Source organism: Sarcophilus harrisii, chromosome 4, assembly GCF_902635505.1.
Source record: "Sarcophilus harrisii chromosome 4, mSarHar1.11, whole genome shotgun sequence".
NCBI lineage: Eukaryota > Metazoa > Chordata > Mammalia > Dasyuromorphia > Dasyuridae > Sarcophilus > Sarcophilus harrisii.
Genome location: NC_045429.1, coordinates 456,858,367 through 456,921,918, shown reverse-complemented (window position 1 = coordinate 456,921,918; position 63,552 = coordinate 456,858,367). Strand labels below are relative to the sequence as shown.

The window sequence follows — 63,552 nt, the reverse complement described above, 5'->3', positions numbered from 1 at the left end:
CGTGGCTACAAATAGTCTCAAGGGAAACTGCTGCTGGTCTCCCAGAGGCCATGGAAGAGGCCCAGGGTGGGTGTGAGTCAGCTGAGGCGCCCTTCACTCCCAGGAAGTCACCGTGAAAGGCCCTGGGCTCCGGTAGCGTATCTGTCAGCCAGAGGAAGGTCCTTCCCTGGCCCAGCGGGTCCCTCAGGAGGCTTTGTGGTCCTGTTAGGACAGGAGCGCCACTGGGTGGGAGATCTGGCTGAGTCAGGAGGGAGGACCCATGGCCCCAAGGTCACAGACCCAACTGATTGTCAAAGTAAACAGGATGGGGATTTGGAGGCAAAGAATGCCAGAGAATGGGAGCCACTGAGCACTCGGGCCAACCCCTTTATGGCGCAAAAGTGCCTGGGACGTGTGGGTAAATATTTCACAATCAACTTCCCCCTGACCATGCCGGGTGTACTTTTACATCTGATCTTCATCTTTAGCGTTTGCTCATCACTTCCGAAGTCTGGACAGTCGGCCGAATAATGATCCACGTTCTGGTTTGGGGGGACCTCCTCACTTCCAAAGTGCTCGTGCTTGCTCTGGAAATTTAACAATTTAAAGGGAGAGGGAGGCTCCAGAGTTACTATGAGCTGACTCCAGGACACTACAGCTCATTGGTTTTACAGTGGAGGAGGCCATTGACTCCACACGCCTGGAAAGGCCAGGATCCCTGGGAACCGGGGTCTAGCCGCCAGCCCCTGCTGCCGCCTTCCCTCCTCCCGATGGGATACAGCCCCTGGGGGAGGTAGTCCCGAGGCCCAGCCTTGGCAGTGCCCGGAGAGTGCTGCTGCCAGGGCCGCTCTTGGGTTTCTGAGACAGATGCTGAGCCGCCTGCCACAGCCCTCCTCCCTTCTTGTCATCAAATTAGCAGATCAGTGGCGTGAAGATCCAGATCTCGCATCTTTTCCCATAAATCTCTTCTTGCTTCCGGTTCTTTGCCAAATCCTTTTGGAACTTAGCCCACTTTAATTGGCGTCACAATTACAAGAAACTTTGTCCCTTGATTTGGAGATGGGCTCAAGCCTGCGGGTGCTTTTGAGACGCCTCGGTGACCCCAACCTTTTGGGGTCTCCTTCTGAGACATTTCCACTGTGCCCTTAGCAGCTGTTGCCAAATCCTTGCCCTCCTGGGGCCCAGGTTAACCAAGCCGGGAATGATTCTTCCCCACCGAGAAGCCGGCTCCATTCCTCAGAAGGGGTCTGGGCAGCATGAGAACCCCCTCATTTCTCCACTGGGGCCCAGCCCCGCACGTCCCCAAGGCTGAAGCCCAGCCCCATGCGGCAACCTCTTCACCTCTTCTATCTGTAGAGTGCGGTAAGCAGCCCCTACCTTCCAAGGGCGTTGCCAGGTCCTTATCTGTTCTTTGTCCACAACTTATCTTATGTCCTCACCTTGGCTTACCTTGCTGAGCCTAGGGGCTGGAATGTTCTCCTTCCTGTCAGGAGACAGAGTCTCTAACTTCCTCCCTTCAAAGCTCAGTTCCGACCTTGCCTCCTCCCGGAAGCCTTTCTTGACCACATTCTTTCCCTGACCTCTTGGGAGTACCCATATTTCTCTGTTGTTCTATTTTGTGGGACTCTTGGTGACCTTATTGGAGATTTTCTTGGCAAATTACTGGAGCAGTTGGCCATTTCCTTCTCCAGTTCATTTTACAGAGGAGAAAACGGAGGCAGACAGGGTGAAGTCACTTGTCCAGTTAGTACATGTCTGAGACTAGATTTGAACTTGAGATTTCCTGACTTTAGGCCTCAGAACTCCATCCACTGTGCCATTTTTCTTCCTTCCTCCCTCCCTCCCTTCCTTTTTCTTCCTTCCTCCCTTACTTCCTTCCTTTTTCTTTCTTTTTCTTTCTCTCTCTGTCTCTCTCCCCTCCTCCTCCTCCCTCCCTCCCTTCTTTCTTTTTTTTTTTCTACCTCCCTCCTCCCTTTATTAGCTTTCTTTTGTGCTTTGTCTTCCTTTTGAATTGAAATCTCCTTGAGATCAGGGATGTTCCTTTAGTAGACTCTTAATAGACTGGAAGCGCTTCCAGTTCTTCCAAGTGGAACTGTCCAGCAGCATCCTGAAGCCAAGAAGTCAGTCAATACACAGTGGTGATGTGCTGAGCTCAGAAGCGGGAGAAGGGCTGGCTATACACATCTGGGAATCATCTGCATAGAAATGATTGCTTGAAAGTCTCCCCCAAAGTGTCATTGCCATCCTCATGCCCGGCGTTCTCCTGGTTCTACTCCTCTCCACAACAGTTCACACAAGGATTCCCGTGGTTTTCTGAATTTTTCATTCATTATTTTAGTACTTACATAAGTCATAATTTGGTTGAAAATCTCCCTGCTATGATTTGTTTTCCATTATGATAATTAGGGCTACAAATTATTTTAAAAACTTTCAGCCTTTGAACTTCATCAGACTTTGATGAAGAGGAGAGACAAACTGAGTATTTGTGGAAGAAGATGTTGGGGATGTACAAAGACTGGAGGAAGGGCTGTATGAGGACTGGGAGAAGGAACAGGAAGTGAATTGGGAATGGGGGCCTAATGGCTGTTTTCTTAAACACTCGAAGGAGCTCCTATGGAAAAGGAATTAGTCTTGTCTTTTTAGCCCCTGGAAGGCCAAATGACTGGTGCGTAAGTCAGGTGTAAGAGACGCTTTCAGAGGGAGGAACTTGCCCAGTGGAGTTCTTCCAAGAGGACCGGGTCGCTAACCTTCAGGGCTTCTGGGAGGACGGTGAATCTCGGTGAATCGGATGGGACCGAGGTTGCTGCTGTTGTTCATGGGGATTGTTTTCTCCCCCTGGCGAGCCTCCAGACTCCACGTGTTCAGCTCATTTCCCCTCTGTGGGAGTTCCCCGGGCTGACACAAAACCCCTGCCTTGGCAATAAGCAAAGACCAGTGGGAATCCTCGTTGGGGGTGATCTGTGGCTGAGCCAACCCCGTTTTCTCTCGCAGTCATGTCTACCCAGCTGTTCCAAGGGCAAGAGCATGCAACCATTTATCAGAAACACAGGTTCCCTCCCTCCCAGGAGCTCCTTGACATCATTTTCTCCTATTTAGAAGAAAAGGTAAGAAGCTTGAGGGCTTTGTTCTGACCAGCCACAGAATAGGCGAAGTGCTTTGGGGGGCAGGGGCAAAGCGAGGGGGAAGAGAGCTCGAAGAGGAAGGAACCTTCACTCCTTCCCCAGGAGGGAGTCATGGCTGAAGGTGCCTCCACCTCTCCTGGCCCTCGATTTTCACACGTGATAACGACAGACGGAACAATTCTCAGAACGACCTTGGAAAGGAGATGTCCCGTAGATCATAATCTGCGTTTGGGGGATGGGAACCAGGATTCCAACTCGGCTGTCCCCTGGGTTAGCTGGGTAGCACAGTGGGCAGATACACTACTGAATATGGGACTGGGAAGATCCGCAAATTCTGCCTCAGATTCCTGGGCTGGGAACATCCCTATTTCCCTGGAAAGTCATTTAACTTCTGCTTGCCTCAGTTTCTTTAACTGTAAAAATGGGATAAAACCGTCATCTCACAAGGTTGTTGCACAACTTTGCACAGTGCCTGGCATGTGGTAACTTCTTCTCCCCGGTTCCTCCGATTCCCGGTCAGGCTGTTTCCAGCATGGCCAGGCTGACCGTCCTTGTTTCTCCCATCTGGCCCTTCGGAGGGGCCGGCGCTTAGGCCGTAATTCCTCACTGCGGTCTCAGAGCACCAAGGCAACGGGCGGCCGTTCGCTGTGGCCAAGCGCTGTGCTGACGTTGGGGACCTTGGGGACCTTCCTTCTGCCAGGCGGCCACGGGGTCGGGTCCGCACCCACAAGATGGCACAGGGGATGCCCGTGGGAAGGCGCTTTCTCCCTCTCTGGGCCTCCTCTCTCAGCCAGGATGCCCTGTGGCCCCCTCAGTGGCCCCTGTAAGCGGGAGGCTGAGGCTGGACTAACGCCCTCTCTCTCCTTAGAAAGGCAAACCCTATGACTTGGTCGTGGACGTTGGCTGCGGCTCGGGCCAGAGCACCCAGGTCCTGGTCCCCCACTTTGCCAGGGTCCTGGGGACAGACATCAGTGAGGCTCAGGTGCAGCAGGCCAGGCAAGCGCACAGCTCCTCCAAGGTGTCTTTCTGGTAAGTTTGCCTGAAATGGCCCACTGAGCCCCAGGGACCCGGCAGGGCCCAGTCTGGTCTCTTCAGTTCATAGATAGAAGCCTGGAGCACCCGCGCCTCTGCGGCCTTTGCCCCAGACCGTTTCTTTTCAGGGAAAGCTTTCTGCCCCTGGGGGTGGGGGCCAGGCGCACCTCAGTGGGACGGTTTCCCAGGGCTCCGAGGGGCAGCTGGAGCCCACGGCCAGGAAGGTGACTTCCTTACCGGGGGCCACAGGCGGGTGTAAAGCCCGAGGGGACTTGAGCCGACCCAGACCGCCTCAGGTGGTTTCCTGTCTCCAGTTCTGGACATTTAGAATCCTCCAGTCTTCCTCGACAGGCTCGGCCCGTCTGGGGCTTGGCCATGTTTCCTATAAGCTCCCTAACTCCCATCCTCCCCACTTGGCCCCCTCTTCCCCCAAATGCTTCTCTTCCAGTTTTCCTGGAGTAACTGGTCCGGAGCTGGTCCTGGCTCCCATCATGCCCTAAGGATTCTCCCACCAGCCCCCTGTGCCTCTCACTCCCCATCAGGGCGGCAGCTTCCACATCACTGGAGCATGTGCACTCCCAGTTCTGGGATGAGACCTGTATACAGCCAAGTGCTCCATTAATGGCTGGGAGAGGGGGAGCATTTAATCCGCCTCCCTCACTGTATGGAGGACCCGTGGCTGCCCAGAGAGGCCGGTCCCAGCCCGGGAGCACAAAGCCGGCCTCGGCGGAGGGACTGCAAAGGCCCGGGAGGCTCCACGGCCTCCACCTCCCCCTTGTTCAGTTTAGTGCTGCAGCTGCAGCTCCCTCCTAAGCCCCAAGCCTGCCCAGAGGCTCATCACCCGCTGCTCCGCCCTCTGCCCTTCCCCAGCTACTGTTCCCCATGGGCAGCGAGGGAGGCTCAGGCCCACAGGCTGCTGGAGGAGGCCACAAACCCCTTCTGTGACACCAGCGGTGGGCCAGCCTCCAGGCTCCTGGTGAACCCATTAGGCAGAGGGGTGTGTTCTGGGATAGAAAAGGAAAGGCAGGTCAGGCCGAGCCACGGGTTTGGGGGCTCGAAGGGGAGCCTTCCCTGGGCCTGGGAGAAAAGGGGATGGGGGGGGGGTCTGTGACAAGTCCGGAATGATTTGGGGCCTCCGGGTATTGGGAACAGAACAAGAGGAGGAAGGGAACAAGATGAAGCACAAGGGAGAGAGAGACAAAGGAAGAAGAAAGGAAGACAAAAAGAAGAAGACAGAAAAAAAAAAGAGAGAAGAAACCCAAGAAAAAAAGAGAGAGAAAAGAAAAAAAGAAAAGAGGGAAAGACAGAGATGATAGGAACCCATGAAAGACATCAACATAGAAACAAAAACAAGGGAGAATAAAACCCACATGACCAAAAAAGGAAAGAAGACCCCAAAAAGGAGAGACCAAAAGGAGACCAAACAGGAAAAACCAAAGCCACAGATAAAACAAACAACCAAAAACGAAACAACAACAAAACCCCCAAACGAGAGCCCACCCAGGGGTGGCCTCTCTCCCCCCCTCCCCGGGGGGGCGCCAACCAAAGCCTCTAATAACGCCCGCCGGAAGAAACGAAAGCGGGAAGCGGGACTGGGACTTAACTAACAAGAACCTTCGAGGCGTGAAAAACCCCACAAAGACAGCCAGGGAAACAGGACAGACATAGCCACCAAGCAAGACCGATAAAATCGGCGAACGCACGGGAGACCCACCCCGGACCGGGGCCCCAGGCCGGCGGCGGGCGGGCCCCCCCGCACTTCCCAACGGAGGCCCCCCCGGGCGAGGTCCACCGCTCACCTTCCCCCCCTTTTCCCCCCCTTAAGGGCTCGCCTCCGAAGCCGGGGCCCACCCCCCAACCCCCCGGGTCCCCCGCCCTTCCCGCCCCGATCTTTCCGGAGCGGTTTCCCACGGCCCCGGGTCTTTCCCCGGCGGGGGCCCCCCCGTACCCCCACCCCCCCCACCCCGCCCTTCCCACGAGCGCAGCCCACCCCCAGGATGGCGACCGGGCCCAGGTTTCCCCCCCCCTCCCCCTCCCCCCCTCCCCCAGCCCCCCCGGGGTCCCGAACCTTCCCCCAAAGGGAGGGGATCCGCCCCTTCCGGAAACCCGGCGGGCCCCCACCCGGGCTTTTAAAGCACACAAAATCCTGACCCCCAGAGGGGGAAAGACCCCACTGGCCCGGAAACCCAGGGGCCCCAACCCCCTACCCTTACTCCTCCCACTGGGAAGGGCCACTTTCCCCAAGTCCACCGTCCTGCCAGCCCCATGGCCACAGGGCAGGCGCCCCCCTCCCCCACCAAACCCACCCCCTCAGAAGGACAGCCCTTTCCCCTTCCTTAAAACCCAATCAACACATTTTCAATTTCCCCCGCCAAATTTCCACCCGGCCAACCAAACCCTTAAATAACCCCCGAAAAATTTCCCCCCACAACGCTCCCACCCCCCCGGGCCCACAACCCAACCGCCGCCCATCCCACCGCCCCCCCCCCCCCAGACCCACCCCCCACATTCCCACCCCCGCATCCCCCCACGCCCCGCAATCCCACCCCCGTCCCACCGCCGCAGGAACCCCCGGATTAATCCCCCTCCACCCCCACCCCGCCGAGCCCCACCGCCAGGCCCCCCCCCAGGTTCCCCCACCGGGCCCAAACCCCACGGCCGCCGTTCCCACAACCCCGGGGCCCCCCTTTCCCCTGGCCCAAAACCTCCCCGGCCCTCCCGACTCCCCACACCTCCCCCAAACCCAGCCCCCTCCCGGGGAGGCCCCGGGGGACCCGGGGTAATTTCCACGACCCCCCACAACCCCTTCTCCCGGCCTGTATTCCCCCCCGAGCCGCAACCCAACCCCCATCCCACCAACACCTCCGGCACCTGGCCTCACCAACCAAAAATCCCCCCAAACAAGACCTGGACCTTCCCCTTTCGGGAAAAGGGGAACCTCCCTCCCGCTTTTCCAAGCGAGTAATTTGTAATTGTTTTACCCCGTTTGACGTTCCGTTTGACAAATTCCACCAACCCCCGTCTTTTCCAACCCAAAACCCCTACCACACTCCACACCCCTTTCCCCCCACCACACTGCCCACCTTCTGGGCCAACCATCCCGAACCCTTTCCAGAAACTCAAACTCCACTTTGGGCCACATTACAACTGTAAACCTTGGCTGATCCTTTTATACACCCAAGGGAAAAACCCGAAAACAGAAACCAATTAAATTACCCAAGAACATGACCTTCCTTTTCCCTTCTATTCTTAAAGAATTTACCAGGATTTGCATTATTTAACAAGGAAGCAACCACATCTAATTAAATTTTTCCATAACACTCCATTTAATGAAAAAAACTTATTTTTTCAACAATTTAAACATAAATTACACCACCACGTTTAATTTTCCCTTATTTTCCTTTAAATGCATTTTTTTAAAAAATTTGATATTTTTAAAAACAGCCCTAATAAACAAAATTTTTGGGGAAAAAAAAAAAATTTTATACCCCCTTTAACACTTTTAAAAAATATTTTCCCCACCGCCCCCAATTTCACCCCAAAATTTTCAAACCCATACGGGCCCACTTCTCCCACCACCCCCTGCCCACACTGGCCACTCCCCCCCATTCACCCCACACACACAGACACACACTCACAGACACACACACACACATCTTGTGGAACCAATGACATCATTCCTGATTCTCCTTTTCTGAGCCTCTCTGGGAAAACTTGAATCCAAATCCCATTTATGTTGAGTTGAGGCCTCTTTCCCCAGGAGCTCTCGTCCCCACCTTCCAACAGCGTTTCTCTGGGGCTGAGCCCTTCAAAGAGAATTCTAGGTTTGGAGAAGGTCTCTCCCAGACTCACGCTTCCCTTTTATGGATGAGCCCAGAGAGGGGATGTCACCCGAGCAGCTGATACTGGAGCATCTGGGGAAGAATCGGTTGTTTCTCTCCCCAGCAGGAGCCAGACGTCTGTGTCCTTCTCTCCCGTGTGCTGTGAGCAGCAGGTGCTGCCTTGGCACTGGGGAGAATGATTATTCCCCTGATTAACTTCTTATTTTAACCCCATGATAGGCCTCGAGTCACCATTCCTTTAGGGTTAAGCAGGTCTTTAGAGTCCACATAATGCAGCCCTTTCATTGGGCACAAGGAAAAAAGCTTATGCCGGGAGAGGGGGTCAAACAGGCAGCAAACAGCGGAGGTGAAATTTGAACTCGGGTCCTCTGACTCGAGGGCTCTTTTATGGCCCTTTTCTGGGCCTCAGTTTCCTCATCTGTAAAATGGGGCTAATTATAGCTCCAGGATGTACCTTGTGGGAGAGTTGTGAGGTCAGAGGGTAGGATGGAGGAGAAAGCGCGCTGAAGTCCTGAAGCCCTAGAAATGTTCCGATGGGAAGAGTTGGGCCCCGTCTTTAGTATTCCACAGAAAACAGAACTTCAGTCTCAGTGACTCCTTTCCTCCATCGCAGAATCATTCTCCAGGGAAGTGAGGTTCCCTTTACGGTGGCCGGCCTGATGGGATTTCTCCAGTCCTTTTCCATGTTCCAGACGTTTAAGAAGGCCCAACCAGAGGCGGCCGCGGCCCTCCTGCACCAGACCCAAGCCAGGTGAGAGCCGCCGGGCCCGGGCGCTTTCCCTGGACTCCGGGAGCAGACGCGCGGAGGTGCCGGCTTCAGCAAGGCCCCTGGCGGAGGAGGCCGGCCCCGTCCAGCCCTGGACCCTCAGGCTCCCTCTCCCCCAGAGCCGGGCCTCGTCTCACCCCTTCTCAGAATCGTATTTCTTCAGCAATCGAGGGAAATGTAAAATTTCAGAGATAAAAGAAATCCAAAATGTAATCCCCCCCCCCCCAACTCCGAGGATGCCTTGAAGTCTACCCACGGACCCGGTTACGAATCCCTGCTCTGGGGCTTCTAGCGTTGGCGGCTCCATCGCCGAGACGCTGCCTCCTGGGGAGCAGTTCCCAGATTCATCTGCGGGCCGGGCTGTAGCTTTGGGATTTTTACTCTCTATGGTTTATTTATCTGGGGGGGGGGGCTGTTACACGCCCAGGTTCGTGGGAAAAGCCCCCAGTTGCTTTCTCTCCATAAAAACGAGCTGGAAGGGCTCGGGTTCTTCCACACTGAAGATCTGCCTGAAACCCGCATTTCCTCGGCAGCTAAGCAGGGGCCGGGCCTTTCCTTTGTCCCTGAAGCTGCCAGGCCCAGGGTGGTCTCCCCCCCACCCCGAGTGTTTGTCTGACTGAGAGTAAGGAGCTCCCTTCATGCGTTCTCTCCACCTCGATCCCCAGTTTCAGAGTGAGCGCACGTTCGGCCGCCCTCCAGCCTCGGGAGCCCTCCCAGATCTAAAGGCGGGTTTTCCCCCTGTCCCCAAACTCCTTCCGCTCCCTACAGTTTGTGGGCTTCCCTGGGGCCCCCACTCCACTCTAACCAATCCCCACTTCTCCCTTTCCCTCCCACGTCACCCCCTGTCCATCACGGGGCCTTCCCCAAATCCAGGAAGATGGATCTGACTCAGAGAGAGTCTCTCTCTCCTCCTTCCCCTTCCAATCCCAAACTCTCCGACATTTTCCCATAAGCCCCCAGGGACTGGACACAGGGAGAAGCCCCCACTATGTCCCTCCCAGCCCCCGCCCGCCTCCCATCTTCTGCTGCCCCCCAGGCCTCCTGTGGCCAAGCCACCTGCCGCTGTTTCCCTGAGGGCCCCATGGGCAGAATGGGGCAGAGTACGGAGGCGAGGGACCCATACGGGGGCAGGGAAAAGGTCCAACAAGCGCTCCCTGGTCTTGGAGGGGAGGAGAGCAGGAGGCCAGAAAGGGTGTAGGAGTGACCCTGGCGAGGGACCTGAGGGGCTTCTGGGGGATCGTCAGGGAGGAGCCAACCTGGACTTTCTGCTGTGAGCCGGCGGGGTTACGGCCTAGGAGGCAGAGCTGGGAGGGGGTGGGAGGGGGCAGGCTCATCTTCCTCTCCTGGGGGGGATTTCAGGTGGGCTCCATTCTGGGTCCCTCCTCCCCGACCTCGCGTCACTTTCCCTCCTGACAGGAGCCCCCCAAACCCCCCCCAGCCACTTCCTCCCGCGGGTCTGTTTCTGCAGGTTCCTGGAGACCATGAAGGCATCTTCTCCCGAGACCCCGCTGGCCTTGAGCCTGGAGTACGTCTGCGTTTTGGCCTGCAAGGCGCCCGAGGAGAACGTCTCCAAATGAGCCCAACTCCTGTTCTGGACCCGGTGTCAAATGCAATAAAGATTCCAGAATCCCAGTCCCGGGCACTCAGGCTCCGGCGAGTTCTCTCTGCCCTTCCCGCGGCCTCCTCGGCCTGGGTCCCCGTCACAGAGAGAGCAGCCCAAGGCTCGCTGTCGGCCGGCCCATTACCGAGCAGGGAGGGCCAGGGTCCCGGGGCAGGGTCCAGAATGGGCCTGTGCCGTGGGGCGGGGAAGGTGGTCGAGGCCCCGAGCCAGTATCAGAGCCGGGTCAGCCGTCTCCGGGCCTCGAGTGGCTCCTGGCGGGGGGCATCGGTCACCCTTAGGGAGAAGGCCGTCGGCTTCCTCCTCGGATCCCGTTCAGTGGAGAATTGGGGAGTCCTTTGTCCTGGGTGGCCATCCCCCCATGGGGGTTTCCAGGACGAGCCTAAGAACGGGAGGGGGAAAGGGGAGGAGCGGGGGGCAGGGAGGAGCCTGTTCCTGTCACCCCATCAGCCCCCCATCCGATGTTTTCTCCCTCCTCCCCCGTTCCCTCTCCCTCACTAGTCCTCCTGGCCTTGGGATTTAAAACCAGGGGGATCCACGGCAATGGCCTCTGTCCCACCATGAGCAGGCAGGGACTCCCACAGGCAGTAGGGAGCATGCCAGGATTTGAACTTGGCTCCGGAGCCCCGCCCCCGCCCCCCTTTCCTGGGGACTCACACTGATTTGCTCGAAGCCCTGCTGAGGCTCCCGGTGCCTGCCCCGAGGACAGAGCTGGGCACGAGGCTCCGGCCGGACACGTCTCGTGGGAGGGGGGGGCGGAGGAGCCGGGGGTGTTTGTTGTAGGGCTGGGGGCTGGAGGAGAGCACTGGTCACTGAGGGAGGACTGGCTGTGGGAGTGCCTCGGGGGACTCCAGACCCATCGACGAGGGGGTAGGTTCTGGGCAGGGGCTGCCCAGAGGCCCAGAAGGACTTGGGGGGGCTCATGGGTCTCTAACCCTAGAACCCTAGGCCCTATTTGGCAGGTTTGGGGGGAGTGGGGAGGGGAAGCTCTCCTGAGCTCTAGTCGCCGGCCGGACAAATCCACCATTTCTGCCCCCACACCCTCATTCATCCCCTTCCCTCTGCTGCCATAGCCTCCACCCCAATGCTTGCCACCATTACTCCCGGGGCCTCCTTGCCTCCAATCCCTCGGCACTGCTGTGGCTAAGAGCAGCTCCGACTGGGCCATCCCCCTACTCTTAGAAGCGGCGGCGGCTTCCCCCTGGTTGGCCGACAAGCTCCCCCCCAGCAGCGGGGAACCTTCCTAGGCCCCCGGATCCTCTGGATCCTCTGGGGTCCCACCTCCGTGCCTCTGGCTCCCCTTTGCTCAGCCCCGGGCCTGTGGGCCAGCTCTGGCCTTCCGCCCCAGGAAATGAGCCGGGTGTTCTCGGGCTTCGGTCCTGGCACCTGTCGTCCCCCCTCCCCATGCTCCTGTCCCCTCCAGACCTGGGCACCCCCCCCCCCCCCCGTGGCCCAAAAGGCTGGAAAAAGACAAAGGCTCAGGCAGCGGAGGGTGGAAAACGAGCTTCCTTTATATACAAGACCGACGTATGTACAACAAGCGAGGGGGGGGGGGGGGCTATGTACAGAAACATCCAGAGGCGCGGCTTGGCGTGGGCTCGCCGTATAAATTAAGGTAATAAATAGGAGGGGGCGGGGGCCCCAAGCTAAGGCACGAAACCTCGGCTCCGAGGTGCTTGGGGCCCCCGAGGAGCGGTCGCCGCGGCGCCCCGGACCACACGGACCCCGGCAGCCGCCATGGGCCCCCGGACCCCGACAACTGCCCAGACCGCGCAGACCCCGGCGGCCACTGGGCCGCTGCCGGCCTCTGCAGGAGACGCTCGCTGCTCACGGGACACACAAGCGCTGAAGAGGGACCCACGCAACTCAACGTAAACACCCGCGTCCGTCTTGTTTCGACCGCGGCTGAGACGCTTGGAAAAGAACACTCTCAACAACAGAAAGCGGCTGGACCTTGGGGAGGGGTGGGGGAGGGAGGCTCCGGCTCGTCACAGCTTCTAGGTGGGCTGGGGGGTCACTAGTGATGGAGCAAAATGGGGGGGGAGGGGTGTGTGTGTGTGCGTGCGCACACGTGCGTGCACGGGCAAGGCCTCCCCGCCTGCTTCCCATCCACATGAATCCTAAAACCTGGGGGGGGGGGGGGGCAGGGAGGCCCCCCCCCCAGATCCAGCCTGTCCTGGCACCTGAGCTGAGGGCAAGGCCCAGGGGACCCTGTGGTGTATGTGGGGGAGGAGGGGGGTCCTCACCAACGGCGCTCCAGGGCAGGTGGTCCCACAGCCCCTCCTAGGAGCTGCCACAGCCCCAGCCTTCGAAGGCCTCTGGCACTGGGCACTTCTGGAACCCCAACCCTCGTTTCTGGGGAACGGACTCCCTCAGCCAAACCCGGGGCTGGGGCCGGCCCTCGGAGCAGAGATGGCTCAGCAGCGGGTGGAGACCTGCGGGGGGGGGGGGGCGGCCACACGGACAAAAGCACAAACCCTCCATCACGACTCGGGGTCAGAGGCAGGAGGGAGGGGGTCAGACACCCCAAAGAGTCAAGGCCACACCTTCCGGGAGCAAAGTGCAGGGACATGAGGTGCCGCCGGGGCTCCAAGAAGTGGCGAACGAGGGATTTGGAGAAGCCGGGGAAGATCCAGAGGGCGGGGAGTGGGCCGGGGAGAGGAAGCTCAAGTCTGGCTCAAGGGGAGGGGGCCCGCGAGGCGGGGGCTCTGGTGGCTGCCAGGCTGGGCCGAGGCCGGATGGCTTTGGTATTCTAGTGGCCGAGCTTGGCCACGGAGAAGGGCCGGGAAGGGCAGCGGGGAGCCGCGGGCACGGAATGCCGGACGCAGGGTTCCCGTAAGCGGCTGAGGTAGGAGGGAGCTCGCTGGGCGGCCGCGGGTGAGGAGGGGGCGTCAGAGGCGGCTGCGTCACCAAATTACAATTTGGATGCTTGAAATCCTGATTTTTTCAGAGCCCCCACGGCTCCCTAAGAAAGGGCTGGGTCTGACCCAGGGTGGGGGCACAAGCGAGGGGGTGGGGAGGGCACAGTGCCCAGAGACACTGGAAGCCCACGTGGGACAAGAGCAAAGAGGCGGACCCGATGGAAGGGCGAGGGCAAGGTCCGGCTCCAGAGGCCCCGCCCGGCCACCTCGACAAGGCCTGAGGGACGAGGGCCGGGACGGGCTGGGCAAGTCCAAGATGGCCCAAGATGGAGGAACCTGTCAGAGGATGGCTTGGAACCGCAGGGGTTCGTGCCGGGACACGGGGCCCACAGGCGGGGCCCGGGAATTCGCAGCCCGAGGCAGAGGGGGCGGCCCGTGTCCTGGGTCAGCTGGAGCATCCAGAAGAGGCCGTCGGGAGGAAGGGCCGGGGAGGGGACCTGGCCTAGAGAGCGGGACTGTTCCAGAAGAGGGAGCTCAGAGGCAGGGGCAAAGGCAGGCAGGTCTTTGCCTCCCAGAGGCGCCAAGCACAGCTTAGGCCGGCTACGCCTTGGTCACCATCCTGGGGCGCATCCGGACAGGGAAGGGGGTCCTCTGTGGCCGCCGTCTCCCAATACGGGTACTGGGAAATGTGAGAGTGGGAGCGCGGGGGAGGGGGAGAGGGGAGAGATGGGGGAGAGGCTCTGTAGACGGGAAGCCTGGCTCCGGTTCAGTTGAAATCTCCCGGTCTGTCCCAGGGGCCTGTCAAGCTGAGCCGCCCCTTCCCCGGGGCTGTCACTGCACGAGGGGAGAAACCAAGGAGCCGCCATGCCCCGGGGGGGCCAAGGGGGGGGTCACTCCAAGGGAGACCCTGACCGGGGCCACCCCTGCTCACAGGGCCCAAGGACGCCCAGCCCCCCGCCTCACGTTGCCTAGTCTGGGACCCCGGCGCCTCCTTCAGGTCTGGGTCTGGTTCCACCTCCCTTTGGCCACAGCGGGTTTTAGAAAAGACTGGCAGATTCGGCCCTGCCCTCAGGAGCACAGGCTGCACAGCCTCCGGCCCGGGAGGGTGAGGAGGGAAGGGGATCCTTGGGGCGGGCGGGCGAGGACCCAGGGCCCGTTGACCCCAGCCCTCTCTCCCTGGGGCCGCTTCCCCTCGGGCTCGCGGGGGCCGTGGAGCATTCTGGGGCTGCCGCCTGTGCTGGTCCTGGGATGACCGGCCGCAACGGGGAGTGACGGCAGAGCTTGCCAGATTCTGCCCCCACCCCACCCCAAGGGCCCCCGGCGGCAGCAGAAGCTACTCCACAATACTGGGGGAGCCAGTGCCCGGGCCCCTCGGAGGGCAGGATCTCACAAAAGAGGGAGGCAAAGCGACCCCGGATTGGGGTCAGATGTGGCCAGGCAGGGAGAGCCCCCAGGGGAAGACGGCCTCTTCGCTTCTGTTGGGAAAGAAAGGATTTCTGCCCCATCATGATGGAGTTGAGAGCGAGCCCCCAGCGCTTCTGGCTCACGGCGGGCTGCCGGGGTCCTTCTCGAGGGGGCCAGCCGCCAATTTGCTCCTGGGGGGCGTGGCTGATGTGGGCTGCCCCCCTCTGTCCCAGTGCGAACGTGCTCCCTCGAGCCTTCTCCACAAACACACTCGGGGGGCGGAGCACGTGTGATGGTCTGGGGGCTCCGCTGGAGGGGGAGGAGGGCCGAGGGTGCTTCCCCAGATGCTCACGGAAGACGATCCAGCTGCCCTTGGGTCGGCCTCAGATCCCAGACTGTACAATGGGGACGGTCACAGCGGATGCTCCCAGAGAGGGTCGTGGGGACCAGAGGGGCCGGGGGTCCTCCAGAGGCCAACCCGAGGAATGCCCCCTGCAGGGCCCGGGCCGTTTGGAAGGTAGCTGCGATAAGGAGCCCCGGGGAGAGGGGAGGGGCCTGCTAGCGAGCCAGCCCACGGGGAAGAGTAGCACCATGATGTGAGCGCCATGGGCAGGGCGCCACGCTCAGCGGGCGGAGGAGGGGCGGATGCAGGCGGCGAGGACCCCGGCTAAGCCTCGGCGGTGGGAGCGCTCCGGCTCAGCTCCCGGATTCCGTGGAGGATCCTCTTCATGTGGCCCACCTTGGTCACCCCGAGGTCCTGAAAGCCAAGAGGAAAAGCGGCCATGAAACCGGGGCGAGCGGTTGGAGGGCTGGCCCGAGTGGCCCGGCCCCACTGGGACCTCGGCCAGCCCCCGCAGCTCAGGGAGAATGCCGGGAACCCTGAAAGGCCAACCGGTGGGGCCCACCCCCCCCGCAGGCCCCCGGCGGGCCCCGAGACCCCTGACCACGGGCCAGCGGCCCGGCCTTCCATGGGCATGAGCGCGGCCTGGTCCCTCTGGGCCGCTGTGCTCCATGAGCCAGGCAGCTCGCGGGGGCAGCTGGCTCCGGCCCGGCTCTGCCTTAGGTGCCACCTTGGCCAGCAAGCCCTGGGGGTGCCCACCCCCCGCTGCCAGGACCGCAGGCCCGGCCCTCCCCCCCCGCCCCCCTGCCGAGTGGAACCCGCCCAGGAGCGCCCAGGGCGGGCCCGGACCGGGGGGCCCGGTGCAGGGGGGATGCCTTGAGGTCCCTCGCCGAGCTGAGCAGCTCAGGGCCCGAGCGTGGGCGGGAAGAACTTAAACCACAGAGGCTGAGGTGCTCCAGCCAGGCGGCCACCTCCTCCGTGCCCCAGAGGTGAGCTGTGGAAAAGCGGAAGCTGCTGAGAGCCAGAGAGAGGCCGCGCCCGAGCACCCGGAGGAGGCCCCGTCACCCAGAGCCCCAGCAGAGGCAGAGCCACTCGTGCGCCGGCCGGCCACACCCCCCCAGCGCCGCCTCGGCCGGCCCGGCCCCTGCGTTTAGAGCCGGCCTGGGCTCCGCTCCGCCTTTGGGGCTACTCCAGAAGCGGCCCCGAGGGAGGGCGGGCCGCCAGAATCGCGGCCTCAGGCTGAGCGCTGAGGGGGAGTCGCGAGGGCCCCAATTGTCAGAAGAGAAGCCCCTCCACCCGATTGCCCAGAGCCCAGGAGCAGGGGGGGCAGCCACGCCATGTGATGAGGGCCACCTTCACCACCCGGGGCGCCCGCCCTGCTGGGGCCCCGTGATTCGTTCAGGCAAGCCGTGGATCCCGAGAGAAGCGGCGTGAGTGGCAGAGGGCCTGAAGGAAGCTCGCGGACCCGTGCCCCAAAGCCCCCGTGACCCCCCCGGGCAGACCACAGCGGGAAGCTCAGGAGGCCCCGTTCCACTTGGCTCGGGGGTCCCCGGCGTGGCAGGGCGTGGCCCCTGGGACCGCGCACACGGGAGGCAACCTACAGGGTCTCCGGCCTGGAAACAAAGTGTTAGTGAGCGGAGTCTGACCGACGAGGGAGGGAAGCTGGGGGGGGGCCTCGGACACGCTTGCTCGCGTGCGGCCCGAGGGGGTTAGCTACCAGGGAGGCCGGAGCCGGCGCGGAGCTCTTTGTTCTTGCTGCTTTTCTCCTTTTTGAATTTACGGCGAATTTGCCCTGCGCGTTGGAGAAGTCCAGCAAGAGGGATTTGGGGGCAGAACGGGGGCCGGGATAGGCCATGGGGAGGGGCAGCAGCTGTTGTCATGCAGGGGGAACTTGGGGTCACCGGGTGACCGGTGCTCTCCGGCCCATGGGGGGGTGGGGGTCGTACCTCATCATCACTGGGCTCCATGAGCTGCCAGAGCCAGGGAATGTCAGCCAGCCTCCTCAGCTGCAGGTCCATGTCCGCCAGGGCCGCCCCGAGCTGCTCCTTGTGGGGCGGCTCGAGCTGCTGCACCGCGGCCGGGGGAGGAAGGACGCCTGTTAGCCCTGGGGGGGGGCGTGGCCAAGCACACGAGCCCCCGAGAGCCCGCGCCCCCCGTCAGGGCCCTCTCAGGTAACAGGGTCGCCAGAGCCCAGGGGCAGTGAAACGACTCCGGTGTGCCTGGGGATCACACCCCCCCCCAGGTGAGGAAACCAATGCTCGGAGATGTGGGGGAGCTTCCAGCCCGTCTGTCTCCTGCTCCTGCCCAGGGAGCTCCCAGGGAGCTCCCCGGCCCCCCCCTGGCCCCCCCCCCCCGCCCCATACCAAGGCCATCTTCCCAGCGAGCAGCAGCTCCGTCTCGTTATGGAGGGCGCGGATGTTGTTCACCATCTCCAGGACAAACGTGCAGTTCAGCCCCTGGGAAGGAGGAAAGCGCTGTGAGGGCCCAGGAAGGGGGGGGGGGGGGGCTGCCGCGTGGTGGGCGGGCCACGGACTCACCTCGCTGGCCTTGGACTTCCCGGCGATTTGAGGGAGGAGCCGGGTTGGGCGGGCCAGTCCCCCATGTCCTGGCGGGGACTGGCATTCCGGGATGCAGAGAATTGGGAGACATGGAGAGATAGCAAGAGAGACAGAGACAGAGGGAGGCAGGCCTTTTTAGGCCCGAGGGAGGCGGATGGGGGCGGGGGGCCCGGGGGCCGAGTCAAGAGCTCGGAGCCCGGTCACGGGCTCCCCCCTTCTCAGGTCCCCTCCTCCCTGGGCCCCCGGGAAACGGCCCTGGGCTTGCGCTTTTCCAGGGAGGAGGCGGGCCCCTTTGCCGGCCCATGAGCTCGGGTCCGGTTCCCCCTCCCAGGGCCCGGCAGCGCCCACCTGTGGATGAGGGCCCCCGCCGCCTGGCCAAACTGGTGCATCTGGGTGGACTCCTCTTCGGACATGATCTCCGGGTGCAGGGAGAAGGAGGGCGGGCGCGAGAGCTCACACTTCTGCTTGTCTTCCCAGGACTTCAGGGTGCTCTCAAAGGCCTGTGGCGCGAGGGGGTTTTGTGAGCGCTGCTAGGGGACAGGCCCCCCATCCCCAGCCGTGCCTCTGGCCTTCTCGTCCCGCGCCCTCCTTGCCTACAGGCCCCCCAAGAACATGGGGAAGAGCAAGGTCCTTCCTTGGGGGAGGGGGTCAAGAGGGCAGAGACCAGCTGGCCAGGCCTCTCCCACCCCACGACATGCTGACGGAAGGGTGTCCCCCAGCCCCGGGGGCCCAGAGGAGACGCCCCCCAGCTTCCAGGGGCCTTACCCGATCCCTGGTCAGGGTCTGCGCCCGATTCTTGTGGATAATCTGGATGTAGCCGGGGGGCTGGATCCAGGCCTCTCCATCCACCTGCACGGGGACGCCCTCCTCGCCCAGGATGGCGATTTTCACCGTGCGACACTGTGGGGAGAACGCAGACCTCTGAGCCCCCCGTGCCCGCCCACAACTTGGGAGGGCCCCGATGTGTGACCCACGGGCTCCATCCTTCTGGCCATCTCCAGGAGCCAAGCTCGGCTGGGCAGGGACCCTCCCGCTTCCCCCTCCCCGGTGGGGAGGTCCAGCTCGTTCTCTGGAGCCTGTGGTCACCCCGGGGCCCCCACGCCGCCAGGCCGGTCGCCCACCGCGGCTCTTGCCAAAGTGCCGAGGACACGTGTCTCTGGTCTGAACTGAGACGGAATTCACGTGATTTTCTTTTAGAAACGTTTAAAACTGAGACAACCCTCAACAAAACTGGGGCAGTTCTCATTAAAAAGACCAGACTGAAGAGGGGCCGGGGACCCGAGGGGGGGCTGAGGCCCCGGCAGCGGCTCCTAATACTGCCCTTGGGTGCCTGTGACACGGGAGGAGCCTGCCCGAACAGTCCTCGTGGGGAGCAGGAGGCAGGAGACCCAACATCATGGCACTCCAGGGGTATGAAGCCCAGTGGGGGTCCGAGCTGCACGCTGCTCCTCCCCTCTGCCCCTAGCTTCCTGGGGGCCCGAGATCAGCCCCAGTTTGGCAGGAGGCTTCTGAGACCCCCAAAGGTCAAGCTGGGCCCGGGGCGCAGGAGAGACGGCTGTGTCCCTGCCCCAGGAGCTCCATCCCGTCCCAGGCCTGGATCTGTTGCTCTCGGGCCCCTCAGGCGTCTCTGACCGCGTCTCACGTCCCGCTCTATCGGTCTCGCTGCTCCCCTTACAAAGTGACTTTTCTGGGGGTCGCACTTTGACCCAAAGCGTTCTCACTAGGAGAGCCCCGGTTCTGGCGGGGTTACCTGGGCGATGCGGTGGTGCTGCAGATTGATGACGCGGGAGACGGCCATCTGCATGCTGCCGAAGACGGCCACCACCTCCAGCACCTTGTCGTCGAAGGAGGGGGCTGTGAACGTCTGAGAGCGGAGGGGACAAAAGGTCAGGGACCATGGGTGGGGCCGGGAGGTGCCCCTTGGCCACGGCCCCTCCAGCCCTGCCCCGGGCCGGGGTCCTGTCCGAGCTCCCTCCGGGCAGCCCGCCAGGTCTCTGAGGCAGCGAGGTGGAGCCCCTTTACCCTATGGCCTCACCCCCTCGAGGGGAACTGTTCCCCAGAGACCATTGCAGAGCAAGGCCCCGATATGTTGAGAAGCCCCCTCATGCTGAAGGCTGGGGAGGGGGCTCCTGCAACGAATCTAGGGTCCCTGGGCCTCTGTGGGAGGCGGAATGACTAGCTGAGGTACAGGAGGGCAACCCCAGGCAGGTGGGAGCAGGGCTTCTCTCAGGGGGTGTGTGCTGGGGTCAGCCAGGGACAAGGAAGGGCCTGAAAGGGCAGAGGGGACCTGGGACACAGACCCAAGAGGGGCCAGGACCCCCCACTCACATCATCTTCCTTGGTGCCTCCCCAGAAGTTGGTGCCCCCGGCGTAGCTAGGGATGTTGAGGACAGCGATACCCTGGAGGCTGGGCAGCGGGATGGGACGCCCGTCACACTGGGCCACGAGGGGACAGAAAGGAGGACAAATTAGCCCCAGGTCCACCAAGGAGGGATTTGGGGCAAGGGGCTGCCGGGACAGACCCAGGGCCCAGTCATCTGCCAGACAGCCCAGGCTAGGGCTTGTGACAGGGCCAGGAGCTGGGGCATGGAGGGCCAGAGACAAGGACATGGGGGCCAGGGCCCAGAGGGTCGGGGACAAGGACATGGAGGGCCAGGGCCCAGAGAGCTGGGGACCAGGGCCCAGAAGGTCACAACACAGAGTGCCAGGGCACAGAGGGCTGGGGACAAGGACATAGAGAGACAGGACACAGAGAGGGAAGGAGCTGAGACATGACTTTCCCTCTCACCTCCAGCAGGACCTTCTGCTCCAAGTTCCTGTAGGTCCGATGCAGCAATTCCTTTGTCCCCAGGACCCCGTACCACATCATGTTCTTGGTTCGGCTCCTGAGAGGAGAAGACGGAACAAGAGTGAGCCGTGCTTCCTGGGCCTGAGGCCCATTGGTCGAATGGGAGGCTTCCCTGCCATCTCACCTCCTGCCTGGGAGGACAGAAGAGAGGGGCCAGGCAGGAGAGGAAGGGCCCACCCTGAGCAGAGTCCTCCCCCCCTCCTCTGGGGACCCCTGATTTCCAAGGGGAGGAGAGTTTTCAGATAAGGTTTTTTGGAGCCTTCTCGGGTCATTTGCGTCTATCGGAGCAGCCGAGCTGTCCCCAGGCAACCAGTCTCACGATGGCCGTTGCCACGGACACTGCTCGCCCTGCTTCACTTTGTATCAGGGTCTGCAGGTCCTGCCGTGTTTTTTTCTGAAATCGCCCAAACGCACTCCATGCCCACTCTTCAGCCATTCCCGGCGGCCGAGCACCTGCTCTTTGTCCCCAAAGCCAGAGACGCTCTGTGTCCTTTGCTTTTTCTGGGCCCCAGACCCACCGGCGGTGCTGCGGGCAGTGACGGTTCTAGGTTATTGTCCGGAAGGGCTGAGCCAGCTCCTGCCCCTGTGGCCGCCAGCGCCTGGTTCCCCTTCCTGCACTTGTCGTTCTGAGAGGTATGAGTGGCCCGAGCCGTCCGAGAGCCCTTTTTCACGTGACCACAGATCCCTGTCTTAGCCAGCCTGATTATGGCCCCTACCCATTTCCCAGCCAGGGAAAGGCTCTTCCCTTCGTGACTTTCACCCTGTACATCTGAGAAACTTGCCGCAGGATGTTTGAGAACACTTCATTGCCTACGGTAGCGTTTAGAAAAATGTAATTTCCCCAATTGTCTTTCCTTTCATTAGCTCCATTTTCCTTTTGTTTATCTGCACCCATGATCTCCAACTCTGTTGTTTTCACTTCAGCTGAAGCACATGAGATTTGTCCAGTCCTTTATTTTAACTCCCCTTGTGTCTTTCTGCTTCCAGACTGTCCACCATATTGTTGGATTCTGGTTTCCGATCATTCTGCTATCCGCTGACACTCTAACAGGGGTGCTCATCCCTTTCCCATTCCCATTCCCATTCCCTGTCTTTTTAAAATCCTGTTCCTCCTTAAGAGTCTGTAGTGTTTTCTTCTCTAAAATGTAATGTTCTCTGGGAACAGGTTTCTTGGGGGGCTTCTGGAGGCAGCCTTTGTTTCAGTTCTAAGTAATAATCAAATGCAGCCAAGAGTTAAAGTCCAGATCCTTTATTGTTTCTTCCAACATAGCCCGGTTAATTTTCTTAGAAGCCTCTCTCTCTCCTTGGTTCCGAGAGCTCCTGTTGCTAGTCGTTTGTCTCTTCCTGCTTCAGCTTCCAGCTCTCTCTGAATCCAAAGCCTCCAGCCAGCACAAAGGTGGAAATCGGAATGAAATCTGACTCTTCCTCTGAGAATGGGATTGTGGGCTGACTTATGAATCTCCCGAAGTCTCTAGTGCTTGTGGGAGGCTCCTCCTTATATATGATCTCTTAAAGGTGTGAACTCTAAAGGTGTGAACTCTAAAGGTGTGAACTAAGTACATAAGCACTGTCTCTATCAATTCCAATGACTTAGCACCTTGTTTCAAGTTCTGGCCCATAACATCTCCTGTTTTTTGATTTAGAACATAAGGTAGTCATGACCTCCTTGACTCCTCAAGGAGGTGAGAACCCCCCAAAAGAAGGTGATCACGCCTTCCCTGACTGCTCAAAAAAGAAGTGAAAACACCATTAAAAAAAAGGTGGTCACACCCTCCCTGATGTCTCAGGAAGGGAGATGAAAACACCAAAGGAAATGGGAAATCAAATCAGATTAGCGGGTTTCTGAAGGGGCTCATAGGAAACAGGTATACATAAATCCATCAATATGGGAGGTATTACACATAAGCACATAGTACCACAGGCTAGTAGTGATGTGACAAATAACACGAATCAACATGAAGAATTACACACGTCCATAAGTCCTAGAAATAGTCCAAAAGGAATTCTATCGTCCATTAGTTCATGTGCCAGGAATCCAGTAATTACTTGAAGTTGAAGTCCTGCAATAGTCTCATCTTGTGTTAGGGAATCCAATGATTCCTGCAGATTTTGTTCTTAGGTCTTCTTTGTTTCCAGATTTTTTTCTGTTTTTGTTTCTCTGGGATGGATAAGGTGAATACGCTCGTTGACACCCATCTGATTCCTTCTCTACATATAGATACAAGCAAACCCTCTCTCCCACGCAGTTAACCTATCTGGTCCCTTCCATTCACCACTTTCTGGGTCTCTCCACATCACCTGGCGATTATCTAAAGATAGTGGAGCCGCTCGCACTGGACATGGCCCTTCCAGTGGGTTATAAAACCTGTCTGCTGGAGCCAGTGCATCTTTCTCAAAAATTTAAAAATTAATGGTATAGAGAACTAAATTTAGAAGTTCTCTAGGGTTACCTGTGGCTCCCCCTTTCTTTTGTTTTTGGAGGAGCGTCTTAATGTCTCTGTTTCTCCTCTCTACTACTGCCTGTCCTTGAGGATTAAAGGGTATACCAGTGTTGTGTAAAATCTGATACTGTGCACAAAAGTGCAAAATATTTAGAAGTATATGCAGGACCATTGTCTGTTTTTATGGCTTGTGGCACACCCAGAATTGCAAACGCTTGGATAAGGAATTCAGTGACCACTTGGGCTGTCTCTTGCTCGTCTGGCTTCTGAGCGGGGCCTCCACCAATCCCCCACTTCCCTTAGTGTTCCCTTCTTTTACTTCCCATTGGGCAAGATAGATTTCTATATACGAGTGTGTGTTTGTATGTATACACATACATAGACTGCTTTCTCTGAACCACTTCCAGTACGAGACAGCTAGATGTCACACTGGATAGAGTATCGGCCCCAGAATCAGTACACTTACTAGATGTGGGACCCTGGGCAAGTCACTTAACCCCAAATGTCCAGGAAAAAAAATCCTCTAAAACAAAAAAACTCAATTCCATGGAGACTGAGGTTTAAGCACTGCCCCTCCCCGATTATAAAAGCTCTCATTTGTGTCCTTTACGGGAAAGGACCCCATTCTACATCTCCTTTTGCCCTTCTCCCAGTGCTTCCTTCTCACCCGTACTTTCTTTTTTTGAGAAATCATCCTAAAAAATAAACTCACTCACAACCCTGCTTATGCAAACTCCTAAAAATGATCAAGTTCTTCGGACGTGTATCATCGAATACAGAAATATAAACACTTTAACTTTACCGAGTCCCTGTGATTTCTTTATGTTTACCTTTTTATGCTTCTTTTGAGTCTTGAGCAAAATTTCTATTCAACTCTGGTCTTTTCACCTCCATTTCATTAGATGTTCGTGTTTCTGCCTGAAACAATTACACTCAGTTTTGCGGTGCAGGTTGTTCTCGGTTATCATCGCCGGATTGCCTTCTGGGATATCGTAATTCCAAGCACTCCCTTTCTTTTCATGGGAAAGCAGCTAAATCTTACGTGATTTTGACTGTGGTTCTATGATATTTGAACTATTTCTTTCTGGCTTCTGGCAATGTTTTCTCCTTGACCTGGGAACTCTAGAACTTGGATATCATATTTTGAGATATTCTTTCAATTTCTATTTTATGTTCCGGACCTAAGATACCAAGGTAATTTTCCTTGATAATTTCTTGAAATATGTCTAAGACGCCTTCTCTGTTTCTCTCTTTTTAAAATCATTATCTCTCCTCGTTTTATTTTCTAGATCAGTTGTTTTTTACCAATGAGAAAGAAAGTTTTTTTTTTTTTAACTGATGTTTTATATCATTAGCTTCCACTTGCCCAATACGAATTTTTAAGGAATTATTTTCTCCAGTGGACTTTGTACTTCTTTTCCCACTTGGCCTGTTCGGCTTTTTAAGGAGCACTTCAGTGAATTTTTGTACTTCTTTTACCATTGGGCCAATTTTGGTTTTTAAGGTGCTAATTTCTTTAGCATTTGTGTGTGTGTGTGTGTGTGTGTGTGTGTGTGTGTGTGTGTGTCCTCACTCCCCGTGGCTTTAAGAGGGACGGCTGACCCTTGGGCGCTCTTGGAGCCCTGTCCTGTGGAGGGAAGGGCTGCACCACCCTTGCGCGGGCCGGGAATGTCACGACTGTTCCCCAGTGAGCTCCAATTGCTCCTGCACTCGTGGGTTCGGGGCGCCCACCTGCAGTGGGCCCTCCCACACCTGTGCAGCCGCCCTCGTGTGCCCCCAAGTCCCTCAGAGTTGCTTGGCAGGAGCCGGGCTCTGGGCGGCCGCAGCCTCGCAGGAGACGCCACCCACCTGCACTTCTCCGGGTGCTCGTCGCGCTTGTTATTGAAATCCAGGGAGATCTTGGCATCGAGCCCGATCCCGAAGTAGTTGTTCATGACGCACTTCTCTGTGTAGCACTCTCTGAAAATGCCAGAGAGAAGGCAACTAAACAGCTTCCCGACTGAAGCCTTTGATTGCTGAAACCCCGAGGCTCAATCTCCCTGGGACTTGAGGCTGGTGGCCTCCTAAGCCCAGGGCCTCCCCTGCTCATGTGCATGGGCTGCAGACAGGTGGGGTCCTGGGACCTCCACCTCTACTTCCTTCCCCTTTTCTGCCTGGGCCGCTGTTGTTACCAGCTGGGGTCTGTCCCTCCTGCCCACTTATCCCCCAACGCTTGAGCAGTGGGAGCCCTGGGCCGGAGGTTTCTCCATCTGAGCCCAGGTCCCCCAGCACCTCCCCGCCCAGGGGCCCTCTCCTAAGCCAGAGTGGAGACCCAGGCACTGGGATTATCCCCAGCCCAGTAGCTGGTCCTCCCCTCCCTCATACTCACAAATTTTCCGGTTCGGTGTTAAAGGGATCCGCGTTGATGAGCAAACGACTGATGACCGAACCTCCAGGTAAGGAACCGGACATCCCGGCGCGAATATCTGCAAGGGGGGAAGAGGGACTGTCATGAGACGCAGCCCACGTGGCCTCTGTTCGCGGAGACAGACGGGTCCATGTTAAGGACGTTCTCAGTCTGGGGGACCGGCAACCTCTCGGAACTGAAACAGACAGGGATGCTCGGCATGTCTAGTGCATGTCCAGGCCTAAAGCTGTGAGCCTTATAGTTCCCATAAAGCTTTCTTTTTAAAAATACTCATAATTTCCCAAAGATTTCTTGAGTGTCCTGTTTTCTGGGTGCTGTGCTGGGGAGAGTCCATTCTTTTGAGGGGGGAGGTGGTAAATTTTTTCCATTTAAATCCTCAAAGACAATTTGTGAGAACAGGGATTTTAGGAGGCTCCTTGGCTCTGCTGTGCCGCCAATGGAAGTCACAACCTTCCTGGTCTTCCCATCTTTCCCTCTCACTCCTCTTCCTATTCGGGGGGCACCACTGCTGCTGGGCTGCCTGCTGCAGCCCTCTCGATACCCAGCCCACATTCTCCAGAGCCCCCAGATACAGGCAGGTCGTCTCCAGGTACTTTCAGGGCATCCTTGCCACTCTCCCTTGCGTCCGCCACAACTTCGGGTCTCTTGGGATCGCGCTGTTGCGAAGCTTAAAGACCCAGAGCGGCACTGGGGGGGAGGGGAAGAGCCCGCTGCCTGTAATCCCCCAACCCCTCGCTGGTTCTCGAGGAGCACAAGATGACGTCACTGTGAGAGCCAAGCTCTGGTGCGAATGGGCCGGGGCTCCCCATGCACATCGGGGGCCTCTGCACATCCCGTGTTCCTTCTGAGCCAGTGCCATCCTCCTTGGCTCCTAGGGTGGCGTGTGCCAGCTGGGCAGCCCGGTCTAGTATCCCACATCATGCAAGTGATTCTAAGGCTTTCCCTTTGACGGGGGCAAGAAGGCAGGCACAAGAAGGGCAGGGCTTTCCCAGACCCGGAGCCCCGGGCGAGCAGTGGGCAGCCAGAACCATGCTGGTGAGCTCCCCCCTCCCCACGCCCCCCAGCCCGGCCCCCAGACCACACTCACTTGGGTACAGGATCTTTGTGTTCAGCATGGGCAAGCTGTCGCGGTTTCCCGTCTGGGGAGGAAGAGACGCCGAGCTGCCCAGGGACAAACTTCCTTTGCTTATGAGCTTTTCACAGGGGGATTTGGGCCCTGGAAGAAATAAAGCCAGGGCTCTGCTCAAAGGCTGCAGGACTCCCCCCTGAAGGAGCCCAGGGGGGGACCCCAAGGACTTTCAGGGCTCAGGCCGTTCTTTCCCCCGGTCCAGTGGAGCCGCTCTTGGCTCCCGGGGACGCTCTGGACTCCCTGAGGAGCTCCGGGCACGGGGATAGGCCCAGGACCTCCACACCTGTGATGGGCGAAGGCCCCCTGCTGACCGCCCTTCGTTCCTCTCCTTGGAGACCCACAGTCACCCATGACCCAAGGACCAGCTGTGGGCAGATGAGATGCCTCCCACATGTGTGGAAGGGCACAGGGTCCGGGAGCCCAGGCTGGGGCCGAGGGTAGCGACCCCCGTGGGGCTCCAGAGAGCAGGTGTGGCCTCTGGCCTCTCTGGGGACACACGGAGGTGTCTGAGGGCCCCTGGGGCTCCGGGAGGTGCTGGGGAAGGTCGGAGAGCACCAGCACAGTGGCAGGTGTAAGGAAGCTCCAGGTCCCCCCATCCAGGCTCAGTGCAGAGGCCTGGGAAGGCCCAGGGGCCACGCCAGCGGCCTGGCCCCAAAAGCCTGGGGTGCCAGGGCAGCCATGCCCCCCCCCCCCCGACAAGGCACCTTTGCGCTGGCTCCTCCCTCGGGACATGCTGCCGTTGCCGCCAGGAGGGGTCTGTGGGGAGGGCTTGTCCTCTGCCTTGGGACCCTTGCCTTCCTCGGCGGCGGGGAGCCCCAGCAGAAACCCCTCCTGCTCCTGGGTCTGGGCGTTCTGCTCGTCCACAGCTAGGGAGGGAACAGGGCTGGAGTGAGCCTGGCGCCCGAGCTGGGACAGCGCCCCTGGCTGGGGAGTCCCCTGGCGGGGCCTGATCCTGCACTTGGGGGACCCCCGCTTCCCAACTGAGCCCCCAATTCCTCATCCTCAGATCGGGGGGATGCTCCCTGGGGAGCCGAGCACCGTCTGGGTGTGGCGGGCACAGAAGGGGCAAGGAGGAATGCCCTCACTCTGCCAACCCTGGTTGGCATCTTGAGAGGCTTCCCAGGGCGGGTCAGGGGCCGGGCTGTGCTGCCCTCGCACGGAGGGCATGTCTGGATGGACCCCAAAAGGCGCTTTGTGCTTTCCTTGGGACCCCCAGGATGACCCCTGTGGCTGCCATGGTCGCCGCTGGCGTCTCTGAGGCTGGGCTCGGGCGCCCTCAGCCCCCTGGGAGGAGATGGCTGAGGTGATGCCAGCGCTCAGGCTGGTCTCCCCCATTCCCTACCCCTGGCTTCCCCAGGGCGGGCAGGGGGCGGCAGGCTACCCTTTTCTGCATGTTCTATGATCTGGCGGATCGCCTTCTTCAGGCTGTTGGCTCTCAGCATGAGCTGCTCCCGAGGCCGGAAGATCTGGGGCCGTGTGGGGCAGGCTGAGGCGATGGAGGCACAGACGCCGCCAGAGCCGTCGCCATCTTCCATCTCCTCCGCGATGGTGGGAGGGGGGTTGGGAAGCGACGAGGACGCCTGGGACTCGTCGTTCAACGTCTTCAGGAGCGAGTCCAGCTTCTCTTTGAGCACAGAGCACTGGGGGGAGGTGATGGGGAGGCTGGGAGGTCACGGAGGACGCTGGCCTTCATGTGCCCTCCATCATGTGTCCCTGCCACCAGCCTCCTCATGCCCGTGCTCTCTGCCCCATGCCGCGTGCCTGAGCCCCCCCCCCCCATGTGCCCCTCTCTGCGCTCACCTTCCTGGCCATGACCTCAGACTCCTCGGAACTTTCGGGGGCTTTCTCGTAGGCCTTCCCCACCCGCGCCACAAAGTCCTTCACGGTCTCACAGAGCACCCTGTGGAGAGGAGGAGGGGAGGCTGGGCCTGGGGGAGAAGGTGGGCGAGTCCCAGCCCAGAAGCCCCTCTCCCAGAAGCCTCCGGGGGCTGCGCTCAGGCACGTACTTGGCGGAGGAGATGACCACAGAATGCTGGTCCGAAGTCAAGATTTTGGACAGGTGTGCGGCCACTGAGTCTTCGTAGAAGAGGATCTGCTGGACCTGGGGAGGCACGGACAGGATGAGCCGGGCCCCCAGGCGGGGGACCATTGGGGCCGCTCTCCCTGGTGAAGCCCCGGCCTCGGTCAGCCAAGGCAGCCTCCTTGGCCTCCCCGTCCTCCAGCCCAACTCCTCCCCACTGAAGGCTGAGACTCCTCTGTGAGGAGAGAGGGAGCTGAGGGATGGCCCAGAGAGAGGGACATCTCAAGATGGCGATTGGGGGAGGGGGGTGGGGCTGCTACCTCCGAGTCCTCACTGAAGTCTTCTGTCACCGTGGAGGACGATGCCTGTCGGGGGAGTTTGGTCTCATACACCATGATGCTCCACCTGGGACCCACAGAGACTCGGTGAGCCGTGGACCAGCCAGAGGGACTCTGGGAGAGGGGCCCCCAGGCCCAGCAGCGCCCCTCCCCCCAGGGCTCCCCGGGGTGTTTCCGGATGGAGGGGGCGCCCCTGCCCATTCTCCCTGGCACCGAGTCCCAGCGCTGGCAGCCTTGGGGTGGGGTCCCCAGACCCCCCAGTCTGCCCAGCAGTGCGCCCTCAGCAGAGCGGGCACAGGCCCCCCCAGAACCACACAATCCCCTCCCCCCACACTCACCGGTCCAGCATCTTGGTGCTGGCCCGCTCCAGCTTCTCCAGGATCTGGGGGAGCTGCGTGTCGTCGTCGCAGGCGGAGCCCCAGCCCAGCACGCGGGCCAGGTCGTTCCCGGTGCCGAGGGGCAGCACTCCCAGCTGGCACTGCCACCAACAAGACCCGCGTTAAATGCCGGGCGGAGCCGCTGCCACCGGGACGTGGGAGGGGGCACGAGGGCCCAGAGAAGCTGAGCGGGGGCGGCTCCCTCTGTCCCCCCTTGCACGCCAGCCACTCCCGCCCATGGCGCGGCCCCTCTGGGGGCTCCTCCCAGACCCACCCTGCTGCCCACCTGAGGCGGCCTAAAGAGCCCTGGGTTTGACCCCAGAGGCCCCCACACCAAAGCCACCCCCGGGTGTTTGGGCTGTGTCTGGGCCCGGAGCCCGGCTACGACTGCGCCAGCCCCATCTCCCCTCATCCTTCCCATCTGCCCCCTGGCCCCACCAAGCACACAGCTGGCGCTTAGTGAACGAGGGCCATCGAGTCTCCTAATCCTCAGGGGGGCGGAGCCTGGGGCCCCGAGCTTGCCCTGCGCTGTCTCAGGCTCACGGACGCCCAGCAGGGGGTGCACCTGCCACCCACTGGCCCCTGGCAAGGCCCAAGGCCCTGGGACCGAGATGGGCAGAGCGCACTTCTCAACATCCACCGCCAGGTGGCGCTGCGGAGTCTCGCCAGGCGGGCCCCTGGCCCCTCATGGCCGGGAAGCCTCCCCAAAGCTCTGGCTCTTCTGGGGCAGCGGCTCCCTCCCCTTCTCAGCCAAGCCCGGGGTTCAGGCGTAAGGCATTTCAGGGAGCTTCCCTCTCGGCGTCTCTAAGGGCCCAAGAAAGTGGGGTGCACGGGGGACAAGAAAGCTGCTCGGCTGGGAGTTGTAACCCCGCTCCCAGGAGAAATCCAGGGGCCCTGCCTGCCCCCCGGGGGGAGACCTCCCAACGCACCTGCTTGTGAAGGTTGAGGCTGTCGATCTCAGACAGGACCCATCCCACGCTGCCGTCCCCGCCGCACACCAGAATCCGGAAAGTGTCGAACTTCTGGAATAACCGCAGTCTGGGGGGGGGGGGGAGGAAGTCCTCCGTTATGGGGGGCCCAAGGGACAAGCACGGGCTGGTCATCCCCACCGCTCCCCTCCCTGGTGCTGAGAGCCCATTCTGCCCACTGGCTGCCCCCCTGCCCCATGGCACCCACTGTGCCCACTGGCTGCCCCTGGGGCACTTCTCTAGGGAGACCAGCACGGAGACAATCTCAAGGTCCTTTCCGATGCCCGGCTGCCAGGCAGGCGTCCCTATCACAAGGACTTGGGCAGCTGTTCCCTAAGGGCCCGATGCCCTTTGCTCCCCAGGCCCAGGCTTCCCTTGGCAGCCGGAGGAGGACGTGGGGGAGGCTCCGAGGACTTGGGCCGATGGCCCAGGTCACAAGCAGAGCTGGATGGGCCTGAGGGCCCTGGATGCAGCTCTCCTGCCCACGTGGGGCTGGCGCCCACACCAGGGGGAGTGACTGTCGCCCTCCCCCCACCTCCCCTCTGAGAGCACAGGCTGGCTCCTAGGCATTGGGCGGTTCTCAGGGAAGACCCCTCATAATGGGCCCTTCCTGCAGGAAGGGTAAACTGAGGCAAAAATCCCCAGCATCTCCCAAAGCAACCCCTATGGACTCGGGTGGGCAAAGGCGTCTGCGGCGAGAGAATGTGACCCAGCACGCGCCGTGCTCCGTCTGTTTCCTCTCCTGGTTTTCCCCCAACATGATTCATAAAGAAATGTTCATTCAAAAAAGAAGTCAACTCCAATGGTGCCCCCCCCAAACCACAATCTGGGGGAAAAGGGCAGGGGTTTTGCCCCAAAATATGGGCTGAGACCTGAGCAAGGAGGAGCCAGAGCAGAGAGCTGCAGACCAATGGCCCCAGTGGCCCCAGTGACTTCCCGTGCAAAGAAAAACCAGGCCTTGGGGTCGACGCCCCCTGGGGGGCGTGTCGGGTTTGGTCACCATCAGACCTGGGGCCAGTTCCAGGAGACGCCCCATCTCCCAGCACGGAATCCTTCATTACTGCCGGCCAAGTCCCGGGGAAAGAACCGGCCGTTTCAGACCCGATCCCCTGCCCAGGCTCCTTTGAATCATCGTCTCGGACCTTCCGAAGGCCCCCCCCTTCCAGCAGGCTTCAGGCCCGAGAGGAAATAAGGCAGCGAGGGCCACGAAGACAGAGCCCGCCTCGGGGCCAGGAGTGTCAGCCCGGACAGGGAGCCACAAAGGGAGGACGGAGGACCCGGGCCAGAGTGCTCCTGGAGGAGCCCCTGGGGAGGGTCCATACGAGCAGGACCCAGAGCTCCCCTTTCCACATCTGCGTCCGTGGGCAAACAAGGACAACTGAGACCCTCCCAGTGGGGAGCAGGAGGGAGAAGAAAGACAAAGGGGAGGAAAGAAGGGAGGGAATGAGAGAGAAAGGACAGAGAGGGGGGAGAGAAGGGGGAGAGCGAGGAGGGTGGGGGGAGCCGCGCCCTCGCCCCCAGTTCCGCCCCTACCCCAGGTGGGGTCCTCCGTTCATGAGGTCGAAGACCTGGGCCGGGTTCAGCAGCTGCTTGAATCTGCGCAGGAACTTCACGCCCTGGTTGTCTCCGCTCTTGGAGTTGACAAAGACCAGCAGGGGGCTGGTGCAGGACGGGGGGCACGTGGCTTTCCAGAACCCTGGGGCACAGGAGGAGAACCGGTCAGAGCCCCGGGGCGGGCGGGCACCTCTGGGCCCGGCGGGCCTTGGGGAGGGGCTCTGGGGCCCACACGGCCCCTCGCACCCCTCCGAGTTCAGCCAGGAGCCGGCAAAGACCCCGCCCCCTCTTCCTGCTTTCCCCTAATTTTAGCTGCCCTGTGTTGTTTGTGCCCAAGCTGGGAAGAGGGAGGCTGTCCCTCCCTCTGGGGGTCTCCTCCCCTCCCCCTTCCTCCCAGACCTGCCAGGTGCACTTCTGACGCCCCCACCCCCGACACTTCCATCTGGGCTGCTGCCCCATGCCCCATTTCTGCCCGAGCGCCTTTTCCCGCTTTCCCAACACGGGGGGTCTCTCTGGGGCTGGCGCCCCCGTCCCCTTCTCTCCTCCCGCCCGCTCTCGGAGGCTCTGGGCCCCCGCTCTGAGTGCTCACGGCCTCCTCTCAGCCTCCCCCCAACTCACAACCGAACAGGCCCCGGTCCCAGGCCCTGTGGCCGGGGAGCCTCCGTGGGGCCCCCAGAGGTGGAGCCGGCTGCCGGTGAGTGTGGCCCAGGGCGGCACCGAGGGTCTCTGGGTCTCATCCCCTCTGGGGCCCACCCGGCAGTGGGAAGGGGCAGGGGCAGGGCTGCGGCACCCCGAGTCAATGCTGTTCAGGGCGGTCGGGGGGATGACGGACACCTTGCACAGGCCCAGGGGGCACTTGGCCAGGAGCGAGTCCTTGCATGACGTGTGGACCTGAAAGGACAATGGTGGTGATCGGCCGCCCCTCCCCCAACACTGCCGCTGGAGGCCTCCCCAACCTCTGCACTGGGGGGAGGAACTGCTAATCTCCCCGACCCCCCCTGCCCCTTCCTTTGTCGCCAATAACAGCTGGCGCGGCAGCTGGCACATAGGTGGCGCCTTAAGGCTTATCAGCCCCTCTGGGCCTCCCCACGGCCTGGGAGCTGCCATTAGCCCCATCTCGGGGCACTGAGGCAGGTCGGGGTCACATGGCCGATGAGCGTCTGCCCCACGGCCCCTCCCCCCCTTCCTCCAGGCCCTTCCTGGCTGCGCCCGCCCGCCTCCCTCAGTGCCCCCAGGGCCCCTCCCTTTGTCCTTCTGGGAGGGCCCTGACTTGAGGCCTGCCAGCTTCCCGGGACCACGGCGGGCTCCCTCTGGGGCAGCCCCGGGCCACGCTGCGGGTCCCGGCCAGGCCAGACACAAGGGGGCCAGACGTGGGCATGGGGCGCCCCAGGAGTCCCCAAGGTCAGAGCCACTGGGCCCCAGCTTCCCTCCAGGGCTCCTGCCTCAGTTTCCTCCTCGGCAAGATACGAGGTGAACCCCGATGGCCTCAAGACCCCTTTCGGCGACCGCCACGTTTGACATCCCTACCTGAGCAGAGCTCGGCATGGTCAGAACAAAGGGGGAGGGCGGGAAGACCATTGCTACAGGGCCTACTGTGCGCTGGGAGCGACCCCGGCCTGTTACAACGGCCACCTCGCCTGAGCCGCGGGTTATACAGGTGAGGAAACTGAGGCAGGCAGGGGTGAAGAGGCGGGCTCAGGTACCCGAAGCCGGGCGGCCATCGTGTCACCGGGAGAGGGAAAGGCCTTGGGGACGGGGAGCACAGACGGGGGGAGCACAGACAGGGGGCCACAAACGGGGGAGCACAGACAGGGGAGCACAGACAGGGGGAGCACAGATGGGGGGCCACAAACGGGGGAGCACAGATGGGGGAGCACAGACAGGGGGCCACAAACGGGGGAGCACAGACGGGGGAGCACAGACGGGGGCCACAAGGGCTCTCAGCAGCAGCAGGTGGGGGGGGGAACACTCCTCCCGGCCCCGCCCCCGCCCCACCCCCTCGGGGCTCACCATGGCCTTGCACCAGAGGCGCCCAGTCCTGGCCCGCCTGCCGCCGCTTCTCGCCACCGTGCCGCCACCGGGAGGTTTCCTTCCAGCCACTGGTGGGGCATGGAGATCTGCGCAAGCGGAGGCAGAGGCGCTGCCCTGGGGCCCCAGCGGGAGGAGCCGCCTCCCCCTCCCCCCTCCTCCCCTCCCCCCCCGTGTGGCTGCGGACCCCCATCCCCCCGGCCCTGGCTCCTACCCCGTCCTCGTCCTCCCGGATGTCCTTCCCGATAGAAGCGTTGGGCCCACCAGTTGTTGGTGGCCCGGGAGCGTTGGGGCAACTTTGCCACTGGGGGTGGGGGGAGGGGAGGGGAGGGCCGCCGGGCCCCCTGGCGGGGGCTCTGCTTGCGGAAGGAGGAAGGGCCCCAGGCCTGGGAGGGGTCCGAGGCTCCTACGCCCAGGAACAGGCCCAGGAGGGGGTCTGAGGGCCGGGGGGAGGCCTTGGCCAGCTCCGGGTGCCCAGCACTGTCTGACCCCCACCCTTCTCTCTCTGAGCAGCCGACCACGTCGTCCCTTAGGGGGCAGCCAAGTGTGCGTGGGGCAGAGCTGCCCGCCCTGAGGTGGGGGGAGGGGTCCTAGGCCAGCCCAGCCCCCTCTCAGCCCAAGGGGCCTGAGGGCAGGGGCTGCTCCTCCCTGCCGGGGCTGATGGGGGAACGGGGAGATCCTGCGGGAGGACTAGGCTGATGACCCCCCTGGCCCCTCCCTCTCCTCGGCCCCACCCCGGCCCCTCCCTCTCCATGGGGCGCCTCCCCGGCCCCTCCCTCTCCTCAGGTGCCTCCCCGGCCCCTCCCCTCCTGGGCCCCCGGCCCCTCCCCTCCCTCTCCTCCCCCGGCCCCTCCCTCTCCGTGGGCGCCCCCGCCCCTCCCCTCCAGGGGGCCCTGGCCCCTCCCTCTCCGGGGGCCCTCCCGGCCCCGCCCTCTCCCGGCCCCTCCCTCTCCTCAGGTGCCTCCCTGGCCCCGCCCTCTCCTCGGCCCCGCCCTCTCCCCGGCCCCGCCCTCTCCCGGCCGCACCCCCGGGAACCTGGGGACGGCCCCCGCGCCCCCGGCACCGGCAGTAGGGGGCCCTGGGAAGAAGCGACCAGTTGTGCATGCCCGAGAAGTGGTCCATGCTGTACTGGGTGGACTGCAGGGGAGAGGAAGGTGGTCACTGGGGGGGGGGGGGTCTGGGGGAGGAGAAGCCCCTGGGGCGGGGCGGCCGAGGAGGGGGCCCCTCCTCCTCCCCGCCCTCCCGAGGAAGCCCCCCCCCCACTTCGGAGCCGGCCCGGGAGGTCCCCACCTCAAAGTGCTCTCGGTTCTGCACGGTCTTCAGGGCGGCGATCCAGTCCTCCATCTCCTTCCTGTTGTCGGCGCACAGGATGAGCTTGCGGCACGGAGTGATCACCTGCGGGGAGAGGGGTCCGGTCAGCACCGAGGGAGCCGCTGGGGCAGGAGGCGGGGCGACCTGGACCGCGAGCTTCGCACCTGGAAGTTTTTCCCCAGGTCGGACGTTCTCTTGCAGGTTCTGGCAGCCGCGCAGTTAATGAGCACCTACTGTGTGCTCTGTAAGGGGGGGCTGGAGGAGGGGGCGGACCCTCCAGCACCACAGAGAGGCCCCAACATGCAAGTAACACCCAGAAAGGGGCGGGGCCTCCCCACCCAGCAGGAGAGCCGCCTCTGCGCCTCGGAGCCCCTCATTGAGCCAGTCCGTGCCGGGCGCAGTCCCAGGCCCCCGCCTGCCCTTGGCTCTGGCCACAAGGCCTCAAGGACCCCCGCTAAAGCCCCTTCTTTTATAGAAAATGGCGGGGGGGGGGGTCGGACTCCCGGGCCAACAACACCCACTCCTCTCAAGTCCTGCTGTGCGCAAAGCCACCGTGACCTCATCGGATGCTCGCGGCAAGTCTTGGGGGGTGGGGGAGACTCTGAGGCAGACAGAGGCTCAGGAGCCGAGTGGGCGGGGCCAGAGCTGCATCTCCCCGCTGGACAAATGGTCCCTCAGGGTCACTCCGAGGTTCCCTGGCTCCTCGGGCTCCACGTGCAGACCCGCCAGTGGGGGGGAGGAGGACATTTGCAGAGAAATTGATGGGCCAGAGCAATGCTCCTGCCCCCCCTTCCCCCCCACCCCCGCTATCTGTCCCCCCCACCTGTGAAGGTGGAAAACCGCCCGATCCCCTGAAACAGTCAGTGAACCGAGGGACTTCTGGTCTGTTCGGCCCCGCGGGGTCCCCGCGCTCTGGCGGAGGCAGCCCTGCCACCCGTTCCCCTTGAAGCCCCTGATCTGGCCACCAACGGGGGACCTTTTCAGACACAGTAAGCCCCGGCCCCTTCGAGCCGTGTGCCATCTTCCCCTGAGCTCCTTCCTTTTCCTGTTTATCACCAACTGGCAAAGAAACACGAGGTTTCCTGCTTTCTGCCCTCACAACCGACTTCTCAACTTAGACCAAACCGGCCCAAAGAAGGCAGACTTTCCCGGGGCCCACGACAGAAGCTGCCCCGCTCAGCGCCCTCTTCTCCACCCCTGGCCCGTCCCCGCGCCAGGGCCCTGCGGGCTCCGGGCACCGAAGGCTCGGCCCGGCTCCCCTGCCCGGCTTCCACACTGGGGCGGCTTCGAGCTTTTCTGCTTTTCACACAAACGTGCCCATGTCCAGATGCGAGGAGCCTGCTCCTGCCGGTGCCCGCCAGGTCCCACCTGGGGGCGCCCGGAGCCTTCTGGCTGCCAACCCCGCCTCGGGGCCGGAGCTCTGGGGGCCTGGGCGCCCCCATGCTGTGACACCAGAGACAATGGGAGAGGAGCTGAGGAGGGAGCCACGTGCCAGGCTCTGTGCCAAGCACTTCACAAGCAGCCTCACAGCTCGGGAGGGAGAGGCCATCACTGTCCCCTATTTTACAGATGAGAAAACTGAGGCAGCTGCTGGGGGTCTGAGGCTGGATCTGGGCTGCTGCTCTGGGCCCTGCAGCACTCTGTGGGGGGAGTCAGGGTCAGTGAGACTCAGTCTATCCCTGTGCCCCACGAGTCCTTGGCTCAGGAACCGGGGGGGCTTCCCATGGAAGGGGGCATCTGAGCTGGGCACTAGAGGGAGAGTGGGAGAGTAGGCCCGAGGCCTTCATAGCGGAGCCCGTGACCAGGATGCCACTCCCAGCAGGGGGCCCTCCCTGGCTCGGGCCTCCAAAGAACTGAAACTTATGGAGTCGCGGGCTGCAGGAAAGAAGCTACTACTGATCAATAAAAATGAGAGGGGCCCACCCCGGATGCCCACCCCTGGATCACCGGGATGGTTGGTGGATAAGGGCCCGTGTGCGGCTGCCTCTTGCAGCTCGTGAGTATAAAAGAAAAAGTTCTGCTGAAAAGCCACACTGGGCACGGCAGGCCCCATACCACCCACTGGGCCGCCCCTCTCCAGGGGCTGCGGGCACGGTGTCCTTCCCCTTCCCCCAGCCTGAAACTGGACCCTGGGCACATCAGTGTTCCTCCCTCCCAACCCCCACAGCAGGCTCTGGTTATGGCTCCAGAGTCCCCTGTTTTTCACTTATACTCCATGGCCTTCTCTGCCCATCCAGCTGCACCCGGCATGGGCTTGGACCTGGTCGAGGGGCCTCTCCAGCCTCTCCCCCAAGAGGCCACAAGCTCGATGCCTGTTTCCAGGGCCTTAAGGATCCCTGGAGAGAGCCGGGCCCCCCGCTGAACATGCCCTAGCCACCTGGAGCTCCTCTCAGCTGGGCCGGCAGCCAGCTTCCCGATGCCAGGCATAAAGCAACCCGGCTGGCTCTGACCTCCCAGACCAGTTGTGGTTGGTGTAAAAGCCCCTTGCTGGCAGCTTCCTTCCTGGATCGACTGCCCTGGTCATCTTCCTTCACAAATTCTACCCTGTGGCCCCCAAGGCCTGTGAGTGACCGTGTGCCCGTGCCCGGTCACCCTCCCAGCGCCAATCTGCTGATGCTCCTACGGCTCCCGGGACGCCCTCTCACGGCTCAAAGGTTCCCTTGAAAGAACTTCCCTGAGATCCTGAACCAGTCGGGCACAAACCTTTATTACACGCCTCCTGTATACCAGTCACTGTGCCAGGGATAGAGAGAGGAAAACGGCCTGGGTCTGTGCAGGGCAGCTTCCACCCCACTGGGGAAGAGCATGCCCAGGTGCCCCCCAAAATGGACCCTGTGGGAGGCAGCCCCAGAGCAGACTCACGCAGGAAGGAAGCCAGGGAGTCCAAACAGGAGGAAGGGGGGGCTCTGCCCACTTGGGGACCCCTGGCCAGGGCAGAGGTGACAGGTGGACTGGAGGCCCAAGGAGCCAAAAGCTTGAAACGCCAAACGGGGAAACTTCCAGGTCTGCTACATCAGTGGCAGGGGGTGCCAGGTGAGAGCCGGACTTTGGGGGCACGGATCGCACACGGAGGAGGGAAGAGACCCTGGGGCCTCCCTCACACCCTCCTCCATTTACAAAGGACGGAGCCAGGGCTGCACGCCTGGGAAAGGGGCTCCCGGCCAGGGCGGCCTCTGGGAGCAACAAGGTAGCTGGCGCTTGGCCCAAAGGCCGAATCCGGGCCCTCAGGGGAGCTGGGAGGTCGGCAAGTAAAAGGGGGGGAGGACCCAGGCCGGGCACCCAGAGGATGCTCCCAGAGCGTGGGCATGAGCTGGCGGAGGAGGCCAGGCGCGGAAGCTGTAAGTGGAGGACACCAATCCCGGGCTCGTTATTCCTGGGCTTGTTAGTCCCAGGCCTGTTATTCCCAGGCCGGTTATTCCCGGGCCCATTATTCCTGGGCCCGTTGGTCCAAGGCCCATTCTTGGACATCCTCTCTGGCTAAGGAGCCAAAGCTGCTCATCCTCTAACAGAGGAACTGGGCCGCCAGCAGCTCGTGTCCCTCCGGGGTGGGAGCAGCCCCCTCCTGCATCCGCTCCCCCCCCCCCCACCTGGCCGGGTCTGCCACCGTTGGTTCCGTTTTCCCACAATTAAATCCGAGTTTAAACATTCAGCATCCTGTTTACATCCTTCGGCCAAGAGCCGGTCAGAATCAGGCCCACAGCGGAGGACGCAGACACCAGCCTGTCAGGAAGCGAACATCCACCTGCCGGGGGAGGCTGACTGCCGGCCATCTCCAAGGGAACGTGGGGGCCGCCCCCAAAGCCCCCTTTCCCGCCCAATCTGGAGCATGGCCATAGGCGGCCTCCCCAGGAGGACAGTGCCTGCTGTGGATGAGGTGCACACGGGAGGCTCAAGTCAACTGTGGCTGGGGGGTCGAGGGCTGTTCCTGAGCCCCAGGAAACAGAAGCCCCCAGAGGAGCTCCTGGAGGAGCCCCCAGAAAAGACCCCGAAGAAGCCCCCAGAGAAATCCCTGGAGAAGCCAGGTGCAGAGTCAGCAGAAGCCGGACACCACGATCGCCAAAACGACGTCAACAGGAAGGAAAACAAGCAGAACCCAAGCAGGCGGCCAAGAGAGAGGAGGCCAGAGCCTGAACACAGTGGGGGGGAGGGGGGTATCCCTTCAGGGAGCCCTGGAGGCACACGGTCAAGGCAAGCCATCACAAGGAAACCTCTGTGGCTCCTGCTGACAGCACAGAGAGCACCGGGCCTTGCGCAAGGCCCACTGCGTGGTCAGCCTCAGTTTCCCCAACAATCAAATGAGGATAATAAGAGCCCCCAGGGCTGTTGTGAGGATCCAGTGAAATCATATTTGTAGAGTTAAGGGCCTGGCATACAGTTGGTGCCATATAAATGAGGAGCCTTCTTCCTTCGCCTCTACCTCTCCCTCCTGCACAACAATCGTGGCTGCCCTCCCACTCCCCAGCCCCTCCCCTGCCACCTGTTCCCAAATTCTGAGGAGAAAAGTAAAGAAAAATAGAACTCTCATAAGGAACAGGACGGCCCGTGTCTGCGAAAGCATGGAGGGTGGTCTACTTTGGGGGCGGGCAATGCTTGAGCCCCATTCTCATGGGACCGGTTTCAAAGAGGGAAGAACGCACTCTCTCACACACACATTAGCACCAAGTTAACACCAACCTCCCTGAGGCGACTGTCTGTCCGTGACCCCTCGATGGTCTTCCACTTTCGCCTCCCGAGGACCACTGACAGAGGCCCCTGTGTCCGGCCCAGCTCTGGCAGGCTGAGAACCCTGGGAAGCCCCAGCCTCCCAGTGCCAGGCCATGGCGCTGCGCCCACACCATCCCTCTCCCCTTCCTTTGGGATCCCAGCTGGCAGAAGGGGCCTGGCCCTGGTTTCTCTACGTCAGCTCTCCCAGCCCCAGCCTGCCCGAGTGGGACAGGTGCAAGAAAAGGGAAGAAGAAATCCGGGATGCCGCCTCTGTGCCGGGCCTTGGCTAAGGCCTTCACAAATGTAGCCCTCGCCACTCCTGGCAGCTGCCAGGCTGGAGGACACGGAGCCCGACAGGAGAGGGACTTGCCCGGGGCGAGCCCGAGGCCACATTCGAGCTCCTGGACTCACTGTCTCCTTGGGGCCCTTCCAGCCCTCCCCCCACCCCACCCCCACCCGCAGCCTCACAAGCTGCTGCCCAGCTGACACTCCTGAGGAGAGATGGGCCCCGCTGGGAGGGAAGAGGGCTGGGGCCAAAGAGAGAAGGTCACTAAGGATCAGATCCTCATCCTGGGCACTGGGCCCGGGCACGTTTACATGTAGTTCCCGGAGCCTCAAGGTTTTCAACTGTAAAATTGGAAATGACAGTTCACAGACTTTTCCTGAAAGTGCACTCTGCAGACCACAGAGCACCATGCTACCTGCCCAGCCGCTGCAGCCCCAATTTCAGCGTCCTGCCCTTCTGAGCTGTGCTCTGGGGGCCACACTGATCGTACCCCAGAGCAGAATCGGTAGGAACTGGCCCCACAGAGGCAGGGACCCCAAAGGAGGTGATCCAGGAGCCGAAGGAAGAAGGGGGAGGGGCCGAGGAGGAGGCTCCGAGTCACACCTCAGGGCAAATCTGGGAACAGCAGAACCCCCAAAAGGACCGGGTGAGACCATTCTGATCCAAACAATTTGGAAGGGCTCCAGGGTCTGTTTCACCCAGAAAGAAGGGAAGCACAACCCAGCACGGGGAGTGTCTGGGAAGACCAGTGAAGGCCCCAGCCCCAGCACAAGTCAGCAACCAGGCCCCCAGGCCCCAGCATGGCAGGCCAGGAGCCTCGGGTCTGGGGCCCAAGGAGCCTGCGACAGCGGCCCTGCGTCCCAGAAGCAGAGCCCAACTTGGAAAGTTATGAAATAGGATGGAAAACAAACAAAACCCAAAACAAACCCAGAGCCCCGATCACAGAAAGCTGCTATGGCAACAGGGAAGATCAAAACACCAGCTCAAAGGAGGAAAGCAGTGACTCAAAGAAAAACACGAATTGGTCTCAGGTCCAAACAAATCCTTAGAAGAGCTCAAAAAGGACTTTAAAAATCAAATAAGAGAGAAGAAAAACCGGGAAATTAAATGAAAGTTATGCAAAAGAATCATAAAAAAGAATCAATAGCTTGGTAAAGGAAGCACAAAAAAAAAAAAAAAAAAAAAAAAAAAAAAGGGCACAAAAATGATTGAATTGGCCAAATGGAAAAGGTACAAAAGCTCACTGGAGAAAATAATTCCTTAGAAATTAGAACTGGGCAAGTGAAAGCTAATGAGGAATCGGACAAAATCAAAAGAATAAAAAAAAAGAAGAAAATATGAAATTTGACATTGGAAAAACAATCGATATGGAAAACAAATCCAGGAAAGATAACTGAAGAATTATAGATTACCTGGAAGCCTAGACAACATTTTTCAAAGAATTATCAAGGAAAACTCTGATACCTAGGAACAGAAGGCAAAATAGTAACTGAAAGAAGCTACCCATCACCTCCTAAAAGACATCGTAAAATGAAAATTCCCAGGAATATTTTAGCCAAATTCCAGAACTCTTATGTAAAAGAGAAAATATTGCAAATGGTCAGAAAGAAACAATTCAAATATCGAGGAACCAAAGTTGGGATTATACAGGATTTAGTAGCTTCTACATTAAAAGATCTGATGGCTTGGAACATAACACTGGAAAGCAAAGGAGCCTGGATTACAACCAAGAATCACCTACCCAGCAAAACTGAGCATAGTCTTTTAGACACAGGACTTTTAAACATTCTTGATGAAAAGACCAGAGCTAATTAGAAAATTCAATTTTCAAATGCAAAACTCAAGAGAAGCATAAAAGGTAAAGAGGAAAGAGAAAACATGTGTTATTTATTTAATAAGGTGAAACTGCTTACACTCCTTCAAGGAAAGATGATACTTGTAACTCTTAACAACTCTATTGCTATCAAGGGGATTTAGGAGTATACATCTAGAGAGGGCAAGGGGTTAGGTTGAATTTAATGTGATGATATAAAAAGAGGCAAGAAAGAGGGTTGCCCTGGGAGAAGAGAGAGTCAGAAGGGGGTCAATTATTGTGCATGAAGAGAGACGGAAGATCTGTTACAGGGGAGGGAAGTAAGGGAGAGGGCTTAGCACGGCTTGAACCTTATTCTCATTGAATTTGACTCAAAGAGGGAATAACACACACATCCAGTTGGGTAGAGAAATCGATCTTGTCATATGTGGAAGAAGGAGGGGAAGGAAGCAAAAATGGAGGGGATACAGTGGAGAGGGGAGAGAGAGAGAGAGAGAGACAGACAGACAGACAGACAGACAGACATGGAGAAAGACAGAGAAAAACCATCAGTAAAGAGAAGCAAAAACAGGGAGGGAAATCACAGTAATCTTAACTGTGAATATGAATGGGATGAACTCTTCCATAAAACAGAAGCAGATGGTGGATTGTAAACCATAATTCTATAATATATTGTTTGCAATAAGAATCACATTTGAAGCATAGATATAGTAATGCTTCAGTTGAAGTAAAAAAAAAAAATCAGAGGTAGCATTCTTCATCTCAGACAAAGCAAAAGCAAAAATATATTTTTTCCTGAGGCAGTTGAGGTTAAGTGACTTGCCCAGGGTCACACAGCTGGAAAGTGTTAAGTGTCTGAGACCACATTTGAACTTAGGTCCTGGTGCTGTATCCACTGCGTCACCTAGGTGCCCCCCAAAATAAGTCTAAGTAAGAGATAAGGTACCACAGACAATGAAGTAATATCAATAATAAATATATATGCACCAAATGGCATAACATCAAAATTTCTAAAGAAGAAAAATAGTTGTTACAGGACAATAAAACTGTACTAGTGGGGAACTTCGACTTTCCTCTCAGAAAGAGATAAATCTAACTCAGAATAAGCAAGAAATTGAGGAGACGAATAGAATTTTAGTATCGTTAGATATGACAGACCTCTGCAGAAAACTGAATGGGGGTGGACAGGAATCTATCTTTTTCTCAGCAGTACATTGTATCTACACAAAAAATGACAATGTATTAGTGCATAAAAACCTCACAATCAAATCGAAAATATTAAATGTATCCTTTTCAGATCATGATGCAATAAAACTACATTTAAAGATAGATTAAAAATGAACTAGAAATCAAATAATTATAGCACAAGTTCTAGAAACAATCAATAATTTTATTAAAGAAAATGACAATGTACCAAAATCTATAGAGTACAGCCAAAGAAGTACTTATGGGAAATTTTCTATCTCTAAAGGTGTGCATCAATAAAAAAAAGAGAAAACAGCTCAATGAATTGGACATACAATGAGAAAAAAACTGGGAAAAGAACAAATTAACCCTCCCAATTAAGCAACAAATTGGAAATCCTGAAAATCAAAGGGGAGACTAATAAAATTAAAAGAAAACCATTTAACTAATAAGTAAAATTAAAAATTGAATTTATGAAAGAAAAAAATAAAATAGATAAACCATTGGTTAATTTATTTTTTTTAAAAGAAAAAACAAATTAACATCAAAAATGAAAAGGGTAAATTTACCACCAATGAAGAAATTCAAAGCAATAATGAGCTACTTTGCCCAACTGTATGTCAAGAAATCTGACAATCTAAAAGAAATGGATGAATATTTACAAAAATATAAATTTCCCAGACTAACAGATGAGATGAGGAAACATAATATTTAAATAACCTCCATCTTAGGAAAAGAAATTGAACAAGCCATCAATGAATTTCCTAAGAAAGAATGCTCAGAGCCAAACTCACATGGTGAATTCTACCAAACATTTAAAGAACAATTCATCCCAACACCATATAAACCATTTGGAAAAACAGGCGAAGGAGTCCTACCACATTCCTTTTATGACATAAAAATGGTTTGACAAAATACAACGCTCATTTTAATAATAATGAGAGAACATTATTAATAATAATTAGAGAACATAGGCGCTTTTTTTTTTTTTCAATGAGAAGTAGCATCAATCTAAAACAGGGATGGGGAACCTTTAACCATAAAAGGCCTATGAAATTGCATAATCAATTGCAGGTAATGATGAGCTGGAAAGCTAGGTACCACAACCTGCCACTGCTTGAGTTCTATAAGTTAATAATTTTGTATGGCTCACAAATGATATTATAAATGCCCAAATGGGCCTTGGAAGAAAAAAGATTCCCCATCCCTGACCTAAAAATCATCGTAAGCACTATTTATAATAGGGCTAAGCTAAAAACCTTTCCAATAAGATCAACAGTAAAGCAAGGATGCCCATTATCACCACTATTATTTAATGTTATATTAGAAATGTAAGTTATAACAATAAAAAAAGAAAAAGAAATTGAAGGAATTAGGCAACAAGGAAACAAAACTATCACTCTTTGCCAATGGTATGATAGTGTACTTTGAGAATCTTAAAAAATAAACTAAAAACTAGTTGAAATAATCAACAAAATGGCAGGATAAAAAATAAAGCCACCTATAAATATCATTAGTATTTCTAAATATTACCAATAAAGTCCAGCAACGAGACAGAAAATGAAATTCCACTTAAAATAACTGTCCACAATATAACATACCTAAGAATCTACCTGCCAAGACAAACCCAGCAACTCTGAAAATAATTACAAAATACTTTTCACACAAATAAAATCATAGCTAAACAACTGGAAAACTATCGACAATAATAAAGATGACAATTCTAACTAAATCAGTGTACTCATTCGGTACCATACCAACCAACCAACCAAAAATTATTTTACAGAGTTAGAAAAAATAATTACAAAATTTATCTAGAAGAACAAAAGGTCAAGAATATCAAAGGAATTAATGGGGAAAAAATCTGAAGGAAGGTGGTCCCATGGTATCAGATCTCAAACTCTATTATAAAGTAGTAATGCTGAAAACCATCTGGTACTAAGAAACAGAGTTGTAATTCAGTGGAATAGATTAAGTACACGTCATAATAGTAAATGACCATAATAATGTAGTGTTTGATAAATCCCAGAATCTAAACTTTTGGGACAAAAACTTATTGTCTGACGAAAACTTCTGGAAAAACTGAAAAACAGTAGGGTATGAACTAGGTATAAACCAACATCTCTCATATCTTATACCAAAATAAGGTAAAAAGAAGTACAAGATTTAGACATACATGTATACTTATTGTGTATCTAAGTTATATTTTAATATATCTAACATCTACTGGTCATCCTGTCATTTAGGGGAGGGGGTAGGGGGAGTAAGAGGTGAAAAATTGGAACAAGAGGTTTGGCAATTGTTAATGCTGTAAAGTTACCCATGTATATATCCTGTAAATAAAAGGCTATTAAATAAAAAAAAAAAAAAAAAAAAAAAGATTTAGACATAAAGGGTAATACCATAAGCAAATTAGATGAGCAAAGAATAGCTTACCTGCCAGATCTATGGAGAAATGAGGAACATATGACAAAATAAGGGGTAGTGTGATGAGATATAAAATGGATAATTTCCATTTTATTCAATTTAAAAGGTTTTATACAAACAAAACTAATGCAACCAAGATTAAAAGGAAAAGAAAAAGATGCAAAATACTTTTTTATAACAAGTTTCTTTGATAAAGCTCTCCTTTCTCAAATACACAGAGAACTGAATTGAATTTATAAGAACACAAGTCATTCCTAATTGATAAAAATCAAAGGATCTGAACAGGCAGTTTTCAGAAGATATTGAAGCTATCTAGTCATGAAAAAATGCCCTAACTCACTATTGATAAGAGAAATACAAATTAAAAGAACTCTGAGGTGCCACCTCACACCTACCAGATTAACTTATATGACAGAAAAGGAAAATAATAAATGTTGAAGGGGATGAGAAAACACTGGAACACATGTACTGCTGGTGGAACTGTGAACTGATCCAAACATTCTGGAGAGCAATTTGAAACTAGGCCCTAAGGGCTATAAAACTGCACATACTCTTTGATCTGGTAATACCTCTGATGGGACCAAAACACAAAGAAGTTAAAAGGGATGAGGGTGGGAAAGGACCTATTTGTACAAAAATATTTTAGCACTTCTCTTTGTAGCGGCAAAATATTGGAAACTGAGGGGATGCCCATCAATTGGGGAATGGCTGAACATGTGCTATATGATTGCAGTGGGATATTACTGTGCCATAAGAAATGATGAGCAGAAAAACTCGGAAAGACTTGCGTGAACTGATAGAAAGTGAAATGAAGAACTAGGAGACATGATGATCGAAAGAGAACGATTTAGCTATTTTTAGCAATATAATGATCCAGGACATCCCAAAGGACCTGAGAGGAAAGATGCTCTCCCCTCCAGAGAAAGAACCCGTGGAATCTGAATGTAAGTTGAAGCAAACTTTTTTTCACTTTCTGAAAATGTTTTAAATTTTCCAATGAGTCTGTGTCTCTTACAACACGACTAGTACGGTGCTCTCCCAGAATGGACAAACAATATTTGGCATATGTTTTGCAAGACTGAACACGTATAACCTATATTGCTAACACTCTTGGGAAGGAAAAGGGAGAAAATGTGGAACTCAAAAGTTCTTAAACAAATGCTAAAAAAAATATTATTTTAAAAAGGGTAAATATTTATGAGATATATAAAGTAGCACCAATAATAATATATATATATATATATATATATTTTTTTTTAAAGAAAGGGGAAAGGGATGATCCAAAGAAAGAGTCATGAGGGCAGCTCTGGCAAATGGTCCTTGGCTGGATGCCTGGACGGAGATCTTTTTTTAAGAGGTTCTGGGAACCAGAAAGGAACAACCAAGATTCCCCTGTTGGTTTGCTCAGCGAATCGCTTTCCCTCCCTCTGGTGAATCTGCTGTGTATCACTATGCATTTGTGCTTTGGACGTCCACCCCGTTTCCCTACTCAGACTCCATAGGGCTAAGCATACACAGTGGGTGCCCAACAGATGCTGTGAGCAGTGACTCCTACCACGGGAGAGCAGAGGGCAGATGGGCAGGTCCTGGAAGGGGGCAACCAGGTGGTCTGTATAACGAGGATGTGAAAGAAGGTTCATTTATCTGCAGAGAGGATCAGGAAGGGCCCTGAAAGGTGCTCTAGACCTCAATCTGTGTCCATGGAAAAAACTTCCTGCCTCTCTATTTTTACCAGACTGACTGAAATTTAGCATTTCCTTCAGCTACAGAAAGCAGCCACGTGGCACAGTGGATGGAGCAGCAGGTCTGAATTCAAATCTGGCCCCTGATACTAGCTGAGCAAGCGTCCTCATCTGTAAAATGGGCAGCACTCTGAGATCTTGGCTAAACAAATTCTCCAGTAGGCCCCCAAAGTCGGATATGACTGAAGAATGACTTAAAAAGAGTCCTCTGTTGTAAGAACACGATCCCGAGAGGGGCTCCGTAAGGTTCCCCAGGCAGAGAGCAGGTAGGAAGCGGGCGCCCAGGAAGCGAAGGCCCAGCAGGGTACAAGGTCAGCCAGACTGGGTGGCGGAGCAAGCCCTCAAACCCAGCTTTCCCGACTCCCTGGAGAGAGGGGGGAGGAGGGGCCAGGGACCCCATCCCCTATTGAGACATTCCTGCCTGGCCTTTGATCACTCGCGTTGGCGCCCTCATGAGCTGGCTTGGGAGACTGGCTAGGAGGCAGGGTGCTGGCTCGCACTTAAGGGCTTCCAGAGGGAGGTCTCCCTTGCTCCCAGCCCTAAACTGCCCTGCCTGTTTGGCTGGCCCACCTTGGGCCCAGCCACGTGCTGCCAGGAACCCTCCCCCCAGAGCAAGCAGAATTTAGGATCAGCTGCCACAAAAAAGCAGGGACCCTGTCCCAAAGGGCTGCTTCCAGGGCTTGTTAGCTGCTCCCCCCCCAATGGGTCCACTGAAGAATCGTGGCCTTTCTGGGCCTTCTTAGGCTTGGGAATTGGCCACCTAAGGCCAAGCATGAAGCTCTCTCGTCCCGTCTCCCTGTCCCCGTGGGATTCCCAGGACTCAGACGCCGGAAGCATCAGGACCAAGGCTGTCTGGGTCCCTTCCTGGGCCAGAAACTGGCCCACCACAAAGGAGACCTTGCTCAGGGTCCTGCAGCCACCGTTACGTGGTCCTGGGGCCCTCGGGAAAGTTCTAATGAGGAGCCGGAGTCCTCCTGGCCACCGTCCTGAGCGGCGGGCAGCATCTCAGACACTCACACATCATTCATGTGAAGGAAGCAGGAAATGGACTCCTCTGGTGGCAAAGCTCAGACAGCCCAAGCTCTTCAAAGAAAACCTCAGTGATCTTAACTGATCTGACCGCTCCGAGGCTGCGCTTGGCTGAAGCTACAGCTGGAAAGTCTGAAACGCCGCAGCTGTTTACCCTGAACGAGTCTGCCCCGGGCTGGCTCCCGGTGTCCCAAGCACTCGCCCTCCCCCCACGCGCCTCTCTGGAGAATCCTCTGGGTGCCAGCTGGTACCCAGGCTGCCGACGGGGCTTCGGGCCCAGAATCCCCCTTACCTGCTGGCTCCCTCCCCCATCCACCTCTGCCCCGAAGCCGCCGCCCGCTCCACAAGGTCTCAGAACTGAGCCCAGCTGGGAAAGCCTGGCAGTGCCCTACGGAGTTCTGGTAAGTCTGAGGGGTCGCCAGAAAAGAAACGAGGTCACTGTCACGTGGCCTTCTCCCTGACCAAGGCAGGAGCAAGAGACGGAGTCAGGGAAAGAGATTAAGGCACTCAGAATGATTTTGGGCTAAATATAGCTCCCCTGGTTTGCTATTTTCTGAAGGTGGCTAAGAGTGGGCGTGGGACGGGATCTGATAAGTGCAGTCACTTCCTATTACTCACATCCTGTCGCTCCGATGCTGCAGAAGCCCATGAAGCACATCTCTGAACCTGCCCCCCGCACCCGGAGACCAGGGGGCACGTTCACGGCGAGCTTCCTCGAGGGCAAAGATCCCCCGGGAGCACAAGCGGCCAGCACACTGCCGACGAGGCTCCCACAAAGGGGAACCCGAGGGGTCCTGGGGGGCTGGAGCAGACTGCTGCCCACCTCCTGCTTCGGCCCTCCAGGCCCTCTGAGCAATCGTGGGACAAAGGCATGACCCATGACCTCTGCCGGACCCTGGGCTGAGAAGGGAGGGCCAGGGTCTCCGGGCTGACCAGACGGCCCCCAAAGAGTACCCCCCCCCCGGGGCTGCTCGCTCTAGGCAGACAGACCCAGGCATTCTGGTGCCGGGGGGGTGGGGTGGGAGAAGGAAGGCGTCTGAGGCAGGGTCCAGGCAAGATCCGGGTTAAAGATGCTAACTAAGAGGCCGGCTGACCCAGGAATCCGAGAAGGGAAGAGGGTGAAGACCAAGACGGCCAGCCAGGAGCCTCGTGGGGGCAGGGAATGACCTGGAGGTCCAGCAAGGGCAATCCCAAGGTCGCTACTAAGTGCCAGGACCAGTGCTTTCTACAAAGATGATGTCAGTGATCCTCACAATGGCCCTCAGGGGTAGATGGTCTCATCTTCCAGGTGAGGAAACTGAGGCAGACAGGCCAAAGCTACTAAGTGTCTGAGGCTGGATGCAAACTTGGGCTTTCCTGACTCAGGATGGAATGGAGTTCAAAAAAGAGGTGGTTGCTGGGAGGGGGTTTTAAAAGAGACAATGGTTCACTTGCAAGAATGAAAGGTCCAGATTATCATGGGAAACAGCAGGAAACCGTGACGGGAGACAACCCAAAAGCCTCGAATCTCAAAGCGCATCACAGAGTGGTGATCATCAAAGCATTCTGGTCCTGGCTCAGAAAGTGGCGGAGGAGCGGAAGGGATCCGACTGAAAAGCCACGGCCGTAAAGGACTGCAGGAATCGAGCGTCCGGCAAAGCTTTCAGAAGCAGAGCTCACTGTCTGACGAGAACAGCTCAAAAAATGGGAAAGCAGCTCGGCAGAAAGTAGGTCCGGACCAACAGGAGCCCAAATGGGGACACGATTTAAACAAAAAGGGGGACACCAGAAGCAAATTGGGGAGCGTGGGAAATTTTGCCTGTCAGATCTATGGGAAGCATTCACGATCAAAGAAAAACAGAGAGGATCACGGGAAATAAAATGGATAATTCTGGTGCCAAGAAACTAGTCAGGTGGTTCCTTTGGGGCAGGAGGGGAAGGGGGGAGAGGGACATGATCTCATTCAATGGCCATGATCAAGTACAGGGAAGGCTCTTGACTCAGATGAGACCAAAGACTAACAACAACTTGCTCACGTTTCTGGGAGGCCATGGGTGGGCAGGGTACCCATGATGCTTTTCACCATAGAAGCCAGAGGGAATCCCTGATGTTTATTAAGCAGCAGCCCCCTCAGAGACCAGGGAGAAGGGAGGAAAGACGAGGGTCTGGTCCCAGACAGCCTGAATCCGAGAGGCTGGTGAGGCCTCTGGCGGCCAAGTGAGCGGCTCCCGGGGCTTCCTGCCTCTGCCGCCGCCGCCTGCGGAATCCCTCTTAGAGCCCCTCTGTGGCTCTCCCTGGCCTTGGGGCACCTGACGCTGTTGGGCTCCTGATAAGAATGAGACAAAAACCCCTCATGGAGGGAAGAGGACGCAGCGGAGCCAGAGCGAGGGCAGCCCAACGGCGTCACCCAAGTGAAGCTGCCGAGATTGAGGGGAGGGATGTGGGGACACGGGCGTGGGCCCGTCCTCCAGGAAAAGCAGGCAGAGCTGCTGGCACGGCACCCACAGCGTCAGACTGGCCAAGGCTGGGCCACGGGGGGGAGCTGCCGTCAGTCTGGGGCCCCCAAATCACCCCCCGCCCCTCACCGTGGATGAACTGCAGGGCCAGGAAGGACCTCCCAGTGGCCGTGCTTTCCAAACCTATGTTTTATCCTTGCAACAAGCCACAAGCAGAACTCATCAGCCCTGGTGAACAAATGAGGGAAACCGAGGCACTGGACTATGAAGAAGTTTGCCCCCAACGCAAGTCTCGGACTCCCAGGCCCTGAGAAAGCTAAAAAGGGTGTTTATGTTTTTAAAAACCAACCAAGACAAGGTAGCTGGCCGCCTTCTTTCCTACAGGAAAGATTCCTGGGAAGGAGAGAAATCTGGAACGGTCCCGGTCGCGCCACCCGTCCGTCCACATCTGAAAGCACATCCTGTCCTGCAGGGATGGTCCCGTCTCCCCCAGCCCAGGCCAGCGCAAGTCAGCTCTGCTCAATGACTGCTTGCTGAGCGCCAGCTCCGGGCAAGGCCCACAAGAAATCCCGGGGAGCCGCCCTTACTGCAGGGTCCCATGGCCGATCCGGGCCGGAGTCTTCACCCACAGAAGGTAGCCCAGGTCCCAGGGAAAAGACCTTTTCCCTTCCTGGGTCTTAGCTCCCAGAAGCCCCAGGAACCAGGTCAGGGGAGAAGGAAACTGAGGCAGAGAGAAGTTACTGGCTCAAGCTCAGGCAGCAGGGACAGGGACATAGGGCCAGCGAGTCCCAAGTCCAGCGCTCTGTAGGCCACTCGGACCTACTCCTCTCTCTGTCCTCACAGGGAAGGCTGCTGGTCTGGGCCTGAAATGAGTCCGATGTTCTGACCTCTGACCCCTCCCCAAGGGCCACAGAAAAGCAACGCCCAAGACACTTTCCCCTTTCTCTGGATGTTCTCTGCCGAAAGGGTGGGTGCCCCCAGCTATGGCCCTCCGTCCCCCTCCCTTCCCAGCAACCTGCCGGCCCTGCCCACCGGCCCGAGGGGCCTCTGGTTTCTTTCAGCTCTGGCAGCTGGCAGGAAAGAACCTTCCAACAGGGAAGGTCTCGGGGAGAGCGGGCAGGGAGAGGCAGGGCAAACATTGGGTGCCCAGTGCCAACAGGAAGGGTCGGGGATTTGGCTAACCACAAGGTGAAGACGTCAGGCACCTCCAACCAAACCAGGAGGAGGCCGAAGGAGGAGCAGAGTCCATGGAGGACTCGGGCCTCCACCACCCCTGCCTCCGAGCGGCGAGGGGCTCATTCTGCCAACATGGGGGGCCCGGCCCCTCCCAGCCCACGGCCCTCCCGCCAGAAGGCCCCGCCCCCATGCCAAAGACAAGAACTTTTGTGAACACGCGTGTTTGTTTTTTAGCAAAGACATGAGGGAGAGGGGAGATCTTGCTCATTGGGCTCGGGACTAAACAGTTTTCTGTTTGACAGACAGGGTTCGCCCCCAAACGGCCCTGAGATGCCCCTGGCCTTCGCTCCTGGGAGCAGCTGGGGTTGATGAGGCGGGTCAGGAAGTAAGTACTCTCACTGGCCCAGAGCTCCTCTTGGGAAACACGATTCGGGGGATTCCCATGTTCCCCGGCCCCGTGCATCAGCGCCGGGAGCTCTGGGAAAACGACCGCGTCTCCTGCTGGGTCACATTCCTCCATGGCCCATGGGGACATCCTGTGACCGGGCCCTGGAAGCCAGCAGGGACCCCGGGGATTCCCCTCTCCCAAGCAAGGAGCCAGGCCCGAGGCGGCAGGAGCAGAGTAGCGTCCCCTGGCTCAGGGCTCCCGGGGCTACAGGTCCCTGGCTTCTGTACGCCCCCAGACCTTTCTGATGGGCACATCTCGGGGAAGACTCTGGCCCTCTGCGCCCCCCCACAAGGGGTCCTTTCTGTCCCCCAATGCCTCTCACACAGGCGCCTTGTGCTTGCCAGGGTAACAAACAGCGATGGACGGTGCCTTAACTCTACAAAGATCATTTCATTGGATCTCGCCATCCATGTTCGCTCCATTAGCCCCATTTTACAAATGAATAAACTGAGGCAGGAAGAGGCTGAGGGACCTGCCCAAAGGTCACTGTGTCTGGAGTCTGGGCCTCCAGTCCCTCCCCTTATCCTACATCCATGGCGGGCTCTGATGGGACTTCCCTTTGGGCCTGGCTCACGCCTTCCTCCTTGTCTCCTCTCCAGACCCCAACCCCAGCCCATCTCCCCTCTCGCTGATCCCCGCCTCGTTCTGTTCCTTGGTGCACTGTTGGTGCACATTTGTATGCGTTCTAGTGGTTTCCCCCATCTTTGTCTCTATATCCCAGTTCCCAGGACTGGCATACAGTAGGTATATAATAAGTGCCTGCTGTTGACATGACTCAGTTTGCTGCTTGACAGTGAAGTTGGATGCTCCTAGTTGGAGATACTTTCTCTTTTTACCAACTGTGTAAGCATTAATTAAGCACTTACTGTATGCCCAGTCCTTTGCTGGATTCTGTGAATAGACAGTCCCAGCCCTCAACAGCTCACAGCTGAATGGGAGAAGGCAAGGGGAGGGGGGGAAGGGAGGAGGCTCTCAAAAGGAGGCGGTAAATGGGGGGATCTGCACACAGAGCTGAGGGTCCTTCCGGTGCGAGAAGTCCTGAGCGGGCTGAACGGCCTGGCAAGGAAGGCTGCCTCTGAGATGGCTACAACCCAGAGAGTCTGGGGTCGGGGACCGGAGGCAGGCGGGGCCAGGGACAGGCCAGGCTGCCCTGGGACAAGCTCGGTGCCAGCTGCCGTTCTGAGCCCCGGAGGCTTCTGGGACGCGGGCATTTGTGCCATCCGGAGATGGAGAGATTGTGAGGAACCCCCCCCCACCCCCATTCACAGCCATGACCTTCGTCCCGTCTCCTCCTGTTCCCTGGCCTTGCAGGAAGGAAGGCAAGAGAAAAACGTCCTTGGGCTGTGGGGCGAGACTGGGGAGAACCAACCTTGATGAGGGGATCTTTGCATCCACGCGGTCCTGCTGAAGCTCCCTGGGGGTCCTGGCCCAGCCTGGTCTGAGGTCCGGACGGCCCGAGGCAGGCATCTGCCCACGTGGCAGGGCCCCCACCCCCGGGGGGGCTTCTCAGCCAAGATCCTGAAAGGGCACTACGGTTACCAGAGCCACCAGCCTGCTGCCTGAGGTGCCTTGTGTGGAGGGGGGTCAGCTAACACAGGTGCCCTGGTGGGGACGGCCTCCAGCCTCCGGTCCCTCGCCTCCAACTTCCAGCCTCCAGCCCCTGGTTCCCGGCCTCCAGTCTCTGGCCCCTGGTTCCCGGGCTCCAGCCTCCAGTCCCTGGCCTCCAGCCCCAATGGCTCTTCTAAAGCGGCCGGCGCCCGGCTCCAGGGAGAGCGCGGAGGCTGACTGGACAGGGTTGGGCCCCTGCCCCCGCTCCTTCCTCCCTTCCTCCAGCCCAGGTGTGGGGGAACGGCCCCAGTTCTGACAAAAGGCCGGTTTAAAGTCCTGGAATTCTCGGCAGGAAAGGGATTGTTTTGAGAGGCGCTGTGTACATTGGCCCGTGGACGTGTTTACCCAGCACGCATTGTGCAGATACTGGGGAGAGGCTGGGAGGCAGGAAAGGCGGCAGAGGCTGCTGGGAGGCTCTGAGAAGCTTCTCCAGGGAAGGGGCCAATTACCCCCCCCCCCCATGGGCACAAGATCCATTCTCATAAACGGGCGGTGGGAAATGGCAGGAAGTCACCTTCCAGTGGGGAATGGAAACCCCTCTGGAGGAGGGGGCAGTAAAAGGGGCTCGGAGGAGCTGGGAGAAGGGCGAGCGTTTGTACTGAGACCAGGCCTCCCGGCTCGGCCCTTGCGCAGGGCTACCTCACAGTCCTCAGGACCCCTGGGCGCTCCGGACAGAGCAGGGGCCATGACTCCCCCCACCCCCACCCTGCCTCCGCAAGGCCAGCAGCTCCACGGCTGGGCAGGCACGGGCTCTGGATGGGGTCCGGGCCTTTGTCCTCCCCGAGTCCTCCCCCGGGGCCCTCCGAGGGCCGGCATCCTCGCCGCCCTCGCTGGACGCCTTCCCGGCCATCCCCAGGCTCAAGGACTGAAGGCGACTTCCTGCAAAGACACGGCAACAAAAGCCTCTGTATTCCCCAGCTCAGCCAAAAATGTCACATGCTCCTCCTCGGAGGAAACGTTCCAGAGGAGCTCGGACCCGGTCTGGCTGCTGGCTGCCCGGCCCCGAGGGTCACAGCTGGCCCCCAGCCTTCGGGCCTTCAAGAAACGAGAGGTTCTGGCTCTCCCGCCAGCCCTGCCTGCTCTGTCCCACTGCCCACCGAGGGGCTCGTGCCCTCCCATGCCGCTGCCCACCGGGGGAGGCAGCTGATCATTCTGGAGGCTCTCCCCAGAGAAGGGCTCAGACTGGCCCCCTGCAGGCCCCTTCCAGTGCCACATGGGCAGAGGAGGGAGGGCACGGGACCCCTGGCAGGCTGGGTAGAGTAGACACCAAAAGAGGGACCAAAGGGCACTCAGCGTTTCATGAGGGCGGGGGGGGGGGGGGGAATGTCCATTTTATGTGATGCTGAAAGTCAGAAGAAAAACTATTTCCAGAGAAAGAGGAGCTGCAGGGGGACAGGGAGCCCGGGGGTCCAGGGGAGGCAGGGAGCCTGGGGGTCCAGGAGGCCTCCTCTCCCACACAGGCTTTTCCCTATAGGAATGTCGCGGCTTCTTTCCTCCTCCCTAGATTCCAAGCACAGAATCCACGATGAGCAGACCCGTGGCCCCCATTTCCACCCCCCTCGCCCTGGTGACCAGAGCCTGGGGGGGGGGGCCTGGGGAGAACCAGCCAGCGTCACTCACCTGCCGGTTGAGCAGAGTGGGGGGGGGGGCTGGCTTTGATCTGCATCCCCTCCCTTGGCACTTTCTGGCCCCGCCCACCCCCAGAGGCGAGCCCCCCCTCTGACCCTGGATCGTCTCCTGTCCTGAAGGAGGGCTTTTTGTCTGCCAGCCGGGAGGCACTTCGGCGCTCTGCAGGCTCCGCTTGCCAGCTCCCCGTCCGGCTGGAGCCCGTGCTCTCCCACCCCTGCCACCCACCCAGTCCACCTCCTCTCCCTCTTGCCCTCACGCCACCTTCACCCTCCTTCCCATGTCCTCCCGGGCCGGGCCCCGCTGCCCTGTGTGCCCCCAGCACGTCCAGAGAGAACGTGAGAAGCGCCGGGGGGACGGCCGAGCTTTGATCCCAACCCGGCGGCAAGGAGGCCGCAGGCTCCGCGGAGGAGCAGGGCGTGAGGGTGCGCGTGGTGGGAGTTGGTGGGAGTGTCGGTGCGAACTGCCCCGGCTGTTCCGGGAACCCCTTGGGATTCTGCTTTTAAAAAGGCCCAAAAAGGCCCGAAAAGCCACAGAGGCTTTCAGCTAAACCTCGAATGCCTCAGGGCCACAGAGGCCAGGCCCTTGGTGGGAATCCGGAGGCCCCCAGCTCCAGGATGGGGACAGAGCCCAGCCCCCCTGGGGTCCCCCCTCCTGGGTCAGCGAAGGCAGGGCTCTGACTCCAGGGGGAATGCCCTCGCCCAAGGAACGGCAGCCAGAGGGCCTCCCTGCCCTTCCCGGGCCTTCCCCACTCCTTCTCTCCTCTCACTGGCGCATTCACAGACCCCTGGGGGGGGGCATGCTCATGACGCGAGGCTCCCCCAGAAGGGCTCCCCGCTCAGGGAGGACCGACACAGGCGCCCGCTGCTTCTGAGCCCCCTGCCAAGCCCGGCCAGTCCAGGCTCCCCATTTCTGGCCATTCGAGATAGAAATCCCGCTTCTGCTCCTTCCAACTCTGAACCGGAGCCCCCCTTTTGTAAACACCAGCAAGCTTTGGGATACCACCCCCACCCGCCCTTCCCCCTCCCCTCCCCTGGCTTTCTCTGACTTGCCAAAGAAACTTCTGCCCCTTCTCACCCACGGAGGGCGCCCTGGGCCATCCTCCTGGGGCCCTTCACTGGGACTCCTCATTTCTCCTGCCCTTTCAGGATCCTGGCCAAGAAGCCCCGGGGGGGAGGGGGAGGAGGGCTGCTCCCACATGGGTAGAGGCCCGGCCGGACGCCTGCCTCGGGCCACCCGGACCTCAGGCTGGGCTGGGCCAGGATCCCCAGGATCCCCTCCTCGAGGTTGGTTCTCACCAGTCTCGCCCCACGGCCCGAGGACGTTTTTCTCTTGTCTTCCTTCCTGCAAGGGCAGGGACAAGGAGGAGAGGGGAGGAAGGTTGTGGCTCTAGGCCACACAGACCTGGCCCTGGAGGTCTCGGGGCAAGACCCCCCATCTCTTCCCCGAGTGGGAGGCCCCCAGGGCGGCCCCGCAGGGATTTTCTGGCTTTATTAAGAAAGCTGATTTTTTCCCTTTCCCCCTTTTCCTTTGGTTTTATGGGCCAGTTCTCGGGGAGGGGGAGGAGGGAAAGGAGGAACTCGAGGCCACCCCTTGGGCTCTTTTCCTTACTCCCTCAAGGCCCAGCTACACGAGGAGAGCGCCGGTCACTCCCGGGTGGACGCTCCACGCCTTCCCGGGCAGGCTTTCGGGACCCAAGTTTGGCAACCTCGTTAAGGTCCCCGAGGTTAAGGGACTCCGAGCCGACTGTGTCGGTGCCTGACTGGGGGGCCCCCATGTCCTCTTCCAGGGGAGACAAGGCCGTGGCCCAAAGGGCGAGTCTGGACCCGGGTCTGCCGGGGCTCTCTCCTCCCCACCTTCATGTTAACAGGAAACGCCCCCCCAAGGACACAGCTCCTTCCTGGAGGGTGGTCGCAGGGTTAATGTTTCCATCCCTTCGTTCAGAGGGCGTCTTTAGAGACCCCGAGCTCCCCACGAAGGGCAAGGCCCTGCTACAGCGACGGTCTCCTCATGGAGAATCTCAGAGGTTCAGGGAGCCTCGGGGCAGCCAGAGAAGTAAAAACGCCTCCCTGGAGGGCCCAGGACGGGGCCTGAGGAGGACGCGGAGGGGCAGGAGGAAGTGCCAAGAGCAGAAGGGCCGTCCCCCAAGTGCCTGAAAGCTGGCAGCAGCCGCTGCTCCCGGGCACTGAGGGGGTGACAGGTGGACGGCCCGAGCGCTGGCGGGGAGCCCAGACAGAGCAGGAAAGCCGGCCAGGATCGGAGGCCCTGGATGACGCCGGCAGGCTGGCCGGCCCCCGCACCCTCCAGGTCCCCAGCTGGGGCGAAATCTGTCTAACAGGAGGACTCTCAGTCGCTCACAAGACCAAGCCCTCACACACTCCCCAAACCCTGGGATTACCTTCACCTGTGTCTCTCCTGAGCCTCGCAGGGCAGGACCCCCTCCCACGCCCCAGAGCGTCCCATGCACGGGCCCATGGGAGCGGCCCCGGGAGCCAGGAGACGCTCAGTCGGAGCCACCGGCTCCCTTGCACCCCCAGGAGAATCGACAGGTAACCCTTGGGTGGGGGCGCTTGGACTTCCATCCACACGAGAGCCACGTAAGGAGGGAAGTGAGCGATGGAAGAGAAAAGAAATGTTCGTTAATTTAAAAATATAAACAATCAAAAGAGAGACACGCAGAGAGAAAAGCAGGAACAAAACACAAGAGAGAGAGACGGAGGCACAGCCAAAGCAAAGAAATCCTCCTGGGCTGGTGGCTATTAAGAGAACACTGGGGCAGCTAGGAGGCGCAGTGGAGAGAGCACCAGCCTTGGAGTCAGGAGGACCTGAGTTCAAATTTAACTTCAGACACTTAACACTTCCTGTCTGTGTGACCCTGGGCAAGTCCCTTCCCCCAACTGCCTCAGCAAAAAACAGAGAGAGAGAATATTGGAGAAGACACTAATGGGAAAATCCAACAAACAGGAATCATTCTGAAGCGGAGCCTGGCGAGAAAAACACTCCCTGACTTTTCAGGGGGGAGGTTGGGGTCCTGAGTGGCTCAGGTGACTTTGGGTGCTTTGATGATGGAGCCGCTTTCTCCTTCTCTCCCTGTGTAAACACATGATTTCTGCACCAACAGGGGATGGAGAACTTATAATCGGTCAAAGAACATGAACAGGCCATTTCTGTGAGAAACATCTGGGGGGATGGGCCCACACGTCCCTCTTCCCAGCGTCACAATTCTGGGCTGCTCTGGAGTCCACATCTAAGAGATTCTTAGCAAAAAAAATGGGAAATGATCAATCCTGGGAGAAACTCTGGGAAACAGCCACACAAATACATTGTTGGTGGAGCTGTAAACTGGTCCAGCCATTAAATGGAGAACATATGAACAAATTATGGACTAGAATAGGATTAAGCTCTAAAAAAAAGACAAAGAAGGATGGTCTCAGAAGAACTGGGAAGATCTGTATAAAATGATATAGAGTGAAGCGACCAGCAGCCAGGGAATCCGTTCTACAACAACATTGTAATAGACTTGAGAGTCCTGATCAACACAATGATCCACTTTGGTTCTAGAGGATGTACGAGGAATGTCCACAACTGACCTTATCTATGTTTTGGATGAAGCCGATGTGAGGATTTGTTTTTCTAGACTATGCTTGTCACAAGGGTTTGTTTTTCTCTGTTTTTCTTTAATGGTGGCAGAAAGAAAAAAAGTGGCGAACAATTAGATAAAATTCAATTTCTAAAGGAGGTGGGGAAGGCAGCTGTCCAAAGGAGGAAACAAAGCTAAAGTCCTCTGGAAATCTTATCACAGATGATAAACAGAGAGAATATTTGGGGGCAAAGTCCAAGATAAGGGGTCAGATATTGGATTTTATTACAAGAAAAAAGAAGGAGAAAAGAGAAAAGGTTGAATTAATATTTCTTAGAAGGGCTTTCCACCGACAAAGAACATTCAAACACAGTGGAATGGGCTGAAGGAGAAGTGGCCATCTGCTTTTCTGTGATGGACAAGGGAAGCATGTTAAAAAAAAAAAGTAATAAATCAGGGTAGATCAAGGATTTTGGACTTGGGCAGAGGGTGGACGCCAATCAGGCGGTTGAATGCAAAACAAACTCAGAACCTGGTGCATCCAAAAAATGGAAGAGGAACTGAAGGCGGGAAACACAATCATAACTGTGAAAGCTGACCGACTAAACTGGTCAACGAAACCAAAGTGAAAAGCAGAAAAGATCAGAAACGGAGCCCAACAACTTGCCGCATGCAAGAAACATGGCACCCCAGGGAGGCCGCAGGAGCCTACATGATGAGGCCTTGGGTTCAAATCCCATCCTTTGTGGGACCTAAATCTTGTCACAACTTCCCTAACCTTGGTTTCTTTGCCCACAAAATGTAGGGATTGGACCAGACGCCCTCTCAGCCCCTTCCAGAAGGATTCTGCTTCAAGGGCTACCATCCTCATTTCAGAGAAAGTTTCCTCAAATACACATCACGAAGGAGAAAACCCCACGGGGCATGAGGGTGCCCTGGCCTAAGAAATCCATCAGCATTAACCATGTGGGCGCAGCGAGCATCGAAAGCCACAAAGGAAAAGTGGGGCGCAAAAAGAGTCGGACAAGCACCAGAGGAAACGCCCACATTTCTCTCTCAGAAATCAAGACAGTACGGAAAGGAGCAAAAAGGAAATGAGAAGAGATGGAAGGCTGGAGGATCACACAAATAAGGTCAGCTCAGGGCCCCTTCTGTAGGCAAAAGAACAACTCAAAGAACAACAAAGGATTCAGGACCAACCCTGGGGGAAATCTGGCTCCCACTTGTAAAGAGGAGAAAACCCACAAACCAAGGTCCGAGTGTTTTTATAAACCCGGCACTAACAAACTGACAATTCCACCAGAACAAAAGAAGAAATTCAGAAGATCAAAGGAAGGATCAAGTTTGATTTCTTATTTCATCAACAGGAGGAACCTAAGAGGGGAGAACTCCCTCCAGGGAACCAATTAAGCAATGACTTAGATAATAACTAGGGAATCATTCGCTGAGGCGCAACCCAGGGACATAGCAGGCAGCGAGGCTCTTGGGAGCCCAAGCCCATGCCCACTCCTGCCATGCCCTCTACCACACCACAAACACCAAGCCAAACTTGGCCCTGCTGTCCCAGAGTCAAACCATCTCCTTCACCCTCCTCCTGCAGGGGCCGCTTCCTCGGCAGCCATGGACCAATGGTGAAAACTCACCCCCATTTACCAGAGGGGGCCCGAAAGAGTACAAGGTGACTCCAGAGGGCGACCAGAGGGGCCAGAAGTTCTCTCAGAGACGCAGGAAGAGGCGGCAGGGGCCTTACCGTGAAGCTGTTGTTCACATTTTTGGTGCTGGATTCAGCCACGCTGGCATCACTGAGGTCCACTTCATCAAAGATGATCGACTGGAAATAGAAAGACGGAAATCCTGAGTTCGGGTGCGTCCCAAGCCAGGTGGGCCCTCTGCCTTTCTCATCGAAAGACCCTCCTAAGAATGCTCTGGGAGCCCGGAGGCCCCTCCCTCTGAGGGCTGCTAACAGCTCTCCCAAACAAAGGCAAGGAACTGGGCTTCTCCCAGGGACACTCTCCCATTCTCCAAATGTACCTCAATTAAAGGCAAAGACAACGAGATCCAGCTGGATGCGGGGGCTGCAGAAAACCTGAAATCAGCTTTCTCTCGGGTCTATCTATCAGTAGCTGTTTGGTTCAACGTCTCCCGCTCGGGAGGCTGCCATGCTCTGGCACCTCTGCTCCCAAGCCGGCCCTTCCCACTTTAAATTCATGACATGATTCTGATTTGCAAAATGGACCCAACGTTTCAAGGCTCCTTTGCACTCAATGCAATTATATCTGAGCCTGTGAGACGAAGGGGAGAGAGAGCGCGCCCAAGTGTAGCCCGGCTCTCTTTCAGTTATCAAACAGCAAGAACTCTCGCGTTCCCTTCAATTCTCCCTCAAAAATCCCCGTGGCTCGTTCTGGGGCAAGCGCGACCTCCGCCTTCCGCCAAAAACAGGCCCCGAAATGCTCTGGAACCGCCCCGGGCTTTTACAGGGATGGGGCCCCATAGGGTAGAAAAACAGCTTGAAAACAGGAAATTTAAGCCACACTAACAGACTAGAAGGTAGAATGAGGGCAGGGGCTGGCCCAGAAGGGGGCAATCCCCGAGCACAACCTGTCTGTGGCCCCTTCTGGGTCCTTCCCCCAGGACACTTTAAGGGCCCAGGGCGCGGGGCGGGGGCCCGCTGGTCCTCCCTCCTCCCAAAACTGCCGCCTCAGCCGGAAAGGGGCCCAAACCCCGGCTGTCTGCTTTATGATTTCTATGGCACCATGAAACTCCCCCAACCCTGAACCCCAGAGGGGGGGGCTCTCAACGGAAAAGGGGGTCAGGGAATCTGAAAAGGCTGTCACCTGGAAGGGAGAGGGACTTGTTCTGTTGGGCCCCAGGGAAGAAGCAGTGGGAAGATGCTGGGTGGAGCAGGGGAGGGTTCCTGCCTGGGTGGGGCCTCTCAGGTCACCCCCACCTTTGTGGCCCCCAAGCCTGCCCAGCGTTCCCTGCATCCCTGGGGAATCCCATGGCGCCATCTGCCAGCAGAGCCACAGCCCGGCAGAGGAAGCCAGGGTCCGGGTACTGAGGCCTTGCTCAGGCTCTGCAGAAAGTGGGCGCTTTTCTCACTTCTCCCTTTTGGTAGCCCCGCCAGGGGCACGGGCCCAAAGCCTCTTCCTTCCTCGGGCGGGCCGGCCCATTTCCTCTGCCTGGGGACACCCAGGCAGGGGCCCCAAATCTCAGTGGAAAGCTGAAAAGCGGGCGGGGCCCCGCCAAGGCCAGAGAGGGCGGCTGAAACCATTGCAAAACCCCTGTCCCAGAGCTAGGAAGCCCCGGTCATCCCCAAGGCCGGGGGCAAGGCTCGGGCGAAGCTGGTGACCCCAGGACGTTCTGTCTGCTTTTCACAGATTCTAAACATCCTGTCTCTGGGTGATTGGGAGACGCGATTTCTCCTTTCTCCTTGAAAACAGATGAGCCATTTAAGAAATGTCAAATGAACAAAAAAGGAATTTGTAGCAGGGACTGGAGACCACACCTTGAGCTCACAGCCCAAGCCGGTCACTGGGAACCACTGCCCTTTCTGCCCTGGCTCAGTGGCGCCCTCTGACCGCGGGGATCACCGACCCCTGCCTGGGGGGGAGGGGGCGCAGGGGCGGGGCCCCTGCCTCTCACCTTGGCTGTTTTTGCGTAGTACAGCGTACGTCCTCGAAGTTTGAAGTACCTTCTCTTCCAGCGCTGGAAGGAACTCGTCTGCTTCATCAGCATCCCCTCTCTTATGATCGTCTGGAAGCAGAAAGAACAGCCCTCCATTACCAAGGATCCATAGACCCCTCCCTCCCATCGCTCAGCCAGAAAGGACATCAGAGCAGGAAGGAGGGTTTGGCTCCAAGGAGGCCCGGCGACCCCTACCCCTTCATCCATTCCCCTTCGTCCATGCCAGGTGGACTCCGTGATGTGTCAGAGCTCTGGAAAAAGGGCTGACCCCCAGAGCCGGCTTCCTTAGGGGGACAATGTGAAGCCTGGGAGGGGCCCGAGGCCTGAGGGCAGGTTGAGGAGCCCGTCCAATGGCACCCCTCTGTGGGTGGGCCCCTGGGAGGCGTGCTGCCCCCCATCCCGGCAGCTGGTGTTTGGGGCTTCCTGGCTCTGCTTGGGGCCATCTCCCAGGGCTGGCTCTGTCCATGGCTCTGCCCCCGAGGGGATCCACGTCCCCCACATTTCCCATGCCAGGTCTACTGCACAGGAACTCCACTTGGCCCTGTCTGTTAGTCCCAACAAGGGCAGGCCCAGAGCCAGAAGTCAGGGGGATGAGACACCATGACAGAGTGAAGCCCCCTCTGGAGCCCCTGTTAACACAAAGGCTCATGGTGCTCAAGGAGCCCCAGAGGCTCCGGCACGCCCAGAACCAGTCATGAGGCGGGGGGGGGGGGGGGGGGCAGAACAGCGGCTCCCTCATTGCCCGACCTGGAGGGGCTGCAGGCCCAGGCTCGCAGAAAAACTCATGCTCCCATCCGCAACCGCCTTGTTCGGGGACGTTATGGGGCAGGGGACAAGGGGAACAGGGCCTCTGGGCCCACGGTCCT

General features: G+C 58.0%; 2 protein-coding genes across 2 annotated transcripts in view; one reads left to right on the top strand and one right to left on the bottom strand.

Moving 5' to 3' along the window:
• The window catches only part of LOC100924767, a 12,376-nt gene extending 1,993 nt beyond the window's left edge, over positions 1-10,383 (top strand). The window contains exons 2-6 of the mRNA XM_031968772.1: positions 2,971-3,083; positions 3,970-4,130; positions 4,917-5,102; positions 8,589-8,726; positions 10,210-10,383. Coding sequence (XP_031824632.1) covers positions 2,973-3,083; positions 3,970-4,130; positions 4,917-5,102; positions 8,589-8,726; positions 10,210-10,318 — 705 coding nt within the window. The 5' untranslated portion in view covers positions 2,971-2,972 and the 3' untranslated portion in view covers positions 10,319-10,383. The remainder of the gene's footprint in view (positions 1-2,970; positions 3,084-3,969; positions 4,131-4,916; positions 5,103-8,588; positions 8,727-10,209) is intronic.
• Positions 10,384-15,237: 4,854 nt separating this feature from the next.
• Positions 15,238-63,153, bottom strand: DGKD (diacylglycerol kinase delta). Its single transcript, XM_031968771.1, is given in 29 exon segments — positions 15,238-15,381; positions 15,840-15,958; positions 16,682-16,771; positions 16,892-17,030; positions 17,328-17,538; positions 17,871-18,022; positions 18,288-18,422; positions 19,273-19,386; positions 19,851-19,958; positions 20,311-20,407; positions 24,660-24,770; positions 25,180-25,276; positions 26,306-26,434; positions 27,052-27,213; positions 27,729-27,987; positions 28,148-28,247; positions 28,354-28,448; positions 28,688-28,772; positions 29,044-29,183; positions 30,012-30,120; positions 31,584-31,746; positions 32,393-32,495; positions 33,615-33,670; positions 33,673-33,721; positions 33,847-33,936; positions 34,668-34,769; positions 34,923-35,027; positions 60,753-60,833; positions 62,645-63,153. Coding segments are annotated over 29 exon segments (3,540 nt in total). The 5' UTR covers positions 62,894-63,153; the 3' UTR covers positions 15,238-15,291.
• Between the last annotated feature and the right edge of the window lie 399 nt (positions 63,154-63,552).